The 64,896-nt window shown below is 37.8% G+C and overlaps 1 protein-coding gene across 6 annotated transcripts; it reads right to left on the bottom strand.

Annotated features, from left to right (window-relative positions):
- Nucleotides 1-8,838: 8,838 nt before the first annotated feature.
- PPP6R3 (protein phosphatase 6, regulatory subunit 3) lies at nt 8,839-50,523 on the bottom strand. 6 transcript variants are annotated; one of them, XM_009889372.1, is made up of 23 exons: nt 50,512-50,523; nt 48,081-48,313; nt 46,485-46,671; nt 45,453-45,590; nt 44,881-44,946; nt 44,471-44,583; nt 44,173-44,286; nt 43,331-43,460; nt 41,339-41,491; nt 39,213-39,362; nt 38,629-38,693; nt 36,015-36,130; nt 35,551-35,636; nt 30,871-30,957; nt 27,076-27,173; nt 24,900-24,954; nt 24,046-24,176; nt 22,732-22,850; nt 21,098-21,251; nt 19,298-19,404; nt 18,241-18,391; nt 14,056-14,178; nt 8,839-10,486 (listed from the first exon to the last, which is right to left on the bottom strand). In XM_009889372.1, the coding sequence occupies exons 1-23, from the start codon at nt 50,521-50,523 to the stop codon at nt 10,435-10,437; spliced, it is 2,640 nt and encodes an 879-aa protein (XP_009887674.1). In that variant the 3' UTR covers nt 8,839-10,434. The 6 variants fall into 6 exon arrangements, with proteins under 6 accessions (XP_009887674.1, XP_009887675.1, XP_009887676.1 ...); XM_009889373.1 differs by lacking the exon at nt 50,512-50,523 and adding an exon at nt 14,499-14,516 and having other exon boundaries at nt 48,081-48,311; XM_009889374.1 differs by lacking the exon at nt 50,512-50,523 and having other exon boundaries at nt 48,081-48,317.
- Between the last annotated feature and the right edge of the window lie 14,373 nt (nt 50,524-64,896).

Below are 64,896 nucleotides of genomic sequence, written 5' to 3'. Positions count from 1 at the left end.
AATAATTTTTGATAGAGGACTACCTGTATCCTTCAATTTTAGTTAACATAACTATAGGGCAACACGAGCCAGCTATTTCCATAGGCTTTACTGATAATCATTGGAGAGGCAGGTTCCTCTAGAGGAACACTCTGGATCTACCTATTGCAGCTCAGGAATACCACCTTCTCAAATATAGAAAAAACCAAACCCAAACAATTAAGTCACTTCTTTCAGACTAAATAAATGAGAAGCTATTAATAGATGGATACAGCCAATATAAGTTTTAGACATGAAAAATGCAAGCTAGTCTTACATCAACTGATAATGCTAATCTTATGTCAACAACACAATACCAGTAATTTACAAAAAAGTCTGTTATCCTGGTCATCATTCAAATGCATTTTCTACAACAAATGTTTCGTCAACACAAAGGTGCCCAATTCTAACTAAATCTCAGTTTAATAACTTAAGAGTTTTTATTTTAAGTGCACAGGGTGTATTAAAAATTCCCTGACAGAATTCCAGTATTACATTCAAGACTGCTGATTTTTTGTTTTTATTAGTTTTTTTTCTATGTTTTTTTTTTAATACAGAGTTAGTCCACACTAGTAAGATGATTCAGTATACTTAATCATTAAGAATTTAATAACTTTTCTTGTAGGATAAAACTGTCCAGCTTTTTCATCCTTATCCTTTCATGACCACAACAGTCAGATTTATATTCGTGCTTACAGTGTAATGGATGACACATGTAATTGAAGAGTTTTACTATACTATTTATTAGCTGTGCTGAAATCTAGGAAAAAGGAGCATTTTTACCCTGTACTGCTTTTGAAAAGGCAGCTATGTCTTTTAAAATCACATTAACGGCTGTTTGAGAACATGTCACCACTACCGATTCTCTGAAGTTGTAAACAGTTGTAAAACTTGACAAAAATAAAAGCTGTAATCTCAAACCCACTGAAGTTTCCTTTTTAACACCTGTAACCTATTACAAACAAGTTTGTATCTTTAAACTGAACAAAAGTCTTCCTTTAAACATAGTGACAGTAGTAAAGTGTTTTATAAGAAATGCTTTAGAACCCTTTAAATCTTTAGAAAGAGGATAGACATGCATAGTGGAAAAAAACAACATGGGATGAGTGGTCATGTTTTCCCTTCTGGTTACAATGCAAGTTGGCTGTGCAGGTCAGAAGGTTTTGAAGCGTTGGCCACTACCAAACGGAGATATTGAAGTTCACCTATCCTCAACTTCTGCAGGGTGTGAGAACACTGCAAACTAAGACTCATGCTGAGCATTGACAGCCATAAGGGCTAGAAATCTGGAGACTTTGCCACACCTTTAAGTGTTCTGCAACGTCTTGGGCATCAGATCTCAAGCAAGCCTTTTCTCACTGCCCAGGTGTCAGTTCTTATTCCTCTTGCAGCAGAACAGGCTCCTTTCTTCTCCTTAAGCAGGAAGGCTTCAGTGTCCCAGAGGAAAAATACATCCAGTTTGGACTTCTACCATTCTGCCAGTTCTCAAGAAATGGGCAAGGGGAGGAGGGAGAAATAGAACAAGAACTTAAGCATAGATGATTTGGAATTATGCTGTGTATCACTGTCGTGGTTTAGCCTCAGCCAGCAACAAAGAACCACGCAGCCGCTCGCACAACTCCCAGTCATGGAAAAAGAAATCGTCAGGGCAAAACTCGTGGGTTAGAATAATGCAATTTAACAGAACAGCGAAAGGAAAGATGAAAACGCGATTACAGTACCACCGCGAAGCGCACCGACCAGACCCGCGCCGCCGCAGCCCACCCCCAAGTGGCGACTGCTCTCCTCGCCCAGACTAGCTCCTCTTATAGCCCGGGCATGGGTCACGTGGTATGGAATACCTGCCCCCTGCCGGCTCCTGGGGAGATTAACCCCATCCCTGCCGGAACCAGGACAATAACTAAGTTAAACTGGATTACTGGACTCAAAGCAATAGCAATGAAGTGAAATTCCACTCTTCGTTACACCTCTTTCAGCTTTACACATACATGCTTTTACCTATCAGCCTTCGTCTCTAGCTTCTAACATCTATGAAAAAGGGAACATTTACTTCTTACATACCTATTTTTTGAGTATGTGATTTTTGCAGTTCTAGTAACAGTTCATTCTATCTTTGCACAGTCCCAAATCTTAGTTCTGTGAAGTCTTCCGTAAGACATCAGGTAAAAGAGAACACCGAATACACCACTGCCAGGATTCTGAATGCATAGAAAGCAAGACCTACTTGTACTGTAAAAATAATTCAAAGCTGGAATCCTGCATCTGTCACCCTATTTGTAAAAACCACATCTCTAGCACTGTTCTTTTTCCTTAAGTTCTGCAAGAAATTATCCTGATAAAGTTTTTACATAGAAGGGACACATCTTTTACAATGAAGAGTATTGGATATTAGGCAATATTGACATAAATTCTGCTCTCTCCTTCACTTCTCAGAGTAAGAGCAGTTTGTTTCAAAGTTCAAGTACTATACACGCAGTACAGTTATTGCAGTGTTTCATCAACTCCATCCACAACTGCTGTAGAAGCTACTATAGAAGCAGAAAAGCAGGGAGCAATCCTTACACATATATTCAGTAAGCTGAAGACTCAATAAACGCATGTCAGATTAGTAGTAAACACAATTCTCAACAGAAAAGCTATATAGCTATTAGCAAAGCTTATGCTTATTTTTGAGGTTCTAAAACATTCTTAGAGGTTTGTAGTGCACATCAAGGCCATGCATTGTTTATAAGAAAATCATTCTTGCCCCATTACCCTTTCCGCTCTGAGGTAAAAAAAAACAACTTTTTTTGTTTGAGAACATTCAGTGAAGACTGTCAAATGCAGCAGTATTCAAGTAGAGACATACTAGTTTGGATCAAAGCTGGAGCAAATCAAAAGTCCAGAGGCTATATTAAGTTCTACAATCAAATAAGGGCCTGTGGAATACCTTGACGACATACAGGATTGAGTGTTACCAGAGTCTCAAAAATAATCTTAAAAATTAACTAATTACCCTTTCAAACATGCCATATTATCAATATCTTTTGTTACATGCAAGTGAAGACTAAATCTGCAGTCCTCATAGCAAATCCAGACAGAAAAATGTCTCTTAAAACAATGATATCAATAGAGAAAACTAATAACCTTGTAATTTTTGTCTAGCAGCAGCAGTCATTTGAGTTTCTGAATCTTCACATTCCAAAGGGTCAAATATGAGTACATAACAGCCCACACCATCAGTATAAATTCCGAGTTCATATTAACAACTTAGAAGATTCAGTTACTGTGCATCCTGCTTCTTTCTTGTAGTGCAACTCACAATTTCATCTTCTCTCATGATTAACTTGACACAGGCATCATGGCCATGAGCTATTTGAAAAAAAAATTTCTACGAGGAGCACAAGGCCATTCAGACTTTTCGTTTACAGCAGTCCATTATTTTGCTGGCAGAAGAATTTAACCTTTTTCTAGCTCACTTAAGTGTTGCAATGACCAAAAAGACAAACAAGAGCTTGCTTGAGATTAAGACCTCCAAGCCTCCTTCCACTGCCCTTAGCTTAACTTGATCATTTATCTGCTTTATTTGTTTAAATCTAGTATCTTCACATGTGCAATAGAGATAATCTTCCCATTTGACTGTTACCTACCTGTAACTTTTTGGTGACAAAATTTGCACATTTATGACCATGAAGAATTTCTTCCTCCTAATTAAATAAGTTTCAGTGTAACTGGATGATCTAGTTTCTGTATGAATCTGTCACACCACCACTTACCCTTATTCCTCTCCAGACACTTGGCACAAGAATGCATCTGGAAGTAGCAGCTGCCCCTCTCATTGAAGGAACTGGCTATAACAATAGTCCATACTTTCTCATATGACAGAAAAGGATATTGACAATAGCTCAAATGAAAGATCACCAAGTACCCTCACATGCAAATTCAAGCTTGACATAACCATAAACCTGCACCTAGTTTTACATTGAAAGCCTGTTTTTAAGATGCTCAGTTCTACACCGTAATTGGAGACTCCTACTAGGTATGCCTTACCATATGAAGAAAGCTTCCTTCAGAGCCGAGTCATCTGCAAAGACCTTTCTGTGCAGCCTGCTCAGTTCAGACAGTGGGATGGCTGGGGGCAGGAGGTCCTGCATGCACCATCTGTAGCCACCATTCTCTGGACTTAATGTGAAGTCAAAGGCAATTTGTTCCACCAGCAGAGACCAGGGAGCTCCTAATGAAGAGCACTTAACCACCCAGGTGAGTTTACTTCCTTTCAACTGTTTTCAGGATGCATTAGACCAATCTTTAGAGCAGCTGGAGGCTTGTTCCACCACATTAGAGATCCTACCTTTTTCACAGAGGTTGTTACAATGGTTTACATCTGTGCAACACCAAATTCAATGCTACAGTCAACCTGTGAGTGTGTTCTTGAGGACTGTGCTGGTGACAGTTGCTAAAGCAGCTAGATCTCACCATTGTATCGAGAAGAATTTAATGCAGCACGCAGAAGCATAGCAGTTAATAGATTAACAGCATCAATACAAGCTTACAGCTGAACTACTTTTGGCTGAAGCTGACTGTTGATTCAACAATCACAAATACAAGTTCTTGCCTCAGTTTCTGGGAAGCTAAACACATGTCAGCAAAAAGGCTCAAACATATCAACTAGTTGGACTATGAGAGAAGCAAAGAATTCTTCTTTGTCAAAAGTTGATGTTGGCCTCAGAAGCCAGAGGCACCAGATCCTCCTCCATCAAATTACAGTCAGGCTGGCTGATAGTGTCTACACATGCACAGACAGAAGCTTAAAAACATTTTCCATTTACTTAAGTGCTTCAGAATGGGCTGTACTATATACGCAAGTTATCTCTTTCTTCTTCCTAGTATTCTATAGCTCAGTGCATTTAGGAAGTGTACCATACACAATGCAGCTGGCCATATTAAGAAGAGAATATATCCTACCCATTGATAGGTGTGCACACAAGTGTCTATATGTATATTTATTTATACAGCTTAGTTAAAAATTGTCTTAAGTGCATGGACACAGCAATCAATATGAATTATATTCAAGTAACACACTTGAAACAATTTAGTTATCAGGAAGTGTGGGGGGGTCACTTCCTGAGTTCAGAGACTTGTCTTTAAAGTACTTCAAACTAGACATGTACAGTACCGGCACTGAAAAAAAAAGAAAAAAAAAGCGCTGCACACTTCCTCAGTCCTTTTATCTTTTCAAGTGACTTAATTCTGAAGGGACTAGAGAGAAAGAATAGGACCCCACAGCCCCCGAACATCTTGCATTCCTAGTTACCACCTTTTCTCATTTGAATGCTGGATGACCAATATGCATAGTCCATTATGGCTCACTCCAAAGCAGAACGCTTCTCGTTTGAAATCACACTTCAGAATGATGGTGTAGTGGTTACTATAGAAGAACCACCCTTTTTAACAAATACAGCATTAACATCACGTTTCTATAAGGATACAGCAGGAAAGGTGCTCTCGAGAACTTCAAGAGCAACAGAAACAAGGTCACTTCTCAGCAATCTTGTGCCATTGTCCGATATAAGAACCAGTAGAAAATAATCAACACTTTGAATCTTTCATTAGAAAAAATAGCAGAGGGATTTTCCAAACACTTAATCCTGTTTGGTGTAAGGAAAAGCAGGTTTTATTTGCAATGTATGCAGTCAGGCAAGAGAACCAGGTTAATCTATTACCCAAGATAAAATTGTAACAGCCTTTGACAGATAATTGTAGACTAAGAGGGGAAGGGAAGAACCCCTCCCAGCTAAGAAACACAGAAAGAGTAGCACACAGTGGAGTTCAAAAGCAGTCCCAACAGATCTGTAATTAACAGGCTGAGGTTCCATCTGAAGAAGTGAAGTATCTCTATTTTGCCCTTGAGAACCAACCACCAATCTATCCAATTATCATCCACAGACTTTATATGAGGCAACCAGATAAATTCCACCCGAGCAAATGGGAAAGCTGAATCTCATGAGACATGAGTGACAAATCTACTCAACCACAGCTAGAAAAGGTTTAGTTCTTACTCTGGATGACTGTATGCTAACAATCATGATCTAAATTACAGTCTTCAGAATCTATGTTTTGAGATGCAGATAACACAGATCACAGGAAAGCATCCACACCACTCAGAAAAGATCCAGAATGAGAAGGGAGAACACTCCTTCTGAAGAAGGTCCTAGAATCAGACTTACAGTACTTAAGCTACGGCCAGAAAGATGAACTAAAGGGAATTCTACCTCATTTTGCAAGGTACTTACTGATTTAGAGAAGATGGAAATGCAGATGAAGCTCCCCTCCCCAACGGAAAAAGATGCATCAAACACTAAGCCTGGACTCATCTGAGAGAGAGAAACACTGGAAGATACTACTAGCAAAACACAATGTAAAGTTCAGTTCTCATTACTAATTCAGCTTGTGGTAGAAGAGCAGGAAGCATACACTGACTTCCCTGTGATGTCATTAAGTGAAGTGTAATTACACACAAGACATTAGCCAAGACTAAGCACAGGACAAATCACAGGCTTTGAATCACAATTTGAACCAGAAAGCCAAGCCAGGTCTGGGTGGGGAATTCCAAGAGATTTCATGAACTGTCCTGGCTAAAGCAGGCAGGAAGATGACTACTTTTTTCCTAAGAGTATTTTTTACTTTATTGCCTTAGTCTTCCTCTCCATGCTGTAACCTCACATATTCAAACAATAATGGAACAGAAGGATGCTGAATCCTGACCTGTTAAGGAAGTAAGATGCAGAAACTAAATGACAGAAGTTAAAAACTTAAAAAAAGGCTTCTTGCTGCTACATTGACTTCCATTTTCCATTCTGGTTTGGGAAACAATTACAGACTTTTGTAATGAAACCTGAAGCACTTATACTACACTGAAGAAAGCACTATTTATTCTGAGACAGTCAAAAGTGATTGTTTAAGTATATTAATAGAGCCATCAGTTACATACTGTATAAGACACCATGTCAGAAAACAAAACAATCTCCAAGGAAATTAAAGCTAATTTAAAAAGGAAGATAAGTTTATAATGAATGATAGTAACAACCTGATTCATCTTCCTCGTAAGTTTTTCGTAACTCCTCAGTGGATTTCACACAAAGAATGAATGTCATAGTATATGCAGATGACAATACAGAACTCGCTGTTTTCAAGAGGTAGATGCAAGACTTAACGGGAGCAAGTAGGTTTCACCCAAGAGCATGGTCAGACGGGGTTGCTCTTACACCACCATGAGATTGTTTCAACCATCTTCTTGTCTTCTCAGTGACAACATATCAACTCACTGAACAGGGGGAATGCTTGCTTAATTAATATGTTAGTTAAGATGACAACTTACACTTTTACTTAAATGGAATAATATTGCTATAAAATCTAGTACAAGGCTTACACTTAAAAGTAATGGTTTAATTGATCAAAGTGGCATCATTCATCCACTCTGCCAGATAACAGCCAAAAGTTTAAAGAGGCATTGAGTTATTGCATACATCGGCAGTCTAGCCACTTCTGCAACATGCTCTTGCTTGAGTAAAAATCCCTCACCAGAGAAGTCCTGAAGGTTAAAACCATTGCCCTTTCATATCAACTGATATTCCTCAATTTCAAGTGTCTAAGCCTCTAGCCATTTCAAAGAGCACTGTGAAATGTGGCAATGTGTACAAGCCATTCAAAGCAAGCTTATTTCATACTAACTGCTGCTTAATACGCTGTTGGAACTCAAACCTGGACAAAGCTATTAGACTTTAATCCATCTCACAAATGTGTTAAAGTATCTTTTAATAAAGAAAACTCAAATTTCATTGCATGCAAGTCAAATTCGTTTAAACAGGTTGGGTAACACAGCCATTCAGAAGAACTCAAGTATGTTCAGACCTTCATAAGTCTACGTAAGCAGCATAAAGCATTATTAAAAGATGGCAAAAGGGGTGTGTGTGTGTAAACACATCCATACACCCCCCTCAAAACACACCTCCAAAGCTTTCCCTTCAAGTGCAGGATTCCTTGTACAGGTAATACAGTTAGTGAGTAAAATACACCCTACACCTCAGAACAAGCTCACACTAGCTCAAATCTAGGTTAAATCCCAGGCTTAACACATCTCCCACACAAGCTGTTGAAACTAACAATAAATGCAATAATAAGGAAGAACCGGCAAGACGACTGGAATCAGCATTAGGTAAGCCAACCTAGTTCACCTCTATTGCACCCTTTAAATTAGAAGGCAAACTACACTGAAAGGCGAATTCCACTCACCACTTCTCACACCTCCACTCAACTGATAATACCTATCTGGAATGGAGAGAAGGGGGACAAAACAGTCCCCCTTTTCAATTTTGAGTTCTGTATTAACTGGATGGCAGATGAATATAGACAGTTCATTAACAGAAAATAGAACAACATACTAGAAAGACTTTGCTGAACTGCAGGCAACAGGGCTGAAATACAGTTTCAACTAATTTGCTACCAGTATCACCTTCACTTTTCATGGCTATGTAGCTAGTTATTTCAACTTATTAGCAAGTGACAAATAGCTCCACTGGAAAGGACAAAGGTCTTATTCCTTGTAAGTGTCAAACTTATGAAAGCCAACACACTGCTCTCCTGTATTTGGATTTTCTACTTGGATTGCAATTCATCTGTTGAAATATGTGGTTCTGTTTCCAAAATTGCTTGTTCAACAACAGATCAGGAAGTCACAGAAGGACAACTGCCAACCTTAAAGCTAATACACAAAACATTTTTGGTCAAGCTGATCTGGACGTAATTCTGAACTGAAGAAGAAACAACTCAGAAACTGACTGGATTTCACCATTTATAAAGTACAAATAAAACGGCAACCATAGTTACCAATCCCACCTATGGCACTTTGTTTTTTCCTACCATTTTCACACAACTGATTATTTTGTAACAATTTGAAATTATGAGTGTCACTGAAATTTGCTGCAGAAATGCAAGAGAGGAAGCAGTAAGGGCAATGCCATTATACATATGTGTTCGGTTTTTTATTTCTGTATGCAATGTAATGTTTAGGCACATTGCTTGGGATGCCTTCTAAAATAAAACATTGGCCATGTTTAGAGTATCCTTTTGGCTTTAAATACTGGTCAGGAAAACAAATGACAAAAAAATAAATGAATATAACTATTACAGAAACAAAAATGGACTTGCAAAAAGTGCAGGAGGTGAAGTACTTTAACCCTTTCACCAGACAATGTGGCAATATACAGTATATTGCTTCTGTTTGAGAAGGCTGTTGGATTTTTACACTGACATAGAAAATTATAAATTACACAGAATTAGTTTCCATAATCACTATATATATACACAAACCAGTTGTGGAAAAAACTGGTTTAGAACATACAAATGAAAGCCTCACACAGATCGGTACGGTGAAAGTAACAATCAACATGCTCTGCTGCCAAAATTTGTATTAAAAACACTATATACTTTTAAAATGCATGGACTGTAATTGCATTAGCAGCACGGGCATTTCATTTACTTGACTTGTCTAAAAGGATTATAGCGTCTTAAATACGCAGATTGTTCTGAAATATTTCATTGTATAATGCTTGGTATTAAACTAAATCTTGGTGAATGGGTTAAAAGGCAGGTGAATCACTTAAACACAACAAGCCATGTGCACTTCAAATATTCTAGTGTTTCACCTGTAAGGTATTGTTTCAAGCAAACAAGACTTAACAGAACATATGGCTTTACAGTAACATCAATTTGTCAACTAAGCTGTAGCAATAAATACTTAAAATCTCTACCAATAGACTTACATTTTTGATCTGTTTTAAACAATACAGAAAACAATTACCAATTAAAAAACTTGTAAAATGTTGAACACCAAAAAATTCTTATTTAAATCACTTTTGTAAGCTAAAACAACCAAAATAACATTTATAGGGCATTTCAGTTTCAGAAGAAACATGAATTCGTTTTTTTCTTTTCTTTTTACAAGGTGAAAAAATGTATGAAAACTGCTAAATACTTTGGTCACACTAATAGTCAAATAGTTATGTCTCAAATACATTAGATTTGTGTATTCACTTTTTTATAAAACTATTCTTACAGCCATTTTAACTATAGTAACACTACTGTCATCATTATATAGGTAGCAGGATCTTATTTCACAGGCCACCCATTATTTAGAACAATACAATATAAACATACGCAAAAATTATTGGTATTTCTCAATGTGCAATATTTTTACACTTATGAATTTCTGTACAACGTCTTAAAATCTAGAATATAAATGTTGCTGGTCCTGATCCCTTGTGAAATTAGTGCAGCAGTGACTGGCTTCAACAGGGTCTAGATGAAATCCTCAAGAAACACTCAAACACCTGGATATATCAGTTCATTTTCTTCAGCCAAGGTAGTAGACATCACACATCATACAGGGCCATTAACAGACGGCTCTCCTAAATGGGTGTGTTGATCAGTCCTAAGAGGCCAAAGAAAAAAGATATAAGTATACAAGAAACAAGAAGGGTCCAAAAGAAATTTATGTAGGTGCCAAAAAGAAACCAACCCCAAAACCAACAACCCCAGATCATGTGTCACATGACCCCAAGTTGAAGAGAAGAAACACAAGCTAATAACATGCTCATCCCATTTATTTTCTGGAGTCCAGCATTTCTGGAGTTCTTATTGCCTAACTAAGCATACCACTCTAACTGAGCACACCATTGAAGAGTGATCTTTATTAACCGAGCTACTAATTGATCCCTAGAGATGCAGTATCTCCCTAAGAGAATCACTAATCAAAAGCACATTTCTGATACTTGTCCAAATCTTACTGTGAGGCAAAGTGTGATACCAGGAGTATTTAAGGTTGCATTTGAAATTAAGCAGCTAAGACACAACAGGGAAAACAGTGTCTTAAAAAAAAAAAACTGCTTTAGTTACTAATCTAATCTACAAACTGCCATTTCACAAATACTTTGAATGTCAGTCCGTTAGCATGAAAAGTTCAGGAAGTATGGAAGAAAATAAGGAGCAAACCTGCAAAAGTGAAAAAAATGACAGTATATACATTTCTGGTTAAGAAGTTTAGTGTAAACGTGGGCTCAATTGCTCTGGACTAACACAAATAAAAAGATCAGATCAGTAGTGCATGAGAACATTAAGAATTGCAAGCAAAAAGGGGAAAAAAAAATCTCAACTTCCATTCAGTAGAAATCTACTGAATGCATTTGAAGTTTCCCTTAAAGAATATAAATACCATTTGGAACTACACATGAGAAAAGTTACCTGTAACTCCTGTTCTCTGATGGTGTACATCACAGAGAAGCCACTCTTGGGTCCGTGCTCTACATGCACATGACCAGCAGGAGTCCCCTAGCTAAGTCTTTGGCTGCTAAGCTATAAAAACACTTTTTTAAAAAAAATATGTACACATTAGACAAAAGAGACAGCACTAGACAAAAGTAAATACTTTTTGGAGAAACCTGGAAGGTAAGAAACAAGTGCTGCATGGACAGGAAGCCTGACAGTCCACACAGCAGTAAGTCACTTATTATCTGGAAAAAAGAGTCCATGACAGAACGGGGCTCCTAGCAGAGACTACTACTGCTGGCCACCAGCCAAAGACCTACCTAGGGGACTCCTCCCACTAGTCATACATGCATGGAGCCCCAAAAGCACAATTATGTTTATCTCGATATTTATACTGCACTTATGAGGATCTGCTGTGACAGCCACCTTTAGAGAAAGTACTGAGCTTCGATGAAGCCAGCTGGATTCAATGAAAGGAGTTCCTCAAGATTTCCTGCAATTCAAAAGCAACCCGATGAACTGCTAGCCCTGAGAGCCCTCTGTTGGTTTAGACAAGCATCTTTACTCAAAAGGCAATCGCCTAGTATCCAAAGACTTCTTCCCCACAATGTAATGCTTACCAGCATTAAAAATGTTGTCTTGATAAAAACAGTACCTCCAGATAAAGAAGAGGCTGTGAAAGACAGTTTCTGCATTTCCCACTTTAACTTAGTATACAGGGTTGTTTTTTTCTGATTAGAATCCACTTCTTGATTAAATTTATGGAATTTATGCAGAGTAGAAAGTTCTGGCTTACAGGAAAGGCAGCAGTGTTTTAGTGTAACACTCAGTACCATGTAGGTAAGACATACTAACTCATACCTCATATATGAGTCTAAAAAACAGAATCTAAATTTGTCAAACATGCTTGCATCTTTCTTAGCTTGCATACAGTATAATCAGAACATGCAGTAGAGTTCTGTGTTGTATGTAGAGCTATACTCTAAATCTTTGCTTACAAAAGCATTTGATTTTCTTCACTGGAAAGCTAGATATATAATATAGTGTCCACATCTTAAAGTGATTAGCTCCTTCACAGGATTTGTCTGAGAAATACATTTCTCTAATAATAGTTTAAATCTATTAAAGTCAAGAAACACAACAGCTTTTAAACTATTAAAGCAACTAGTTAAGTACAGATTCAGAAAATATCTATGTGTGTATATATATTCTGAATTCTGATTTTCAGAATCATACCTCTGTTTATACAACAAGGCACAAGTAACTCCTGGAATTGCTTTTAAGTAAAATCCTCTATCTTCAGAATGTGCTCCCATTCAGAATATCATCAGCAAGAAGGCAGCATGCACAGCTCTGACCCACCCACCCCCAAGCCCTGCCCTGCATGAAGAGGAGCAGACCCTACAGATTACTCAGGGTTTAGTAAATACACATTGAGATTCTCCTGTTACAACGGTTTTCTTTGAGACAGCACAGTTCCTCTGGGCATCCTTGAATTACATCTAAAACAAGAAATGGCAGCATACCACCCTTTGCCTTAACACCAAGAAACAAGCCTGTGGGACTGTACCTGATGTTCAACAAGCCATTAGTTCTGCCAGGAAACCAGTAAACTCTTGTCTAGATATTAAATTACTTATGAATACCTAAGTTCCCGATACTGCCTTTTAAGGATGGAAATCTTCTCACCTACTTTAAGCTCTTCATTGTTTTAAGCTTTTAAGCTAAAGATGAATCCTACTCTGACTGAAGTCTAGAAACCAGCTCAGGTATGAAACATCTGCATTAAGCATTTCTAACATTTGGTGATTAATGTCACTCTATGTGCATTTGATTTTGGTGAAGCCACACTAGACTTAAGAGTTGATTATGTATGTTTCCATACCCCTGTAACTTGGGGGGCACCCCCCCAACAAGTACTTCAACAGGAAATGAAGCAGAAAAAAATACTGTCAAATGCCTTTTTTTTTTTTGAGAAAGCAGTACTACCTGACAATTTAAGAGAAACAAATTTATGCAAGAGCAGCTTTCTCTGTTTGGTGGTGGTCCCCTCAGAATTGTATCTTGAATTACTATTCTCCAAGACTGCAGAGAAATGTCTTCTTTTCTTTCCTCCATTAAGTATGCTGAGCAATCCAGGCTGCTCCATATCTCAGGCAAGTTTTATTTGAAACAAATTATTTATGTACTTTGAAAAATCTTCTCCAAACCTGCAAGTATTCAGATTAATACCTGGGTGCAAATAATAACTGATTCACAATCAAACAAGCATGACTTAAGGCACCATTTCCTTTCCATATAGCTGCACTAGTGGACTCCCCCCAAACTGTTCTCCAGTATAGAATAAAAAACCCCATACCTAACTTACAAACATTTTAAGGACAAATGCAAACTTACTCCCCTAATAATTTTTTTTTAAAAAAATCACTATTTATAAGTACATCAATTCATTATTCTACCTTGCTAAAATATCATAAAACAGAGTGGGCATATTTACAACACCCTACAAGACAAATAGTACAAGGCAAATACATTTTTGAGAACTTAAGAGTCTTAGAATCAAGAGAAAATGTAACTGCATAGAATTTCATAAAATAGATGCAAGCACATGTTTAGATTAAGATAAACTCAGAGCTGATAACTATAAGGAATTCATTTATATCTTTAGGTCAATCCTATTAGAAAAACATGCAAACTGCTACTTAGAGAATTAAAAGCATCCTTGATTGCAGTTACCTCTGTTCTGGACTGCTGTTAGTAGGGTGCATAGCTGAAGCAGCCTCTTCTGCAACCTCTGCATTCTCTTCTACTACATATTTACAAGAAGCATCCTGCGAGGTAGACAATTTTCCTTCCTCACTTAAAAAAAAAAAGTAACAAGTTACTTAATTTTTAAGTTTACTTATAGGGAAATTTCAGGCAACAGGAGAAAACTGGGAAATGGTTTCATATTTCACATGCAAATGGATTTTAAGTTATGACTGCAACATGAAGATCAAGCACATGGCTCCAGGCTTTACAAACACCTAATAATACACCAGTGTTCACATCCATTAAAAACTGGCTGGATAAAAGGGCACGAAATACAGTGATTACAAATAAGATCAGAAAGGAAACACAGAATGTGTGTGATGCCTGAAGTGGTAACAATCACAGTCGTGATCCTTCACTATACATACCGATAGGATTTCAACACTCTGAAGCCAGAGGTATGCAAAAATGGAAGAAAAAGTATAAAACAAATTCAAGATTCCCTCAGAAACTGGCATTAATAAAGCCTATCCATGAAACATATCAGCAGAATCATTACCTCATCACCATCTTTACTGAACTCCCTAATAACTCCAGTGAAATACAATATATGGCTTATACACTACTAAGACTGCAGCTCAATCTGTTTAATGAACTTCCTCTCAGAGACAAAACCAAACACAGTTCAGTGAAAAAGCAGTACGCTGACACTATAAGACATTACCATGTAACTAGGCAGCCTCAAAAGTCATTAACTATCAAATACTTGTTTTGCCTCTAAATGAAAGCTTTTCTGCCTCTCTATTCCACCCTCTCACACCTCAGTCACACCATGAGTTCACCAAAACAAAAATTTGAGCATACGCATGCAAGGTATATAAGGTAGCTCTGAAGTAGACACAAACATCAATTTTTACCTCTGGGGCAACAAACCTATTTATGCAAGAAGTCAAAAACATTTTAAAGCCACTCTCCTCCACTGATTTTACTTCCCAGAGTTCTCCTTTCTATGGACCCTTTAAATTTCAATGAATCCTTCTCTCTCCTCCCATGCCCTCTTATACCTGCAGAGCCTGTAAAAAAATCGTCTTGTGCATTGTAGTCTCTCAGGATCCAGTTTTCCCCATATGATCTCACCATCTCATTTGCCTTGATACTCTTTTCATTTGTTCAAAATACAAAAAAATTGTTACATCACCATCAGAACTGGTCTCCTATTTATTTTTTTTTAAAAAAGGGTAGTGTCTGCTGTCATTCTTCCCTTCTTATCCTCCATTTTGAACTAAGTTCAGAAACCACATTTTTGTTCTTTGTTGCTTTCCACAAACTAACTACTGTGAGTGCCAAGTGCTAGGTCCCTGCACATGGTTCAGGGCAATCCCAAGCACAAATACAGGCTGGGCAGAGAATGGATTGAGAGCAGCCCTGAAGAGAAGGACTTGGGGGTGTTGGTTGATGAGAAGCTCAACATGAGTCAATGTACGCTGGCAGCCCAGAATGCCAACTGCATCCTGGGCTGTATCAAAAGAGCGCAGCCAGCAGGTCAAGCAAGGGAGGCGATTCTCCCCCTCTACTCCACTCTCATGAGACCCCACCTGGAATACTGCATCCAGCTCTGGGGCTCCCAACATAAGAAGGACATGGACCTCTTGAAGAGAGTCCAGAGGAGGGCCACAAAGGACTGAAGCACCTCTCCTATGAAGACAGCCTGAGAGAGTAGGGGTTGTTCAGCCTGGAGAAGAGAAGGCTCTGGGGAGACCTTATAGCAGCCTTCCAGTACCAGGGCCTACAGGAAAGATGGGGAGGCACTCTCTATTAGGGAGTGTAGCAATAGCACGAGGGGTAACAGTTTTAAACTGAAAGAGGGTAGCTTTAGATTAGACATTAGGAAGAACTTCTTTACTGTGAGGGTGGCGAGACACTGGAACTGGTTGCCCAGAGAACTTGCGGATGCCCTATCCCTAGAAGTATTCAAGGCCAGGTTGGATGGGGCTTTGAGCAACCGGATCTAGTGGAAGGGGTCCATGCCCACAGCAGGAGGGGTTGGAACTGGATGATCTTTAAGGTCCCTTCCAACTCTAACCATTCTATGATCATCCTCCTCCCCTCAACAGTGACTTCAAACACCATCAATTTTCTATTGGTTGAAATCCTATATAAAACTTACGTCTGGAAGCATCCACTTTGCCAGGCACACAAGCCAGAGTAGGACCTCCTCTCACTAGTTGTCCCTTAATCAGACCTTTTTTTTTTTCCCCCCACAGCACTGTTTTAGATAATTATTCCAAAGGAAATACTACTTTTCTCTCCCATTTTTGTTTTGGCATATTTAAAAGTCAGTTTAAAGACAGACACATGAGCATCGACTCAGTATGAGGCCACATACCTGTATCAGAGCAGAACAGTCTCCATATTTAAGACCCAACCTTTCAGCCTCTTACATTTCCTTAATCTCCCCTTTCCAAATCAAGATCCCACAGTCCCAGTGCTAGAAGTTTTCAAGACAGGACAGACTACTACATAATCTCATCTGGGCTCCCTTTCCTTACAAAAGGTTGGACCAGATCTTTTGAGGTCCCTTCTGACCTGGGAGATTCTATGCTATTGCCTCCCTTCGCACCTCTGCATCCTTTTAACTACAAGAATTGAAGGGCTTACTTCCACAGCTCAAAGCACACAATTCCATGAAGACAGGCAGGAACTACCACCACATGCTGCCTCCACACATCAGTTTTTGCACCAGTAACAGAAGTCACAGAACTTTAAAGCACATGTGAACTAAAGTGGTTTAAGGAGAAGCACAAAAACACCATGGATAACTAAATCCAACGCAACAGGAATGCAAACCATATAAAAGCATTCCCCAAAATACAGAATAAACTGGAGAGCAGATGCATCATTTTTAAGTCAGCCAGGCACTATGGTTCTATGCTGCATCAGTCTGCATGGTGTCACAATCCTCTAAACTGCCTTCCTTCAATTCCTCTAGCAATGCCGTTTGATTTATAAGCATTTATGGCTGCACAGCATTCTCTCCTCCATATTGAAAAAAAATCAGAAGCTTAAAGCTGTTAACAGAGATTAGAGTTATTTATTGCTTCAATAATCTAAAGGATAGAAACAAGAGTAACTGAAAGCATTTCAATTCCTGAACTGTCCAAAATGGTTCCATGGTTCAGGCACTTATCTCCTACCACTAAAAGGACAAAGTAAGAAGAATTTTTGAAAAGTGCAATGTAAGGACTAACACTGGGAAGTTTCTCCTACTGAAATGGACTGGGATTTTTTTAAGCAACTTTCAAGACACATGGACAATGTCTTTTCAATATTAAAGCTAGAATAGGGACAGATACTAGGAAGCTATTCTGAAGACGGTTGCATGCCAAAATACTAATAGTATGTTCTGATTTGTCAAGATCAGACAGGGGTGCAACACATGAACTTCAATTAAAAAAGGCTTTTTTCCTACATACATATTTGATACTAAATAAAAACCACCTGATCATTAAATCTAAGATCACAAGGTCTTAGTAAACAAGATCTCAAGTAGACGAAAGATCACATTGTTGATATATATAATACAGAGTATAACCATACTGTAAGACAGTTATTCCTGAATCAAACACTTTGTATCAGAAGATATCAAAATTAAGGGGGTTGTTCTACTGGTTATTCTAGAATTCTATGTGCACCTGTAGTCCAGAACAGATTTGACACCATCATCCATACTACCAGAAGTGACCACCCCAAACATCTCATAAGTTAATCTCAAGAGCAGTGACCAGCTGGCCTTCATCTTCTGTCCTCCATCCTCCTGGATGAGAGGGATGGAATTCCAATCAAAATCTAATAGTTCTGTGGAAAATTTAAAAAGCTTAGCTTTGACATGCAATTAACTGCATAAAAAAATGCACCATAACGTGCATCAGGATTAAAACTTACTGAGTCAGTCTTCCACCAATAATCTTCCACTGATATTAAGGCTGGATAGGGAAAGTCCTATGTTATAGCAACTAACTGAAAGTAAAATTTCAAAACAACTACTGTGGAAGAAGGTTTCTAGTTAAAGTCTCATGAATTATCACTTGCAAAGAACTCTTTCTGATGACCCGTAATGTTCCATTAACAGTGCTTATTTTACAACGGTGGGAAAACAGTAGATATTCTTACCTCTTGAAAACAGCTGTTTCAGTTTTAGCATCTACAGTAAGGCTCAGTGTCTCCCTCATGCTGCCGTTCATTACTGTTTCAGTTACCTTGTCTGCATTTTCTACATCATCCTCTCCATCTGAACTGGCCTCCATAGCAATGCTTCCTGGGGCTAGATATATAAAAGTAATTTAGTACACAGCTGGTTATGTTTCTATTTCATGAGCTAGCATACAAGCCAACATGACCAGGATGATATTTTTGCAGTTTTGTACACTTCTTGAATTCTTTCGTACAGAGGAGGTCACCTTTCTGCAACCCTCACTATACACATATATAGAACATAAGTACTTCTTACAGATATTTTATTTTTTCAAGCCTCTTAGTGATTTAGATTGACAATGCAACAGGTTTGCCTGAACAAGGCTTTAGTAGGATTATAGTGATGTATTACTTTTCTGTACAGTCAAATTCTTTACACAAACCCACAGAGTACAAATTTGACAGTAATTTTCCAAGTACAGACAAGCTTTTGGGAAGTCCAGTCTCCCTGGAGTTCTCATCTGCACTTCTTGCTCTGTCTGGTAACAACATATAGAAAAAGCTAATTGGCACATGTTTGGCCTTTAACCAGTTCATACATGTACAAGAAAGAATTATTGCATGCATAATGAAGGTGACTTGGAAATGAATGAGTAGGAAGCTCATTCATGAATGAGTATCTGAACATGTTGAGGGTATTGGACTACTGCCAGATAGGAAGAGACTACCACTCTTCACGGGCATCAAGTCAACTAAGTACTGACAGGGGTGAGGATTCTCTAACAGAACACATTTAGTTTCTCTGTAATGCTTTTCTGTTCCTGATGTGCAGGCAACAGTAACACTGAATCCTGTTTTAATTATGAAATTAAGTAGTTCAGAAATTCTTTGACAAGTCATTTTTATTATCAGGCAGAAAAGCAGCAGAGACAGATGAGAAGTCTCTGGAAACCTAAATTTTCAAGTTCAGGAAGATCTTTCTTGGGTACAACTCTTAAAATCAATCTGTTTGCATTTCTGAATGCAGCGTACTTACTCTCTAGCTGTGTTGCAAGAGCAGTTACGTTCGCACTCAGGGGATCAACCGGGTCTGTGTTTGTTTCCATTTCCACAGGAGAATTACTTCTTACGGAATCTTTTGAGCTTCAAATACAAAGGAAAAAAACTTTAGAAACATTTCTCAATAGCAAGATGAAGTGTTCTTAAAATAGTATTTTTAATTCTACATTAAAGCCATGAGGCCTAGAACTCTACTGAAACTGAATGACAGCAAGCTTGTTTGTAGGAGTCTTGAGAACACTGATTACAAGTAGTAGTGGACATGTCCCTGGTAAGCAAGGCATACAAGTATTACTGGCTCCTTGTAGTGTTTCTAATATTTTTAATTGACTTTCTAAAGGCACTATTTGCAACTTGAAAGATGGCTCTCTGCTAAGACCGCCAATGCAGTCATCATCCATTACAGACTACTGAATCTTATATACAGTATAGCTACAAGTTTTGCATTCTGAAGGAACTCAAAAGACAAGGTTTGACCGCTTGAAATACTTCTCACCACTTACAGAATAATGTCCTTTCTATCCACTGATGTAGCAACTCCAAGTCTTCATTTTCTAAATCCATAATTCTGTTATCGACTTACCTGCCTCAAGCATGAAAAACTACACTGTTTTATGTTGGAAAAAATTCTACTTTTATATCATAGCTGTTTAATGCCCAGACAGACAATTGAGAACCAGATGTATAAAAGGAAGAGTCTTCAGACTGGAAAAGGAATCAGTTCTTGATTGTTAGTATTTGGCAACTTGAAATTTACATCTCTATAATTAGGTACCTACAGAGCACTGTCCTGGTTCCAGCAGGGATGGGGTTAATTTTCCCAAGGAGCCAGCACGGGACACAGGTATTCCATGCCATGTGACTCATGCCCAGGTTTGGAGGAGGGAGAAAGCCGGGGGAGGGGCAGGAAGTCGAGGCTTGGAGGGGGCTGCAGCTGTCCGGGGCCAGTCGGGGGGGAGCAGCGGCACTGTAATCGTGCTGCACTGTAATCGTGTCCGTATATTCCTTTGCCAGTGGTATTGTTATTGTTTTCTCTTGCTTTTGCTGTTTTGTTAAACTACTTTTACCTCAACCCACGAGTTTCTGCCTTATTCCTTCTGATTCTGCCCACGGCTGTGGGAGTTGCATGAGCAGCCGCGTGGTTCTTTGTTCCTGGCTGGGGCCAAACCACAACAAGGACTTCAGTTTGTTTTTTTTTTTTTTTTTTTTTTTTCTTCCTTTTTTTAAGTAGAGTTCAAGCCAAGAAAGGGAAGTGTATCTCGGGCATTCCCAAAATAGTGCAGAACTGCTTAACCTACATATCACAACTGCATAACCATGCAAGTTAAAAAAAAAAAACAACCAACAAACCCACACCACCACAACCCACAAAAACCCTATTTACTTTACAACATCCATAAAACAGAATCATCATAGACATTTTATGACCTTTACGTTCAACACTTCCATGTTCAGCCCTTCACCGGCTTCAGTCTACACAAAAAAAGAAAATATCACAGCCCAAATTCTGGTCCAAGACCAATATTAAAGGACCCAAATATTCTTTAAAAACCCTCTAAAGCAATGATACAACAGGATCCATGCATCCTACAAAAGCCTGCTATGAGTTAGATCATACATAGACATGCTGTTAGAACACATTCACTACACACCTTCTATTCCACCAGAACACTACCAACACAGGCTTGGGTAGAGATGGACATCCCAAGGAAACCAAGTGGCAGCTGCCATTACATTTATTAGTGAAGAACTTATCCTGAATCACTAACGTTCTTACCTCAAAGAGGACGTGAACTCTGAAAAGGAAGCCCAGCCAGTTTCTTTTGCTGACATAGGTTCTTCTGTACTCCACACAGCAGACCCAACAGAATCCAGATTGGCACCATGTGCAGTCTCCATGGGTACATCAAAGTTAGCTGACCAGTTTGGTGCTGAAAAATCATCAACAAGATCTTTAGGAACAAATTTAAGCAAAGAATGAGTGCACATATGCCTGAACGCACTGCTTCTCTATATATACATGCCAAAAGGAGCATCAAAATCCATAACCAGACTTTAAAGTGCATGCAGAAGGATCCTCCATATACTGTTAAAAAAAAAAATGCGTTGCCTAAAAGGGAAATTCTGCTAGTAAGGCAGAGTTTTAAAAACAGTAACTCAGAGTATTTTGCTAGAAATTGATATTGCTTATCTGAAGAACAAACACAGTAAGCCATACTATCACAACTATAATCCCACTTTATTCTTTAAACTAGCACCAACACTTGTTATCATTTTTCAGATCTTATTTCTATAATAGAAATAAAAAAAAAAAATCTTAACAGCTTCCATCCCCTTTTCAGTTTCCTATGCACGTTTTCCTGAACATAGAAAACGAGCACGTCAACTTAGGTATAGGCCATCTCTAAACTTCTCATGCACTAACACAACCGCTAAGTTTCAGAAAAGTTAAAGGCTTTTTACAACTTAAAATATTTATTGCTATTTTAAATTTTGGAGCAACTGTGACTTAACAGCATCTAATTTAGGGTAGGTGAATTCAAAATACTTCATCTACCCAAGGGAAACATGTTTTCCATTAACACTTACATACAAAAAAAACCAGGCTAAAATGGAAGCTCTGACAAGCAATTAGAAACTCCATCCCAGGCAGATATGGGAGGAGCCCACATGGATCAAAACTTGACACACAGATGCCAATGACATCAATCTAAGAAAAGAAAACCCTTAACTTTCCCTTCTATTTTAATTTAATTCCTTACAGTCTAGATAAACACTGGGCTTTTACCTACAGATATTGCCCTGGGCTTTTACCTACAGATATTGCCCTGGGCTTTTACCTACAGATATTGCCATTTTAACTAAAGCCAGTTTAGTCTACCGTGACTTGAATGTGAAAATTTTTAAACCTATTACATCAGTTAAGTTTCCACATAAGAGTCTACTGATGTGCATCTTCCATTTACACATGAAACCAGACCAACGCAAATTCACTTTGCTTCTGTAGGAAGTCTTTTAGAAGAGCATTGTTAGATGAAAAGTTTGTCTGAAAGGCTTCCAGTAAGAATAACTATATTTTAGGTTTGGAGATTAACAACCTATTAGTTTTACAGGCATTCAAGACATAAGTGATTACACTTCATCCTTCCCTTTCTGATGACTCCTCCTTTTTTGCCTCTTGAAGACTAGAAACATGAATTTTAAACAAACTAAGTAACTCGACTCAAAACACGTAAGGAACTCAAATTTCCCAACATTTGCATGCACTGTTGCAAGCAGTCTTTACAGTGGGAAAGACTACTTTATTAAGATAGTTGGAATAAAAATGGTAAATGAGGAAAACACCTACAAAAGACTGCTAAATCTACCACTTCCCTGTAATTCAAAGTAGCTGGGAGAAAAGCTACGTACGTTCACTTAAGTCTACTTCCATTTTGTCCTCTGCATTGGTGTGTGATTCAAACAAGTCTTGTTTTGTTCCATCCTCTTCTTCAGAATCTGTACTTTCTTCACTGTCTGTGCTGCCCGAACTTAAAATACAAAGCGATAGTTTACATTCTGTGTTTAGTATCAGACCCTTGGCACAATGAAATACTGGAGTTTGAGGCTAAGGAGAATTGCAACAGCTATCATTTCTGATAGATTAACAGAGGTATTTGTTAGCTGTTAATATTCCCCTCATTTCTGTCTCTCAAAAAAACCCCAGGTTTAAGGTTTTTCTCTTTCACCTCTTGTAAAAAGGCTATCTTTTTTCCCCACCATTTGCAAGTAGAAGATAAAAAATTGGGTTTACACCTGCCATGCTACAGGGAGCAGAAAAGGAAAGTAAGGAATCCGATCTGTGTACAGAGACAGTCAGTCTATTTGGTCACTGAAATACAAAAAACTCTTCAACAACAATCTAACAAGATATAACTTGATTTTAAAATCTAACAACAGATCGAACAAATCTAGCTTAAAATCTTCCCATCTGTATTCCAGTCCATCTTCTTTACATACATACATATTTTAAACGCTATAGACATCTCTGCCTTCCTGGTGATTGCAACTAACATAAAAAGCAAGGTAAGGTGAGAAGGTAAAAGATGTCCCTGAAACACATCACATTAAGTAACCAAAACACCATCAGAGAAAATAATTGATTTTGTACAGAAGGTATTAGCAACATGCGTTTTGAAGATTGCAAGGGAAGAAGAGTTTACATTTGTGATTCAAGCCACAAGAAGGTCAGAAAAAAAAAAAAAGAAAAAGGACTACCCTAGGACAAAATTCAGTAGATATCAAGGGAGGCTGCACAGCCCTGAGTTTTGGGGACCAGATGCTCTTTCCCCTCAATGCAACTTCCTATGCAGTTTTGTCCATAACCACACTGGTACCGTAGAGAGGACAGCAAGGTCTACAGAAGTGTGGAACTGGAATGCCTTGTCCAAGGCAAGAATGGCTGAGTAGGTTTAAAAGTAGTGGGAAAGAATAAACAGCAGGAAAAAACCAAGCTACAAAAGCTAAAGTGCAGAAAGAACTGAGTAGGTAGGGCAGCTGTTGCAATCTTCTGCAAATTATGACTGGAAGACAGACACTAGAGCCATCCTTCTACTGATTTCTCCACAGAATGGAAATAGCTAGTTACACTGCACAGCCTGCGCTAACAGTCAGCCTGAACCAAAAGACATGCTCAGTATCAAGGGCTCACTATACTGCTATTTGGATGAAAACCGCATTTCTTACCTAGAACGCCTCTGGGACTCTGGTGTAAACGCAATATGTTTTTCTTCCCAAATGTCTTCCTCATCAGAGCCACCATCATCAAACTGCTGTATCCGCTCCTTACAGCATGCCTCAAACAAGGCTATATTGCCCTAAACACAGCAAAAGTGTAAAAACTGTATTTACGATTAATCATTCTACTTACATTAGTAAACATTTTGGAAATATATGACTATTCTGAAGAGAATCTTAAACTAGTGGGGGGGAAAAAAAAAAAACACATTTCTCTAAAAGCAGCAGCAAACCCTAATGCCTATACAACTTACAGCTTGTCAAGAAAATATTGAGTGGTACTTGTTTTACGCCGCTACTAACAAGTTGAGTGGACCATCAAGAACAGCTAGGAGTTTCCATCAAGTTTAAGAACGGTATGCAGGAATGACATTGAAGAGCTTTTCAGACAACCAAGACCACCAAGTACTCCAGCTTATTTTCTATAATGGGGTTTGTTTCAGACCAACTGACAAATAATATCTAGGGTTAAAGTGTGTCCTTACTTTTCTGTCACCACAATCTCACTGGACAACTGAAATAGCTTCTACCCATAAAACACAAGTGTGCAATACGCACAAATCAGATCCAAGCCTGTTCTTGAACCTGGCCATACAAATTAGAAACAATTCTGTTTAATACTGATCACAAAGAATAATAGCGTCTTCCAATTAGAAAATCTCATGATACAGAAACAAGGTAGGGTAATTATTTTCCAAAGATTACACATCAAAGGAATAAATATAACTACCACCAAAACTTTGAGCTTGCACCGAAGTTTAAGAGACAGTAATTTTTCTGACAGTACAGGAACATATACTTACACTTTCATTCGTATTGAGGGTAAAGTTGATGTCTGAGACCCGATCAAAAGAAACACTACAAAAAAGCAGATGTATGCAATAAAACAAGATGTTGTATTATGACATTAAGACACTTCATTTCTCTTGGGTTTCTCATTTTCCAATAATCTAACAATATAAAATTAAAGACAAAGTAGTTTCCAACATAAAACAGTCAAATTCCACATTAAGGAGGCTTGGCATTCATGTGATTTTTCTAACTATGAAACATTTTAGACAAAAATACAAAACAATGTTGTCTCTACTCTTTAGTTAGCTGTGAAGATGCAACAAGCCTAAGCAAGTGTAACTGAAATGATATATAGAAAACTCAAATGCTGTAGTGTTACGCACTGGAAAAAAAAGTAAGCCTAAAGAACGCCTAATCTGACTATGGTATAACATAATACATCTTGAAATACTGCAAAGATATGAGTTAGCAGTTCTTATACCTTCTAACTGATTGCCCCACTTTATGAAAGGACCTTCTCAACAGGAGTAGAGAAAGGGAAAAATGCAATATCACCTTCTGTTTCCTAAAATAAAAATGAATGTCTTTAACCAATTATTAAAGTTTTTTCCCAAACGAAACACTAAATATTTATTAGGCCTTGCATATCTTCAGATAATAAGCTATTGAGCAGTGTCACTAAAGTAATTATAAACCTATCTTAAGACTAAAAATAGTATTAGGCAAACTAAATCTGTAGGGGAAGCAAAAAGAAACAGTAGGAAGAGATGGGGAATACCACCAGACTCTCAGAAGAGTCAATCTATTCTTTCTCTAGCCACATATAGCAGTGCATTCAGCAGAGCAAATACTACTCTTCCTCTAATCCTCACTGCATTACAAAGTAGGGAACAAGGTAAGTGGTCTAAAGAAACATAAGTTTTAAGTGTGACTGAATTACTGTGCATCTTATCATCTGCATTCCTGCACAACAATGAGCCAGTAATTTAAGCTGTAATTGATTCTGGCATAAAAGACATAACTTTAAAGTAACTTCATATACAGCTTAATTCAACTCATGAGTACATCATCACTACACCTATCACAAATCTCAAGAGATCTGCTTGCACAAGCAGTCATCTTCCTTCCACCAAGACCATATACTGCTAAAGGCATATAAAGGAATTCCAACTCCTATTCTTGCCAAAATCCACTTGCTTCTAACAAAGTTAGAGTATCCTAAATTGCTTCCTCTCCCATCATATTTTAAACTATAATCCCAGCAGATTACGTGGTGTAAAAAGACAGCAATGCTTCTTAGATGCAAGCTTCAGTCAACCATCACTTATAAAACACGTCTTACAGAAGAGCACCGAGACATTTTGTTGTATTTTACCCTTGTAGAAACCATCTTCAGGTTAATGCTTTTTACTCATCTGCATGTTCTTGCATCCCAAGCCATAAATTCTTTAAAAAAAATCAAGCACAAGTCCATTTTCAGCAAGAATCCCGATTCTTTCCTTTCCCCATTATGGCACCAGTTTACTTAGAACTGACAAAAGAGATCAGTTTTTGTGGGGGGTCTTTTTGTTTTTTGGGTTTTTTTGTTGGTTTTTTTTTGTTTGGTTGGGCTTTTTTTACCTGACCAAGATTGTTTTTATTTTCTCATCACTTACCCTATTTGTAGAAACAAGTCTTAACTACCTTGACACTGAAAACAAAGGTAGATTTACAATGGCCTTCCTTACTGTACCCTACAGAAAAGTACACTAACAGACATGTTGTTCCTATCACCTCTTCCATAAAAACTTCATCTGGTCTGGTACACAGATTCAGCAGGGAACAAAAAAACAAAAATCACCTTGAGGCACAGAGAAAGCGAGAGTGCCCACAACAATGCCATGTCATTGGACAGACATAGCTTTCAAAAGTAGGGTTATAATTTAGTTATTTATTCACAAGCACTGTATTCTCATGTTGGCACAACCAGGACAATAGAATTGGAAGATAAGCTGTTGCTCTCCTCTGTAAACTGTTCAAGGAGGCTTCTATCAATGCACACAGACAGCACAAAAAGACAGGACTGATTGGCAACTGCCTCGCATCAGTAAAGGCTTGTATTTATCATCAGCAAAAACACAGCCAAATACACAATAAGAAAGGAAACTCTCGAGATTATAGTCAAAACCAGTATAATGTTATACTCACTTGCCGATGTCATCTTGATCAGCAAACTTCTCATCGTTGAAGCCAAACTGGTCAATAAAATTGGACGTCATTTGTTGCATCTGATAATCAGAAAAGGCCTGGCAACCCCAGGACCAACGACAGTGATATAATGATTCTAATAATACTCTACATCCTACTTGCCCATTTTGCTCCAAAGAAATAAAAGTCTCTCTAATCTAAACACAAAGGACAGGAAAAGGATTTGTCTTAACCTTTGAATTTTAAATGGCAACAATGACTACACACCTACTTACATTTACTGACTCGAAAGCCAGTCTAATAGCAGCTTTTAATAAGAATGTTAAATCTCTAGTTTAACCACATGCTAATCGGCACCTTTGCAAATGCACCCCAAAGAAACAGTGAAACAACACAGTATATTGGATATAAGAAAAAGCTCTGTTGAAAATAGCATGAAATTATAAATGGTAAGAACCAGAAAAGTACATTATATATAGATACTAAAGCACAGTTGCGTATTTATCATGTAGTTATCACTAGAAATAGTAGTCTCAGGCACACACACCAGCAGCATCTATTCAACATCTAGAAGGAAATTATTGAACATTTTATATTGCAACACAGTGTCACTGACTCAACTGTACTTTTTTTTTTTAATAAAGATGCCAGTGTTAACCACCAGCAGATGGGTACATACACATCAGGGTATTTTCTCCTATCCACAACAATAGTTTTTGTCCCTTATTTCCCAGGACTATAATTAAATTATCACACATTCTCTAGGGACTTTTAATAGTGTTATTTCCATAAGTAAAGTCAGCCAATGCTAAAATATTCTAGGAAATACAGCTGTTCCATCAACTCTCTTGGTTTCCTGCCCAGGTAGCTAAATGGCCACAGTATAGAGACAAAAACCTTTGAAGAAGGTGGTAAAGCTGAACAAAGGGAATGTGGAAAGACAACAACAGAATGGTCAAAAAAAGCAAGTTGAATTAAGGCATTATGAAAACTGGAGGAAAAAGAAAGGAGATATAGAAGGATGAGCTACAGAGCAAGACAGTGTCAGGACTGGGATTGGATCTGAAAAACCCTCGTTACTGGTAGGGTCACTATGCTAAGACAGGCCAAAGCAAGAACTCTTACATTTTGATCCTAAGTTTTAAAATGTGACAGATAATTCTGAAAAACTTCAGGATTAGATACTAACACAATTATATATCAACATTACATAGGTAGACAGAAAATCAATTACTGACTGTCCTCCCTATAAAATAATTACTCTGCTTTACACTGGTTACTGGTTTCCTGTAAAGTATTTTCACTACTATGTATATTAAAAAGTGCATGTGACTGAAAGACATTAATTTCTTTGGTTTTTTTCTTCCTATGAAGGTAATTCACTAAACAGACTTGTTCTGTTTTACAAAAGGTGCAACCATTAAGAACACCACCCACCAGGACAAACAGAAAATTAAGACATGATGTTTATGGCATCAGCTAGTTAGGAAACTAGTGTGAAGTCTTATCACTACATCAAAATTGTCTCCAAGTATATAAAATGCAGTTAGAAACTACTAGTGTATCTCAGACCCTAGACAGTTCTATCCCTTTGTCTAATATATTTTTCAGTATACTTAAGAGACAAAAAGTGGTACCAAGTTGGTAGAGAACAGAACAACAATGCTGCCCTGGAGTAAAAGTTTCCAGAGCCACAGCAAGACAGCACATTAAATACTGCTGGTACAAGAAATCTTACAACCCAGAACTAGGTAACAGAACAACTTTTCAAAGCTGTCAGTTTTGAAGTGTTATTCAGAAACTTACATGAAAAGTGTTTCTGAGAAAATGGAGGGAAAAAAAAAAAGAAACCTTCCCTTCTGGAACAAAGGATCTTCATTAGAAGACAGTATTGAACTAGAATTGGATGTGAGAAGAAAGAAGTCATAGCAAATGTAATTCTGCACAGGCAGAAGTTTAATTTCACAAAAATAAACCAAAGATGAATAGGTTCCTTAGCATTTTGCTCCCTTATCCAATTTCTAATGTGTTCACTTTAGTTTTGGAAGTTTAGCTCCTGTTTCCTCCTTTAACTATTGGTCCAGAATAGCGTATTCTATTGGTCTTGAATAGCACATGTCTAAAGAAACGCCTTTATCAATGAATTTGTGCAGACAGAGAATGCTTTAAGTAATTTCAATGCATTTCCCATCAATTATCTTCTCTAGTATCATGCTTTCCTCACAAGACCACTTTAGAAAGTATATTTTACTAGCTTAGCTTAGGAAAAAATAAATATTAAGAAAATGGTGAAACTTGAAACAAACTTGAAAGAAACAGCACTGGACCATCTGCATTTCTCCAAATTAACTATCTGGAACTGCCAGGATTGCCTAGGCACAGCTGGTCACTAAGGGGATGCATGAAAAGCGCAGAGATATTTGAAGATCATACTTTCTCACTGGACCTGCTACAGATAGCACCCAACTTATCAAGTGTTTATTCAGGTGCACCCTACATGCACAAAAAAAAAAAATCAATAAAGATAAAAAATAAAACAAAATAAATCAGATTCTTAAAACTTGAGCCACCACCCACAATTCAAACTTAATAAGCAGTTACTTATTGTAAGAACTATAGAAGATGCATAAAGTGTCAAAGCCAGTCTTAGACTAGGCAGTTACTAAGCAGCTCTTAGTATGAGCCAGAAGATTTTCATCAATAACCCAGATAAGTAATGTTTTCCATATAATGGATCTATCAGCAGTCTTCTGCTGTGTGGCAGCTGCTCTTTCACCACCAGTGAAAGAATTAAGAGATGAGTATAGCAGGTAGGACAGTATGATTACAGAAATGCCATAATTCTTCATCAAAATGGCACCAACATTCCCCACAATCACTCATCACGAGTTCTCTAATACCATAACCATATTAAATACTATGACTACTGACTAGACAGCTATGAAAGCATTAAACCTTCAAGGTGGACACAGCTTTGACTTAAAGCTTTCGGTCTGGTTGATGTGAAAATTCCCTACATATTCTAATTTTTTTTTTTTCATTAAACCAAATGAAACCAGTAAGTTGTCAAAAGCATATTCTGAGTTTAAAAATAACTTACCAAGTTCATTGGATATTTAGTTGAGGAAGATTTGGCTATGTACATTTGCCAGGTATTGAGGGTGTATAAAGTTAAAAGCATTGGAGCTGCTAGATACACCTGTCACAGGAGCATACTTAGCTCTTCATTTATATTGTTGTGACAGCTGCAGAGTTTGACATTTTACCAAAAACTAAAAACAGGTAACAACAAATAGCCAGTCCTCCTTATTTGCTCATCAAAATAGGGCTCAACATTTAAAAGAAAAAAAAAAATATCTATAAGCAGAACCACACAGAAACCTGTATTTGCTTTCATAGCAATTCACTCTTCCCAGAAAATACCATTAGAAGCCACCATTTCAAACTTCTACATCTAGTAAGAACTATAGTTAACATAGGAACTGTGTTCAACCTTGTCAGACAGCTAGCATATAAAATGTGTTGTTAGGCATAATGAGTACAGATCTGCATACACAGCATGATCAAAGAGTAAAAGCTGGAAGGCACACCAACATATTGCAATTTGTGTTAAAAACCATACCTCCGGGTTTGAGAAAACACAGTTGTGTGCATGCACACATGTCTAAGTTTTATTTTAAACTTTCTAGATTTGTATTTGCTTGTGATAGAAATACAATTTCCACTGCTTTTTTAAAATTTCTTATTTGTTTTTACAGAAAGAGCCACTTGTGCTGTTAAAAGAATTCAACTTACCTGCTGCAAAGAAGAATCCTGTGAGAAGCCAGTTTCTTTAAAGTCAATTTCATCATCACTGGAAGAATGAATGTGGCAGGTAGTAACCTATACAAAGAAATTTAGTCATCTGCATAGTATATAACAGACACTCAAGTATACTCACACTATCTGGCAGAATCTTCAGTTTCAAATTAAAACAAGAAACTGAATTATTTTTATTTTTTTTTAGTTTTCCCAACTGCTATACCCCATAAACCAGTCCCTGAAACATTTCAATAGCATTAACACATATATGAGTATTCGATACCCCAAAAAAGCCAAAGCTTTTGACTACTTCAGAATGACTGTTTAACAAAAAAGCCAGTCCTACAGCTGACAGTTATCTAAAACAAAATGAGACAAAAACTTGCATCATGTCTTTGTACTGCACAAAATAAGCCAAACAGTCACCAAAACACTAGATTATATAACAGAGATCTTCCTCCTTTCCTCTCTATAAAATATAAGAATTAAAGGAAAACTGTCTTGGGTATCTACAGTATTTACAAAAAGGTGAAAGAATTAAGCTTCAGAAATTTGTAACCAATGTGTACTTGCAGAAAGAAACATGGAGCTGTTGTCACAGCAACCGCTGTTCTAAACATTACCCTTGAAAGAAGAGATTTTTTTTTTGATGATCTGACAGAACTAGTGGGAATGGTTTGTTCAGTGGCACTGCTATATAAACAACATATTCTTGAAAGTACTCATGTTCAATCAGAAAGCACTCCAGCAGTACTTTTAGCTAGGACAGCAATTAACTAAACTAACAGTAGCAACAGTTGACCCTGAAGATGTACTCTATGAAGGATCATTAGTATTAATCAAATCTACAGACGACAAAGCTTATACTGCACTATAATACATTGCATTATTCTACAGACTCCTAGAACTCCACATTACAGATTCTCAAGTGAAGTCAGGTGGTTCACAGATTCTTTTTTTTTTTTTGAAGAAAATAAAAGTCTATACAAAAGGAGTACTGAAACACATACAAGTCTTCATACAAGACCAACACCTTTCTATGCGCCCACAAATATCACAGGACAATACTACAGTCTGGGCACACGTGCAAGAGAAATGAAGAAAGTTGCTACCTGAAGTATATTGTGCTTTTATGCTTTTTGCTCTGTTAGTAGAACATTTATTTAAAAAAAAATAAATTGGGAGTGCTCTATTCTTGCACATCTACCATCTAGCTCTGCACTGCAATTACTAGAAGTACCCTGACTTTAAGTAAGTGAACTTCTGAAGGAAACCTGACCTATCAACACTAAAACTGTCAATAAGAGGGAAGAATAGTAATGCACCAAATAATCTCTGTGCTTCTTGTGTCTGGAGGAGAACTGTTATATCAAATAACAGAGCAAGTCCATAATATTAGTGCTTAGTGTATATTTATGAAAATATTCTTGCAAAGTATGCACACTTCAAGGTAATTATATGGCATTCCATAGCACAACCTGAGCGGCCCTAGATGCCATCCCCCCCGACATGGATAACTCTTGTCCTCTCAAAATGTAATATACCTACTCCTTTTACGACTGCAACTTGTTGAGGGGAAAAAACACCCAACACCAAGTAAGAAGTTATTTATTTCGTTTTAGTTACTACTAATGAGTTAATCCCCAGTAGAAATCCTACCCTTACTGCTGTAACAGAAACAAGCTCAGGAATCCTAGCTAGACATAGCATCTTTTCCCCCAAGCTCTCCCTTTGGGAACCAGCAGGACATAAGGCCTAAGATACATGAGTTACTGTTGTTTTCTGACAGCTGCTCTAGTTGAAGCATAAACCTGAAAGAAGAAACTAGCATTACTCTCCCCTAATAAATAAACAGAAGAATTATACCAGGGAAGGAAGTGGGAAAGACCACTGCAAATTCCAGCAATTAATTCTTTACTTAAGATCCTCACTGTTCAGACCAGTCGCTTTCTAACACTAACACACAGCACAGGTACTTTTTACAAATAACTCGTTCTAATGTGTTGCATTTTTTTGCCTCGTTTCCAGGTAATACTGCAAAGGATTCTAACAGAAAGTAACTACATGGTGATTTTTAAGGTAATCATGAACAATTTGTCGTGTAGACTTGTTTTTAGGCTTACAGGAGGTATATTCGCCTCAGCTAGTCCTTAAGTATACCTCACAAACATTCAATATCATGACTAATACTGGAAGGATGCCATATACACATCTGAAGTCATACCATGTCTCCTGTACAAACACAGTATTACAAATTGTATAGCATTCTTCACTATACCAGCATTATTAATGCACCTTGTCAGAAAAGAAAATGAACAATTACTCCACATTTGTTTTACCTTCAGCTAGGTAAGTTTAAGCAGGTAAACTTAGTGAAGTACTGTCTACCTTCTACCAGAAGGACAATTAACAGTGGAAAAATAAAAATAAATTCACTGTAAAATCTGTAAAATGTTTTGGGGAAACTCAGAGTTCTGCTACATGTTCACTTCTACATCTGCACTTACTGTTTTTAGAAAATGTAACAAGATCTTATTTAAACGACAAAAAGCCTAAAGTGGGAGAAAGAGAATGAAAGGGATAAAGTGTTGACAGATTTACAATCAACATCCCTGATGTAAAACAACTGAAAAAGAAGTTTCATAGCTGCAGAAGTAGCTCATTATGCATGGGACCCCAGGAGCACATACTTTGTTCCAATATAGTAAAAGAGTTCTTTGTTGAGCACCAAATGACAGAGGCATTTTAAGTACTCACAAGATCAGTTATTTCCATAGCCTTCACACAGCTAACTTATTTACATAATTTTTAATGAACTTCATATCATAAGAGCATGCATACACATAAAGATCAGATCATCTGAGCTTAGTAAATCCAGTAAATTGACTGAAGAAAATCAAGTGTAACAGTAAACCACAGTTATGCCATTCAGGTCAGGAACCGTGTGCTTAACTATTTTATCACCCCGACTAGATTCTGCTCAACAGTTTGCTTAGGACAGGTAAACCTTAAACCAAGTAAGTAAGTCTACTCATCTACCCAGTAAATATATGGCTAATCCACAGAAATTTAATGCATAGAAAATTAAGAAAGGTGTACTTAAGATCTTGCTCTGGGGACACTGAAAATGTGCACTTTAAATCACATATAAACGTCCTTTCTGATAAGCTGTTGTTTTAACCCAGGACGCTTCCATCAACTTACAGAAGAAGTCAAACACACCAAATTGTCCAGGTTTATAGATGGAGAGGACAGATCTATGGAGACCAAAGCACAGACCAAAAGCATGGATATGAGGGGACAGTAAGAACAGGAAGAAATACTGTGGGGCTGTGCTTTCAGGATACACCCATACATAAGCGTAACAAACTTGAAACAAGCTGAGGTTTTTTTTTTTTTATGAGATCTGTCTTTTAATATCTCCTACACCACATTGTACTGCCCATTACTGCTTATCTTTGAACTAAATGCTAATCCAAGGTTCACGAGAATTGATTAGGACACAAGCAGAAACAAAGCCTGTAACTTCAGAAATTCAAAGATATGGTATTTTCCCCGATGGCATTTTAGATACAAGAACTTGTTTTAATCATTTGCATTTCTATTCAACTGAATATTGTGGAGTTTGGAGATACATTTTAAGTGAGGTTTTAAGTGAGGTTTTACTGTTTTTGCATCAAGTCTATTATTACACATCTAAAGAGCTAATTACAATGTTATTAATCATAAGTCAGCTTACAATCCTGCCTCTTTAGATAACTCCTCTCTTGGCCTTGATCAAGAAGTGGTTTCTAACAAGAGGAAAATACCATTATTCTACAAGCACTATGAACTTTGCATGCACAGACTCAAGGAAAAAATACCATCTGTACATCATTTGGTCCTGTCCACAAGCTCCAGTTTCAGATTAATTTCCTATCGCCACACACATCACACTAGCATTATGTTCCAGTTGCTATTTTATGTTGAAATAGCAAATTTAACAGGCTATCAGTCTTATAGCCCAATTAATATAGCACCAGCACAAGTTAATTAAGCCACATGCAAAGCACTGCATTCCTGGAGACATCAAATATATTAACATTCATTAATTAGTCCACTGACATTGCAGACAGCCTCTGCTTATTAAAGTCTCCAGGTGATTCCTCTTAAACTGTGTGTTTAAGATGATTACACAAAACTTCTTCATACTTCTACTTAAGTTCAGCTTTTTTCTAAAACTGTAATCACTACTGCTGTGTGCAGAAGAAATATGACAGGTGGACAAAAGCATGCAAAGTTACTGGACTTAAGCAAGGTCAGTAACACATGCGACGGGATGTAGGTAGTATTCTTCCATTACTTACATAGGCTCACTTACATACTGTAGATAAAGCAATTAACGCTAGCTCCTGCAGTTTTAGTTTGTACTCTTCAAACAGACAGGAGTTTCAAGGACACTAACTGGAAGCTGTAAAGAAATCTTCCTTCTTGGCAATTGTCTGGGATGAACAATACAAACTGAGATACTGCAAGATCCCCATACAAATTATTAATGATATGGCCTTAGTTGAAAAGTAAACTAAAGAATTATCAGTTCCATAGCTCAGCAGTTAAATGTACTTGTTAACATTTGTTGAAACTGGGGCCCAAGTAAACAGCAGCAATTTTGATACCTCACCCGTCACTACTTACCAGGTCCACTGTATTCCTCTTGTTAGTTTCTCCTAAAGAGCTTGTGCAGAATGTCTCCCATCGCTCCCTGACCTCCTCTGGAAGCTCTAGCATAGGAAACAAAAAAAGTTTGATACTATCAACAATAGAGATTCACTTAACTTTTAATTTTTCTCTTCTGCTCTACCAGAAATACCACAAAGAACATACACATCCTCCTAAATCCATGAGGATTACTCCATCTAACAAACAAGTCAAAAATAAGCAGGTCAGCATCTCTTTGCATTTACTTCAGGGAGCTTTGATACTGTTTAAAAAAAAAAAAGATACTTAAGCGTATGTTTAAGGATGGCTGGTTTTAAATGGAATGTGTCAGAAATAATCAATATTTTCTTTTTTTACTCAATAGTTGCCTTTTAATTTGATTCATTTCCTCAAAATTTGGTAATAAAAGCCACAAAGACAAACTTAACCATTAACGTTACCTTTAATGAGCTGTTGGACTTGTGTACTGTTTGGCCCCTTATCTGTACTATGCACAATACAATTTGCTATCCTTGTCAGATGACCCATATAGCCATGTCGTCTTCCTCCTTCAGCCCTGCAAGAGACAAAAAGGAATTCAACTGCCCACAATCAGAGCAACTGTGCTACTATATTTTGTTATAAAACACTCTACTAAAGTCACGAAGTTACACAAGACAAATAGCATAGGGGTTCTTAAGCAGAAGAGTTGCATTCTTAAATCAGAAGGTTCACAAAAATACTCAAGAATTTAAGACACCACCTACTTTGACTACACTGAGTTTAGAAGATTTAAGCAGCATACAAACTCTCAAGAAGGAAGTGTAGAGTATCTGAACAGATTATTTCTGCTTTCATGTTTGTGTGTGTAGAAAGAAAAGGCAAGATAAAGACAAAGTCTATAACAGACCAACAGTTTTTAGGAAGTTTCTGTTGCTGAGAGTGCTTTTCAAAAGCCCAATACACTGAACGTTGTCTCAGACCTTTGAGTCAATGATCAAAAGAAAAACATTCTTAAATCTTAAGTGTACCCTAGTGTTTCTTAACATTACATTCAAGCAGAGCTGGAATGGTATGATCAACTGAAATTTCAGTTAGGATCACTGCTTTCCTAGAGTTTAGGAACAACATTGAAGTGCATACCAGACTTAGAATTACAAGGCAATTTATGTGACAGAACTGCTTTGTAGAAACAGGAATTACCAGTTTTTAGAGTAGCGCTTTGGGTAGCTATGATCAGCTGGATCTGTTCTAGATCTGACCAAAGAGCTAAAGTGAGTTCTGACTTGGACTGAATTTCTACCATTTAGCTGCAAGTTAACCAGACACTGGTTGTGTCAGCTTTTTAAGGTTTTGTGCTTTTTAAATGAGAAATTGAGAAAGACCCACTCAAATGGCTAGATGAACATCCCATGAGCTTGACTGAAATCTTTGTAAAGTGACAGAAGTTCAGGAAGTAGCTTGTGTTATGCAAACATAAATGACATTGCTTGATTTTCCACCATCATTATCTAACACAGGTAACAAATTATGTTATATTAATGCAAGATGTCATAAATTAAATGGTGTGACATTGTTTACAGGAATGACTTGCAAGATTCCTGTCTTATTTCCTCAACTGCTTATGTAACAAGTACATTCAAAACAAGCAACACATGACAATGGCAAAGGTTATCACTTGTAATACAGGATATGCCATAAAGAGTGCTTGTATTTGACAAAGTGGACTGACCTGTCACTGCCTAGCCAAAAAGTCTAGAATATGATTACCTTCTGCTAGTAAGTGCTTATCAGCCCCAGTGAATCAAACAGCTATGAACTAAGCCAGATTTTTACCAGCAGAAAGCAGTCACCATCAAGATTCTAGAGCTGCTTGCAGTAGCATTAAGTGACAGAATACAAAAGCACACAAAAAATCCATTTCCTGAAGCAGCTAAGCTAAAAATACCTTTAGATTATCTTAAAGACTTATCTTTTGTATTTGGAATCACACCTGTACAAAACTGGATAAAGGGGTGAATTACTTACAAGAGTCTTCTCATTTCTCACAAAAATCCATTCTTTTCATATAAAAGCACAATCATCTGAGGCTTACCACCATATTTGCTGCTTTAGTATTTGCAAACATAAGACTAAATATTTAATTCATCTATATGGTAAGCACTAGATCAAGAACATTCTTATCCAACCAAAGAATAATTTTAGGTTCAACATATGGAACAAACTTTCCGTAATTCTCTCCTATGAGAGTAATTGCTGATAAAGTTGGCAGTTCTTTATAACCTCAGAAGAACACAATACACATGGGAGAGCATCTTTTCCACAGTCAAATTAAACCATATTTCCTTTCTTTGTATCACCCTCTTCACCTACTTCAACATCCTTATTTTCAGGTCAGTTACTATCTGAATCACATCAAAAAGGAACAGGAGTATTTTGGGGAGTAGAACTGTCTCAAACAATACACGAGGAAACCAGCAACATTATCTCCCAGTCAGCTAATTCACAATTTTGACAAGTTAAAGCTAACATTTACTGTCCAGTATCTCCTGAGGCAAACTTATGAGCCATTCTGTTTCACCACCTCAGGTGAAGACTGAGGGTTTTTTCTTCTAACTATGAACAGCTTCAGACAACGCTGGCTACTTGAAACTTCTATCCTTTCATAAACACATACTTTTAGAAGGTATTCCGTTGCTAAGGACTTTACTTTTACCACTTAGGAATCTGTTGCTCCCCAGTATGTAACATGCTTCATGTTTATAAATAATTTTTAGTTGCTTACTGGAGAAAAGTATTTCCTGTCCTCAAAACTTATGGTATGTTTCTGTACCTGAAGATGGGTAGACCTTGAAAATCATAGTAATATCTATACATGGCAAAAATTACAAACTATTGTATTGTCAAATGATCACGGGGAAAAAGCATTAGAATGCTACCAAAAAGTAGTATGAGAGAAAGCTTTAATCCAAATATACAAGTGTTTTTAGAACTAGCCAGATCAGTTATGAATTGGTCATGCATTCATTTCACAAATGTAGACAACTGCAGGGAATGAGAAAACTAGTTACTCACTGTTTCTTCTCATTCATGTCCCATGCTTCAAGTATTCGTTCTATTAATTGGCACTTAAGGAAGAGCTATCAAAAAAGCAAAATACACTTAGTAGCAGTAGAGTGGAACTATGCATTTTACAGTTGATTTTAACAAATACTGAAGTCTTACAAGACAACTAATTTCAGGTTCAGGCTAAACACTTCCATTAAAGGGTTTAAAGTTCAGAAGCAGCAGTCAGATCCCAAACAGAAAACATAAAAGCTAAACCTACATTAATTCTACTTCTTTCTATAGCTGCTGAGTTGTACTAGCATACAGCTATTCAAATAGCAATTTTAATTCTTAAAAGTAAGAGGAACTTCTCCTTCAAGGAAGATAAATACTTGCAGCTCTGCAAACATGATCACTTTGGGGCATCAAAAGTCTACTCTATGCTACTTTCAGGTTTAACTCCCTGAACTAACATTTTAAGAAAAAACAGAAAAATATTCCTGTTCATTCTATACATAAAGTAAAATTGGGGTATGTTTTATGTAAGAGTAGCTGCTACAATATCCCGGAGACAGGAAAATTCAAGAGAGTCCCAAAAACCCACAACTTACATGTTTCAGTAAGAGATTGTCCCCAGTGGAATCCTGATCTGTAATTGTGCCATTTTCTGTGCTTTCAAGAGGACTTGCAAGAATTAATGCAATACAGATTTCTACTTGAGTATGCAAAAAGTTATTCCATGTATACTTAAAGAACATGTCCTGAAAAATAAATTCAACAAGGTTTACACAAACCAAGGTCTTTTAATTGAACATAACCAATAGTCTCAGCCCAGCAAGACTACAGAATGACTACATTGAAACAAAATCTTTAAGTTTTATAATAAGTATTATTGTGCAAGAGAAAATTTGTGACCTACAAAAAAGTTAGTTCTTGTGCTTGCTATTATCTGAACACAAGGCCTATCATACTGGCTCAGAACAAACACTCAGCTGTAACTGGATTTATCCCAGGGCTAACCAATAATGCACTTTCAGAGAACAAAGAGAGGGAGGAATGACGCTCCCCACTTACATTCCTTCTGCTAGCCACAGCCCAGAGAGTCCCAGAGTCAGAAGTGTTATTTATGACCTTAGTGTTATTTATGACCTTCAAGGGAAGCCTTGACAGATTTCTCTTCTTTGAGTTCATTTAACCTTCTAGCACCTACAATACTGTTTATGACGTGCTCTGCACTTCAGTGAGATTCCTTACAAAGTCATATCTAGTTGTTTTGAACCCTTCATCTACTAATTTTGTTCTATTACAGAAAGCTACCTCAGATAATAATCTTAAACTGCATCTAGATTAAACACCTCACACAAGACAAATACTGAGGCTGAGATACAATAAACAGTGATCGTTTAGTCATGTTCCTGTTCCTCCTTATTTTTCCTCTTAAACATAGGAAAAACTTTTTTCAAGCTTTATGTCCAGTTATTTTAGACTACTTCTTACTGCAAAACTCAAATGATTGCTGTCACTGGTAAAATGAAATTAGTTATGGAAATACATGCAGCAATTGGAACAATATTAAACAAATTACATTTTTTTGTTTAGGCTTACTAAAAAAACTTATCCTGCTATAGCTGAAGTATAAAGTAGGAAGTACTCAAAGTACACATTCCACATTAGCAAAAACCAATGAGTTAACTGACTGAAAGTCAGTTGTGCAACTCTTGCTTTCAGAGATTTGAAGGTGTATGAGTTACCAAGAATAACTGTCCCTTTTTAGGACAGTTCTGAGATTTGGCATGCCATGTATTAAGAGAGGAAAAGGGGTTTTGAAGGAACAACTTTGGAAAAGAATGAAAACCAGCAGGGAAGCCAAAAACTTGAGAACATACAAATGAAAAAATAAGCTTGTTCAGAAAACCACTTGTCATGGTTTCGGCTGGGATAGAGTTAACTTTACTAGCAGCTGATAACATAGCAATGTTTAGTTGTTGATAAGCAGTCAAGGCATTTTTCTGCTCCTCATATTGCCCCAGCAGCAAGTAGGCTGGGAGTGCACAAAAACTTGGCAGGAGACACAGCCAGGACAGCAGACCCCAACTGACCAAAGGAGTATTCCATACCATATGACATCATGCTCAGTATATAAAGCTGGGGGAAAAAGGAAGGGAAGGACATTCGGAGTGACAGCATTTTGTCTTCCCAAGTAACCGTTATGCACAATGGAGCCCTGCTTTCCTGGAGATGGCTGAACACCTGACTGCCAATGGAAAGTAGTGAATGAATTCCTTGTTTTTCTTTGCATGCATGGCTTTTGCTTTACTTATTAAATTGTCTTTATCTCAATCTACAAGTTTTCCTTATTTTTCAAATTCTCCCCATCCCACTGGGGAGGGGCAGAGGTGAGCAAGCAGCTGCGTGGTCCTAGTTGCCAGCTAGGGTAAAACTACAACACTGCTTCATATACTTAAACATGTAGAGAACAAGTCATTTTCTTATAATCACATAAATAAATGATCACATTCCTCAAGTGAACAGAGGAAAACACTGACTTCAGACAAATGAATTTAACAGTAAAATCCAATATTAAAAGTTCTTAAACAGTGCAATAGAAGCCACAACACAAACAGGCTGAAAAGTTAGGCTGGAATATATACTACAAGTTACCCGCAGTGACAGAAAAACCAGACAAAAATCTTAGTAGTAATCCATAAAAATAAAGAATGTAGCATGAAGTTCTCACCAGTATTACTCCTATGCTGTTAAGCTCTATAAGCTCCTGATTCACGCTGCTTGTATTTGTCTGTAAAAGGCTAGATATTAATCTAATCACATTTAAACGTGTGTTTCCCACAGGTGGATCCAATACACCCCAGGTTGTCTTCATAACGCTTTTCTGAAAAAGAAAAAGGTATGTACATAAACCCCATTAAAATATCTTTTAAAAAACAGCTCATCATTACTATGCACAATGACAGAGTAGCACTTTAAAATTTATATAATCAGTCCTTGAGTAACAGTCTTACCTTCACACTGCAAAACAGCAATTTTTAGTTCCGAACACTATAGCTTATTTTAACTCCGTAGACAGGAAGCACTAAGAACAGCTACATGAAACCAACGACACTAAAAATTGTTAACTACAGACAAGATTCCAAAGTAGATGCATTCTACCCAACCTTGAAAAGAATTAGGGGACAATTCCTAGGAAATACTTCTCACTGGTTAATCCAGGTACAGCTATAGTCTACACTGCTACAACATACACAAAACAGCTAGGTGGACAGTCTCTAAACACATTATAAGGCCTCAAACAACACTAGCTTCATATACGTGATAACAATTTCATTAAGCAACAAGCTACTCTGGTGTCTTATTCTAATGCTATACACAAAACAAGCTCCTCTGTGGTCTTTGAAGGAGTTACTTCTAACACAGCAAGAATCTCTTTCCATTCATTACTGGGTCCTTGTATTACAAACCATAAGCTTCATGGTCCTTACATTGAAGTTTTAGCTGGTTAACAAACCAGAACTGTTGTCACATACCTAAGTGCCATTCCATGAGAAAAATCTGGTATTAGCTACCATAAGAACTAGAAGTCTGGTAGCAAATACGCAATGAGAAGGGGAATTCATAATAAAAATGTCTTCCTGTCTTAAGGCACAAACACATTTTGAAAAGGAGACTGCATTCTTTAACACTGGATGTCATTTTGCTTGACCAGCACCACCCTCGCATCAGAAAAAAAAGATGACTGATATCACGCCAGTTCATTTACTCCATTCCTTACATAAGGCAAAAATCTAAGGATGCTCATTTAACTAGTGCTCAAAATGAGCAACAGATTGAGTAACTTCACTAGATCTTATGTGACTCTGCTTTTACTGTAATATAGACCTGTATCTTGTCATGTTGCAATAAAGATAAGACAGTTTATTTGCATTTTATTACCTCTTCTGCATTTGGAAATCTTGAGGTCTGACCTTTTCCAGGCTAAAATAAACTTTAACACTACCTTAACTTCCCCATCTGGTATTTTATACACCTCAGGTCTTTACTTTGACTTTGGCCCACAGGTCCTCTTACGGAGTGTGGCACCCAGTTCAGGGTGTCGTACTCCTGAAATTCTGCCAGTGAAAATTTAAGTGGAAAAATATAAATGGATCATACGCAAACCCCTCTATTTATAAATCTGGTATTTATCTTTTGCAACAGCACAATATAGATAAGCTGCTTAAATAAGTTAAAAAGCCCAAAGAATTTAACATGCCTAGAGTGAAGAGTGCATGCTGTGGAGCTGGTCTACTAGGGTTCTAGGCAAGTCTAGAAGAATTGTGCAGACCTCATGGGGGCCATGCCAAAGTTCCAAACAACTGAAGCATCCATAGTCCATGTTCCCTGTCCTGATAGGACTACCAAGCAGAAAACAGGACCTACCCTGAGAATATATAGCAAATCTCTTCACTGCTGTCAGAAATATGTAATTGCTTCAAGGCTATTCTGCCAATTAAAGTTTAGCACAACAATTAGCACACCACATCGCTGTTCAATATTGTTGTCCCTGAGCCAAAGCTCACAACAGGCAGGGAAGGAGCCTGGCCACTTGCCTGAAATTGTCAAACTGGGGTTGTTTTTTTTGTTTGTTTGTTTTTTTTATTATAACCTGCCTAAAATACAGTCACACAGCGACAGTCTTGTTTCAATTAATTTGGTAACTCAAGATTTCACTTACTTTTGGAGGCTCAAGTAGGAGTTCATGGAAGGATGAAAGTCGTGTTTTTATGGCTTCTAAAACACTTTTGTTGACCGAATATGTTGAATTGCTCATTCCTGGAGGACAAATCTCTATATGGCCTTCAAATCTAGAACACACACAAGCGAAATCTGATAATTAATATCAAAACTAGTTCTAAAACATCTTTAAGGTGTGATTGACAGTGTCACAGTTCTGAAGGCATGTGAAAAGAATGATGAGGCAAGTAAAAACATAAGGTTACAAATATAAATCAAGTGTGAAGTAATGGTTGAAGAAGATTTTTCCAAACAATAGCCCTAGTATTTAGGTTTATTGTGCCCGAAGTCTCCAATATGGTTTTGAGATTAAACGTTACAGCTGTTCTATTTTCTCTTTTGAGGCAGATAAAGAGCTCCACTCACTCTCCTATCCTGAACAACATAAACAAGTTGAATGTACCACAGAGATCCATTCCGCAGTTTCTCAAAGTGAAGTCATAATAAAATTCCAAGTAACTTTTTTAAAAGTCAATACCCACTCACTGCACTGTACGTATTTACTCTATTCCATGTATCCAGAAAAATTGATGAAGTGTAATTAGTCTGATCTGTCAAGTGGCACTTAAACTAGTTTCTAGAAAAAAAAGCACAGAGAGACCAGTCAATTGGTGAAAGTGCAGTAATGCCAACTGGAATCACTTGGCTTGCTCTTTTACAGCTTCAGCAACAACAGGCCACAAAAGTGGTTCAGTTATAAGTACATGGAAGTCACTTGCTATTGCTGAACAGTAGTTTAGTTAAATTATGCAGACATAGTTTAAGCAAAATAAGAACACTCACGTCTGTCGTCTTGTCTCAAGTAAGGTCAATAGTATTTGGATTGCACTGACTATTGCAGATTCATTTTTTTCTTTATGAAAAATATTGGACAGCAGCTGCTCTATGATTTCTTGTCTAAAAAGAAAAGCATTGGCATCAGATATGACACTAATTCAGGATACAACTTTTAACAGTAGCTACCATTTTCCCATGTGAAATTAGTAAGGGGATAATAATAAGATTTTCAACATCGAAAGTTTAAAACTATTGGGTTTTTATGAACTGAAAATGAAGTCAGAAATTCAGCAAACCAACTTACTTCTCTAGACTTGCAAGCAGTGGATCAGGTTCTGAACTGTTCTGTACTTGTAACATCTGGTCTCTGCTTAGACGAATAATTTCACAGAGTGACTGTGATGCATTTGAATGCCTCTGCAACAGAAAAACATAGCTTTTCACTATCAGAGCATGTTACTAACATGCTGAACTGTAATTCTTCAATTAAAAAAGGGGAAATTTTCAATTTGGACAAGAGTCTCTCCTACCCAAAAGACATTCAGTCAATAGTATAAAGGGAGGAAGAACGGGAGGGAACAACCACCCTTAAATACTCACATCAGCTTACTGAAAGAAGCAAGCAGAAAACAATAAAAGGAAAAGTTCTAACACTAGGTTGTACAGCAACTTGCTGAACAGATAGACCCGGAAGATTGGCAAACTGATACTTACATCTTCATCTTGAGACGGATGTACAATTTCCACAAGTCGCTGGATAATTCTCTCCTCATTTAGCCACTGTAAAGTGTTTGTGGGTATTAGCAAGAATGTTATTCAAGTGAATGAATTAAATGAATTCCAATTAACAAAATTTTTAAAAAAAGTCGTTTGACAATTGCCACAAGTCATACTGTTGATATTTCTAAACAAGGACTAACAATACTTCAGAAAAAGGGAACAAAGTAAAATTCACGTTTCTGAGCAACTGTAAGAGAGAAAGCCTTAGGTGTAATTTTTAAATAAACTTTCTGGTGCCAAAAAAAAAAAGGGTTCAAAACATTTGTAAATTGCATCTGGCAGTTTTAAGTTAGATATTAAAGACTAGAAGAGATCAGCTACTCAGGTTCTAAGTTGTCCCCACCAGCACTGTGGCTCCACTGGAAAAGTATTGTCAGCTCCAAGGAAAAAACCCACACTTCTAGTTTCAGCATATTTAAGAAATAAACTTATTAAAACCAACAAAACATATGCCATCTTATAGGTCACACATATCAGACAAAAATTCTTTAAGACATTTTACTTACATTCAACACTTCTTGCCGGGGCTGTGGAGGTTCTATGCAAGTCAGTAGCCTGAGCAACAAGTCCATGATAGCAGAGGTCCCTATGTGCTTAATAATGAGGTCTACAAAATCATGTTTTCTCTTTAAAAAATCCACAATCTAGAAATCAAGGAGAAGTTTACACTTGTTTATCTGTATTTTACATGGTAAATTATACCAACCGGTTTTAGTTTCTTTCTCCTACCAAATGGAGAAAATAAATGAGAACTTCTTAAACACTTTTGCCACCGAAAGTTCATGATACAAGGCAAGATAAAATACACATGTACAGAAATAGCAAAAGTGGCACAGGACAGATCCATACTATGTTCAGTGTGTCTTGGGCCTCCTCTCAAGCCAAACTTGCTGACCATACACTACTTATCCAATGCACAGTCAACTTTCCTTTTCGGTATGAAGAACTCTCATCCCTGCTTAGTGAGTAAAGCTCAACACAGCAAAACCTTAACATAATACAAACAAATACAGAACTTGCTAAATTAAAGATACAGAACAGAGTCACAAACTTAATGTGTGCAGGTACGAGAGCAGACATTGTAGTAGTTTGCAGTATCGGGCCACATGAACAGACTACAACATTTCTGAACAAGGACTCCAGATGTCTCTCACCTTCTTCTATAACAATTCTTCACACCAAATCAGACCCACTCCCACTGATCCAATTCACTTACCTTCACCTCTACTAGCAATTAATGCTAATATCACCATGTAAAATACTGAACTAAACTAAGCCAAAAGGTAAGCGTTCACATATTGATTGTATAAATAGCTCAGGCAAATTTGAATCAAATATATCTTACTCATCCAGAAATATTTTTTTAATCCTGTGCATACCATAAAAAAAACCAGTTAGTGTCTTCAGCTAGTATGGAAGTTGAATGCTCTTTTTTGACTCAGCCACTATCCCTCAAATGTGTAGTCTTAAAGCAGCATTGCAGAGTACTACAACTTTATTAGACCACTTTTTAAATTGGAGATCTTATAGGTATTCACCTGTTCTGGTTTTCTGCTTATAAGAATACTTAGCACCTTGCTGAAGAAACTAGCCAGTAAAGGGTTTAGAGGAGATTCATTTAAGAGGAAGCTGTAGAGTTTCATAAGTAAGGATTCTTCTTCTCCCAGCCTATCATTGATCTGTGAGACATCCGATGTAAGCAGCTCACAGGATATGTTTGGATATCTGTGGAAAAGGAAAAAAAAATTATCCATCACTCATACTTCCAAGCTGTCATACTTCCAGCTCTGAATTCAGAACCTGGTAAGACTTCTGACCAAGTTTTTAAGCAGGGTTGAGCTGTGCTAATTAAAGCAGCAGACTACTGCAAGGTAACACAACTGCAGATTCAGCCTACAAACTCTGTTCTTTTATTCAAGAAAGACTACTGTTCTCAAGTAGCAGTGGAACAACACTAGGGAAGTGGGGAAAGGAAAGGGCAAGCTTTTAAGGTCTATTCTTAAATCCACCTGTTCAAGTACTTATGTCTCATTTAAAAAGTCGCATTTTTGAAGGGAAAAAAGTTAGTTACCAAGTTCGTTAGGCAGACTGATAGTACTGGACCAATACTGGGGAGGGAACAGTGTGTTTGCCCCTTTCTAATATAACATGGTTTATATTAAAATGGTCAAAAGGAATAGCTTCGGGACTTTTTATACATATACACATACCACAACTCAGTAAAATAGTCAAATTCTGACAAAGCCAGTACAGTTCAGAACACCAAGTAATTAAACTAAAAAAAAAAAACCTAAGCCATCAAGACAAGTAATTTCCTGCATTTGACAGTACTATCACCCACTAACACTAAAAATAATTTTGACAGCATCAGCAGCTTAAGGCTTTTAAGTGAATGATGTTTCAATTTCAAACTCTAGTAGAAACATTTACCAGAGGCTTGATTTATCAGAAATAGTGAAATGCTGCAACTAAGAGTGTAGCTTATTTAACTTTTTTTTAGATATTCCTTTAAGAAAAAAGCAGCTTTCTGCATAGACAACCCTAAAATAGGACAAAAATGGTAAAAGAGCTTTTACACAAATTGCTAGGTTGACTTTCAAGTTTGAACCTTCTCAGCAAACTAGCTGAAGTCATGGCCATACCCAATTCTCACAGTTCTAGCTCTGCAAAGTAAAACACCAGCATTTAAGATGTTAAGTACATTCTTCCATGGAGTGCTATAGACCCTCTAATAAGCATCTTCAAAACATCTTACCAATCATCAATAAAACAAAGCCAAGCACTTAACTGTATTACCCAAGTAGGGGTTTCATTCAACTATTTTCTTAATAATCACAACTACAAAATTCTTCATATGAGTTCTGATTTTTTTTTTTTTTTGTAAATCTCCTCTGGACAGCAACTGATTTTGGAAGCATTTGTGGATAAGAGGCTTCCATTTGGAAAAATATACAAGTATTAGAATGATTTACTTAAAAGTTCTACAAAACCACTTGAAAACAAATTTACTCTAAAGATATTAGTATTGTACTATACTTCACTGTGCAGGGATTCAAAACATACTATCAAATTAGGAGAAGTTACCCCTCTTTTCTACCTTCCCAAGTCTTCCCCACCCCCAAAAGTTTTCCTACTTATATCGAATTTTTTCATCCATGTCTTGAGGTGGTTCTTCGATAATAAATGAAACTAAGTCTTCCAAACATTCCGACTTCAGCAGAAACTCTATAAGTTTGCGATTCTGAGCCTTGCACTCCTGTAGAACATCCTCTTCATCCATCAATTCCTTCAGTGTTACATCTTCTCTCTCTAGAAGAGTATCTATGTGGGATGATGAATGGAGATCAAATTTCCAAAACATGCTGGTCTGGGTAAGAAGAATATACACAAAGCATTAAGGTTACAAACCTATTTAAGCAGTGCTTGTACTTAACACTTCATAGTAGTAGTTCATAGCTTCTAACCCCAAAGGAACCTGCACACATAGAAACTTTCTAGAATTTGAATGAGACACAACAGTAGATGCTGATAATCAAGAGCTACAAAATCAGGCTTGATTAAAATATGACTAAATACTGTAGTAATTTTTGTACCTTTAGCAATAGCCAATATTCTAACATCCAACGATAAAGTTAAGCAGCTCCAGGGTTTTACTTACATGAAAGAAACATGCTAATCTGTACTAAAGAAAAGAGGAAAATTTCAGTTTTCAATTTATTGAATTTGCTCTTCCCAACCTTTGTTTTGAATCTATGCACCAAGTCTAGATTCAGAATAACTTGCTCTGCAATTACTAGAGCTGGGAGAAGATAAAATAGGCACTGCATAAATGCACTAGAATACCACCCCTACCTTTGAAGAGAACACCTATTAAGGTGGAGGAATTATAGTAATTTTAACTTGCAGGCAGCACACAAAGTGCTGGAGCTAATTTCAACACAGGACCTATTCTCTCACTGTACCTCCCTCCACAAACTTGACCCAAGAGGAAGAATAAGGAACAATAAAATATCTTATGCAAACTACGTGAAAGGGCAGCAGCCCCAACCACTGAGACATTGTAAAAGGCCATAACAGAAATATGTAAGGAAAGGTTAAGTTGTTCATCTTTATAAAATGCTTTGGCACCTCCATGTTAATTCTGTTGCTCTACAACACCTTGCAAGCAGTTGCTACTGAGACAACTGCTATCAGAAAAGAGTATTTCGGCCTATGATAGACTCAAACTCCTGCTTTCATCTCTCATTACGCCCAATGCAAGCAATCGCTCCATTTCCCCCTCTTCAAAACAGGGCTTTTACACAACATTTAACCTGACACAGTATCAGCTGGTCTTACATGAATGTGAAATTTAAGTGTATTAGAGAACAGTAAGAGAAACCTTTCTTTCCTCACAATTGGAAGCAGCATGGTTTTGAGCAGTGCTCATTTAAATAAGGAAAGAAACTCCTTTAATAACTGCCTTCCAGGTGTGAAGGATTGATTTGATACATTAATTACTGCTGGGCACTAACGACATCAGCTGCAAGGACATGTAGTTACCTCAGAGAATGTAAATGAATAGTACTATTTTAGCAAGAACACTTCTGTAAGCTGTAGGTTGTATGCATGAGCAAGCTTAAAGACAAACTATGCTTTTGTCATACACTTCCTATAAAAGCCTACAAACACTAAACCAGAAATATCTAATTCTCACACATATTAAGAGGCAGACAACTGTAAGCATTTATTTTCAAGTTAAAACAGATTCAGCATGCACACTACAGCTACTTAGAACAGTGAAGTATCAAATTTAGTACTTGAGCAGTTTAGAAAACAGATACAAGTCTAAGGATCCAGCAAAACCCTTACAATTCTCTTCATTAGCACGACTTCCAATATATGGCCTAAATATTGAAAAGCCTCTCACTATGGAGAATTTTTAACTGCTTTTAGCGTTTTCTTTGTTAACCATTACATGCCAATCACTTAATTCAACCTTACTTTGCTTAGCCTTTTGTCAAAAGTTGTAAGCATGCATAACACTTTCTGTTTAAAGATAGGGGAGTCAAAATCAACCAGGAAAATGTACAGATAATTTCAACTGCAGTATCAGTACTTATAATCATCTGAGATCCCATGCAAGGATTAAGTGGTTAAAAAACAGAAAAAAAAAAGTCTTTTCTACTAGAAGTATCAGTAAACTTACATACAGGGTTCAAAATACTTGATCTCACAAGTTAGCTTAAATCAAATTATAAAAGTTGTTATAAAAACACTAGTCTGTGGGTATCCAGGCTACACACAGACTTACTGTAAGCAAATGAAAGTAGTGCATTATTAAAGCCACAGGATATTTTTTGTTTGGGTTTTCTTAAGCCTTTAGGAAGTAGATCAAATCCCTCCCTTTGCCCCAATTAGTGAAAGTAGCATCTTTGCAAGTAACCACTATCAATGCTAATTGCAGATGTAGATCCCTCTGCAGTGATTAAAGCTCACTTCACTAGCTTCAATGTATTTTTCAATTACTTATTTCAAGATAAATTCAACAATGGAAAATAGCAACAACAAGAAAAAGAGTCATACTACTGCAAACATGTTACTGCGTTATTTCACAAACTGTCTCCCAGGCAAGCTCTTTTAGGGGCTGCTCCCTCAACATGTCAGGTGCCGGCCAGAGATTATTCCATCACTTTTCAACAGGAGCCCAGGTCCTTTGAAATAAGGAAAAATAAACAACATAAAATGTGCCAAAGAGGAAGTCCAGGAGCCCTGAAGAGAAGACAATTTTCTTAGGTATTATCACTGGTAATAATCTAGAACCAGCCTACCCTAGTTCTGAACAGAAGTATTAAAAACAAAAAGTTGCTGTTATTCTTCCCACAGCCTACTGTTTCACTCTCCCCCCAAAACCTACCAATTCTGAAATTTTGAATTCTCTTCATGCTTTTTAATATTTATGTCCCATTAACAGAGTCAGAATTACGCCTTATGTCCACAAATCAGGAGTGCTCCACCCAAAATTTCACTATCTGCAAGTTTATCATAAATTCCACCGGTCAATTGGGTTGTGTTACTCCCAATGTTCAACTCCATTTCCAATATGAGCAGAAAAATCACATTTGGATTCAATGCAAGATGCAAAAAGACTGCCAAATGAGACATGCTCAAGATTAGATACTACAAGAAAGAAAATAATCCAGGATAATACTAAAAAGTGAGAAAAAAAGTGAGAAAAAACTGTGAAAGAAAAATTGTGTCAGATGCTAAAGCTACTGCAGACATTGAATTGTCTTTTGTAACTTGAGTTAGCTTTCCATAATCTCTGAAAGTTCCCAGCAAGCAAGAGTAACAGACTTCCAATTCATGTAAACAGTATTTCTGAAAGTTTACATCAACTTGCTGATAAACAAGTTAAGACAATTCAAGAGCCTAAGGAACACCTAGCATTCAGAAAAATATTGCTTTGTTTTCTTAGTTAATATTGTTAAAGATTTTTCTCTGAATGAATGCTGAAATAACATTCCATGAAGTAAACACCTGACTTAAATCTGAAAGGAAATAAAGCAGTTCACCAAAATGAAGAAAGCCTGTCAATTGTTCTGAGATACAGGCAGCTGAAAGTTTCACTTTAATTGTTTGCTGAAGTGATGAAATAAAGTTTAGAAGCGATCCTTTCAGACAAAAAAAAAAAAAAAAAAAAAATCGAAGACGCCTGCCTACTACAGCTGAAGAGGACTACTAGTCTGTGGCTCTTTCTAGAAGCCAAATGCTTAATTGGAATCACCATCAAAAAGAGTTGGTAACAACTGTATCAGTAAGTTTCTCTCTAACTTCCAGTTGACACAGCTGTCAAACACCTTTCCTGAATACATAGAATCATAAAACGGGTTAGGTTGGAAAGGACCTTAAAGATCATCTAGTTCCAACCCCCCTGCCATAGACAGGGACACCTCCCACTAGACCAGGTTGCCCAAGGTCACGTCCAGCCTGGCCTTGAACATCTCCAGGGATGGGGCCTCAACAACCTCTTTGGGCCGCTTGGTCCAGTGCCTTACCACCCTTAAAGTAAAATACTTCTTCCTAATGTTTAATCTAGACCTGCCCTCTTCCAGTTTATATCCATTCCCCCTCATCCTGTCACTACATGCCCTAGTAAAAAGTCCTTCCCCAGCTCTCCTGTAGGCCCCCTTTAGGTACTGGAAGGCTGCAATAAGATCTCCCTGGAGCCTTCTCTTCTCCAGGCTGAACAGCCCCAACTCTCACAGCCTTTCCTCATAGGAGATCTGGACATGCTCCAGCAGGTCCATGTCCTTCCTATGTTGAGGACTCCAAAGCCCGATACAGTACTCCAGGTGGGGTCTCATGAGAGTGGAGTAGAAGGGCAGAATCACCTCCCTTGACCTGCTGGCCACATACATTCTTGTTTTCAAGCTACAGGACGAAGATATGGATTCCAATCAGACAAGTACATAATTTAATTTTGGACAGTCTTGTTAAAACATCCAGAAGTCCATTCAGTAAATAAGAAAATTACTAGAGCAAGCTGCTCATTTAAGTTAAACTTGTAAGCATCATACTTAGCTAAACAAAACATGAGAAACATAATTTGCAAGGAGTTACTGCCAACTTGGTACCTCATACTTCTACCTAACACTTGAGTATTAGTAGCTACAAGCAGACATGGGGATCTAGACCAGTGCAGAAAGAAAACTAAAAGGACCTCATCTAGCCAGCTGAAGGCTGTTTTACTGACAACTGGAAGTTAAGAGCATGTACACAGACCTTCTGGTAGGAACTCTGCAGATTTTGCAGCAATACCTAGTTTCATTTTTCAAGCAAAAGAAACTTTTTTTAAACAAAAGGTATATCAGTATGAAACTGAAGATTCTGTAATATATGAAAGCCTGAGAAATGCTACATAGAAAGTTATAACAAGGATTGCATTATAAAAAACTAAACTCAGAACTTAACTGTCAATTTTCTTTATGTATCATCATATTTTCTTACTATAGGTTTCAAGTGCACAGATGAAAAAACAGTGAGTTACTTTTGAACCAACAAACTTTTCCATGACTGAAACACATCCCAAATTATGTAGCCTACCTCAGCAAAGCAGGTTTTTACAACTCCTGTGTAGCAACTAGCAAAAGACAACTTTGTTGTTGGATGAAGGGAGAGCAACCACAAACGGAGTCCTTGGCACCACCACAGGCTTTCAAGAAAGTCCTATATTTCTTAGTGATAACAGCATTCCAATGCAAACAATCCATTGCCTTCTAAAAACCAAACAGGCAGGCTTGGGGAAGGAAAAAGCAATGATGAAGATAAACTCTTATGCTTTTATCATTAAAAAGAGAGTTTACCAGCATTTTTGAGACCTTTAAATACATTAAGTGATTTCTTTAAAACACTAAGCATGTCCTTCTTCCAGCTTCATGTAACCTCAACCAGTTAGTCCCTAGGTATATTTAATCAGTTTCCATTTTTGGATCGTTTTGTTTTTTTTTCTCCTTCTTCAAACAATGGACAGTAATTAGATACCACACTAGCATTTACAAAATGTTGATTTTGACACTGGAAATGGACCATCTGTTCAAAACAAAGCTAATCACGAGTACCTATCTGAAAAAATATAGAGCTAAACAAAATTAGACATCATGCAAATTGACAGAGAAGACATTGCAGCAGTTACTTTTTAAACTGCCTATTTCACTCACTAATTGTAAACCTGCTGACTACAACTGCTTGTCCTTTGCAGGCTGGGGCACAATTCCTCGAAGCATTAAATATCCAAAGACCTATTAATTAGGAAAATTAAGCACATGCATTTAGTCTGGAATTGAGGGCAATTTGAACGAAATAGTATGAAAAAATAAGGCACCTGCATTCTAACTTGAAGTTCTGGACCAAAACAGTCCAGATCTCTTCCATAAAGTAATGGTAATTTACAGCAATACACAATTATGCCATAACTGAATTCCCTACTTTTTCCACTTGATAAATGCAAGAAAGAATCCCTCATATATAGTAATATACATTGCTTCTGCATTAAGAGTTCAGGGGAAAAATAAGGAATTCTTTCTCTTGTATCCCATTAAATACATGTTTTTTAAATAGCATAAGAACTATGCGCTTAACTATTCCTTAGTTTTATTTCTAAATAGCTCAAATACAATACAGACCATACTTGCCCAATAACCTATTTGAAAGCAAATTTATTTTCAATTAAAGCAGCAAGATTTGTTGTGAGTATTGTTAGCTAGAAAGACGTAAGTTACTGTTCCAAGTCCCTAGATTTAACTATATTACATCCAGCAATCACAAATAAAGAATAAAAGCAGTAATACAGGAAAATTTTCATGGTACAGTTTCTACATTTCTTCAAAATTAAGATCAATTTGACATAGAATAAAAATCTCATGTGAACACAGAGTAAGATGTAGCAGTCTCTTTAGTGCCAGAACAGCCTGTTCAGGCCATGAATGCTAACCCTAGTGGAAATGCATTTAATACTCCATTACTTACACTAACGATTAGACTTCTATGATTATAAGCTACTGAAGTTTCTTTAAAACTTTGTGGAGGAGGGAGCCAATGGATAGTTTGAAATTAAAAGGAATGAAGTAGAACACAAAATACAAACATCTTTACCTCAACAATTCAATACATATTGCACCCATATTTCAAATACTCTGCACAGTACCAGTCCTCCCATTTCCAAAAGGACATAGCAAACTAGAAAAGATACTGAAAGGGAAACAAAACCAATCAACAATTTTTTTAGGGAGACCTTGCACAGACTGGCTGCACCTCCCTTTCCTGTCTGCGGGATGTCTGAATGCTTTGCCCCCTTCTCAACCACTCTCAGGTGTCCTGGTTTGAGGTAAAACAGAACCAATTTTCTCTTCAGTAATTTTACTTTTTAGCTAAGCCTCTTTTAACTACTGAAATTAACAGCATATTGTGCAAAAACTGTTCACTCTCAGAGTGATAAGACCTATGTTTATAGTTGATACCAAGCAACGGTATACATAGGGTCTCATCGCTATAACAACAGAGGTCAGCTAACTTTTGTTGTTATTTGCCCCCTTGGCGGGCTGGAAGCAGAAAAGGGTAGAGGGCTCCCATGTGCGGAGAGAAGCAGACAGGACAGGTGACTCAAAACTCACCAACAGCGTACTCCATCCCGTCTGCCTCACACACAGTATGAAAGCTGAGTGATCAATGGGTCAGCCCTCTTTCTTCAATGGCCAGCATCCAAGGAGGACTCTGTCCCTTTGTCTGCCTTTGACACCAATCCTGAATCCAGAACTGGAACTCTAGTTCCTGTCCATCACTGAGTCCAGTCTGGGACTTCCCCTGTGACATGACTGTCATCCTGGAAACTTGATATGGTTTTGTATATATTTCATTATTATTTTATTAATATTTTCACTAAAGTAGTTTAGTTCCTTCTAAACTCGTAAGTCTCTCTCTCCCTCCTCTCCTTGAAGAGAAAGGTAGGGGAGAGCATCTGTCATTCACCTCAGTGGCCGGTCTCGCCCAAACCATGACAGGCACAGGGGGCTGCGCTACTTGCAGGGAGCCAGGTTGGCAGGGTGGGATGTCACTGAGGACCCCTGACCCTCCTGCAACACTGTTGGCACCATCTTGTCCAGGGGACCCCAGGCACAGGATGAGGAGAGGGCTGGAGCCCAGGGACTGGAAGGGCAGTCCCTGTGCCCAAGGGGCAGCAGAATGGCACAGGGGAACAATCTCCCTGGAAAAGGCACCCTCCAACCCTCCCCCTTTTCCCTCATGAGAGTATCTTTCAGGCCACAGCTGTACCAACTCCCAGACAGCCGTATTTGGCCACATGCATCACCATGACACTGGTCCTCCTGATGTCACAAGCCACCTCACTGCCTTTTGGTTTTGGCCCTAGAAATACAGGGAACCCAGAAGCTTGCACACAACTCGCTGAGCTTTGAGGCCCTTGAATTCCAAGGATAATTGGAAGTAAGAGGTCCCATAACAGCAAGGTAAGTGGTTGCCCACGTTTGCATGGAAAGGCAGATGGATGGTTGCAGGAGACAGAGGAAAACGAGGCGGCATCAGAGGAGGGGCACTGTCAGCCACATGGTGGTGATGGCCATTGCTCATGTGGCTGATGGCATGGAGCCCATGGAGATGGGTCCACCCAAAGATCAAGATGAACCAGTGGAAGTGGATCCACCTCTAGCATGGCTCCCTTGGCACCACTACACCACAACAAGGCTCCCCTCCATGACACCATCACCAGCATCACAGGAGCTCCTGGCCAGCACCCTACCATCAGCCCAGCCTTCACACCTGGTATTAGCTGGGAGGCCTAGCCTCTGCACCTGGCTGTTCTGCAGGATTACCCCTTCCATCTCCCATCATTAATAAGTATTTTGTTGATTGCCATGTGTGGCGAGAGCCCTTCTCTCTCCCATCTCCTCTGCCCTGAGCCCCAAGAAAAGGGGATGAAACAACCTGACTTCCACCAGGCTGCTGCACCAGGGCAACAGGAGGCCCCAGAGTGCCACTGAGGTCCCTGGGGCCTGGAGGTGAGGTTTCTTCAGTCTGAGGACTAGAAAGCTGCCCAATTGGTGCAAAGTGGGGAATGAAGAACAGCAACAGATCAAGCAAACAAGTTGTTCTGTTAGAAAAGCAGAAGACTGCAGTTCTGCCAAGAAGAAGTACTGGCCTGCAACATTAAGGTCCCTTCTAGCTGCTTCATTAAGAGTTCTTTTCAAGGTTGGGCAATAAACAATTTAAAGAAACCCAAAACAATAAAACAAGAAAACAACAGTAAAAATGCTTTCCTCCTCTCTTATTCAGTACTTTGGCAACTGCATCTGGACTCCTCTGTCCTCTCCTGCTTTCCCTAGTCCAGGAAAGACACATGCATTGGGTATGGGCCCAGCCCAGGGACTTCGAGATGGTGGGAGGCCAGGGTACACGGTACACAATGGCAGGCTGAGGGAACTGCCTCTAGGGTGGTGAGACACTGGAGCATGTTGCCCAGGGAAGCTGTCGATGCCCCATTCCTGGAAGTGTTCAAGGTCAGGTTGGCTGGGGCTTTGAGCAATCTGGTCTAGTGAAAGATACCTGTCAGCCTCACCTCTGTGCATGGGAAGATCGTGGAACAGATCCTTCTTGAAGGTATGCTAAGGCACATGAAGGACAGAGAGGTGATTAGAGACATCCAGCACGGCTCCACCAAGGACAAGTCTTGCCTGACCCACCTAGTGGACTTCTATGATTGAGTGTCTACATCAGTGGACAAGGGAAGAGCTACAGATGTAATCTACCTGGACTTCTGTAAGGCCTTTGACATGGTCCCTCACACAACCTTCTCTCTAAAATTAGAAAGACATGAACTTGATGGATAGATTGCTCAGTGGATAAGGAACTGGCTGGATGGTTGCACCCAGAGTAGTGGTCAACAGCTCAATGTCCCCCATGGAGATCAGTGATGAGTGATGTTCCTCATGGATCCGTTTTGTACAGTACTAGGACCAGTACTGTTTAGTATCTTCATTGACAACAGATATTTAGATTTAGTGCATCCTGAGCAAAGTTGCAGATGACACTAAGCTGACTGGTGCAGTTGACATACCTGAGGGATAAGATGGCACTTAGAGGGACCTGGACAAGCTCAAGAAGTGGGCCCATGTGAACCTCATGAGATTCAACAAGGCCAAGTGCAAGGTCCTGCACCTGGGTCAGGGCAACCCCCAGTATCAATACAGGCTGGGGAATGAAGGGATTGAGAGCAGCCCTGCCAAGAAGGACTTGGTGGTACTGGTGGATGAAAGGCTGGACATGAGCCAACGAAGTGCACTCGCAGCCCAGAAAGAGAACCAAGTCCTGGGCTGCATCAAAAGAAGCATGGCCAGTAGGTCGAGGGAGGCGATTCTGCCCCTCTACTCCACTCTGGTGAGATCCCATTCGGAGTACTGTGTCCAGCTTTGGAGTCCCCAACATAAGAAGGACATGGACCTGTTGAAGTGGGTTGAGAGGAGGGCCACAAAAATGATCAGAGAGATGGAACACCTCTCCTGTGAGGACAGGCTGAGAGATTTGGGGTTGACCAGCCTGGAGAAGAAAAGGCTCTGGGGAGACCTTATTGAGGCCTTTCATTACTTGAAGGGTGCTCATAAGAGAGATGGCAACAGACATTTTAGTAGGGCCTGTAGCGATAGGACAAGGGGTAATGATTTTAAACTGAAAAAGTGTAGATTCAGACTAAATATAAGGAAGAAACTTTTTGCAGTGAAGGTGGTGAAACACTGGAAGAGGTTGCCCAGAGAGGTGGTAGACGCCCCATCCCTGGAAACATTCAAGGTCGAGTTGGACAGGGCTCTGAGCAACCTGATCTAGTTGAAGATGTCCCTGCTCATTGCAGGGGGGGTTGAACTAGATGACCTTTACAGTCCCTTCCAATCCAAATCATTCTATGATACTATAATCATCGTAGTAAGACCTTACCATCATTAAGTTGTAAGATTCAGGAACTGTGGGGGAGCATTCCTTGTACATAAGCTAGCAACATTTCAGCGTTTTCAACTAATTGCAGGTAAAATTTCACTTGCATACCAAAAACCAAAACAGTGCACCTTCTTCCAAATACCATCAAAAATGCCTGTTTTGGAATACAAGGGAAACACTTCAGCATGTTCATTGACCATTGTACAATTTAAGCTTGTACTACGGATACAATTCCTTCTAGCCATTATACTCGTTTACAGCACACACGCTCCTCAGCTAACTAATATACCTTCAGAGGGTAACTACATACTCTTGAGTGAAATGCAAGCAAAAGACACCATGTGTTAGTCCTTTGCTGACGGGGAGAGGAACACATCAGTAGACTGTATGAAGACACAGTAATTTTCGTAACATCCTCTTGATGAGCTGCTGCCTCTTCCTTGTAATGAGGCAGCAAATTATCTAGTTAGCAGGGGCTTTAACTCCCCTATCAGACAAGGGAAGAGGAAGCCCAATATGGCTCCAGAACAGTTAAGAATTGAGATAGAAGTGAAATCACTTTCACCCTTATTTATGACACTAGGGTCCCTTATTTATGCAAACTAGCTGCACTTCTATCGAGATCAGAACTATAAGTGTATGGGTTTTTACATAATACATAGATTTTATATATACACATGTGTATATACACACACACTTATTATGACTGAATGCCCCAATAATTAATTGTGTAATTCAGCATGCCCAAACAAGTCCAAACTACTTAATGTTTACTCAAAGACACAAATCCCTCAAAATCCAAGGTCATAACCATCCAGCAAAAGTACAAAAACTAGCTGAAATCTGCAGTTTGCAATGGAGTTACAAGAACAATTTTATACCAAGCAACAAGTGTATTCTTGCCAACTCTTACACTCTCTCAAAGCACAGGTTAATAAGTGGTAATAAATATAGATTTTAATTACCTGCAATAGCTACAAATTTGACACTGATCTTCCCTGCCCAAGTAGAAACGATGAATCACTTTCTAGTAACTACACTTCAACAGCCAAACACTTGCACAATTTAAATATTCATTGGTCACAGAATTCAGTTAGATTCTTCATATTTTGAACCCTCCCAATTATCTTCAAAATGGAAATGAAATCTATGTACTGAGAAAAGCAGATGGTTCCACAATATTATAAAAAAGCTAAACAATGCATAGCTACACAGAAGACAATTTTACACTGAAGCATGCATTTTATTACCAAAAATTCAATTGCAGAAGAAAGTATTACCACACCACATTAGCAAAACCTATAGTGCTGAACATCATTCACACCTAATACATGTCAGTTCATGAACACATTTGCTTTGTAACTCTTCCAAAGAATTGGAGGCTGAGCAGATACACCTCCTGGCACGAAATCAAAACACTTTAAAACATGTTCCCTGTAAAACAAACAGAATAACCACAACAGTTTGTCTAGATGACCCTTGATTCTCATTGTAAGACCAAAGCATGGCAGAGAAAGAAGATAGTGCAACAGCAGGTGGGTTAAAAGACCAAGTTAGAAACAGCCACCTAGAAAGTAATCAAAAAAAGCTGCAAGGAAAGGGAAGGAACAGCCACAAAGTCTGAACTGCAGAAGGAAGAGCAGCTTAGAAGGCATTAAGTGTGAACCTACAGAAATCCCATAAGTAAGCCTTTAGTGGAAATCAGGGACATGAAAGACTTAGAGCACTCAGGAACCACTTAAATTTTAAGATACAACTTTACAGATGCAGAAGCTAAATCTACTGCTGTAGGAGAAGTTTAATAGTTTCTTACCTGTTAAACACACAAAAAAAATTAAAAATTAAAAAAACAGAACGATCTGTATTCTCTCAGGCTCCTTGCCCATTACCGGGTATCCTGGCAACAGCAAAAAAAAAAAATCTTTCAATCTACAGTATTAGCAGATTAGCAGGACTGAATTAGGATTGAATTAGATGAAGCAGATTTCTTCCTACAACGACAAAAAAAATATTTCATAATTTAATACTGTTAACAGGTTATACTCAATAGCTCAACAACTTCATGAATACTAAGCATTGCTTTGCAGGGAATAAGACACATGAACTGAAGAAGGAAACAACTCGCTAGGAAGAAGAGTGCAGCATACTCTGAGAATAAACTCAAGAGCAGCTTGTCACCTGAAAGACATTTTTAAGACAACTTTAATTAAACATCCCCCGTTACTTTTGGGAGACAAAGGAAGAAACTTCATTGCCTCAGTGAAACAAAAGTGCTTTTATAATCTGCACTTGACTGTGGAATCTAACACAAATCCAGACTTCTTTTTTTATAAACTATTAGCAATTTCATATGAAGTAACATCTTCAGATATGGACGATGTGAAATACCCATTACTAGAGTCTTTTGCAGCAGTCTTTTCTATCCTCATAACTATTCTCTTGTTATATTAACATCTGATTTATCCACAAATCCCCACAGAAATAAATTATATAAATAAATTCATTAAGAACAAACTCTGCTTTTAATAGTTTAATTCTTTCAGTGTAGAGCAAAATAACATTAAAGAGCTTAATTAGGTATCCACAACTGACTTCAGAGTGACACTTACCTGTCTGTACTTTGGTCAACACCAAATGGTAAGAAAAAGCATCCTATCAATTCACCTTCCCTTTCCACCGGTTACAGAGGACTTTTTGATTTTGCTTTTTAACACAGGTTTCAAACCGGACAAGACTTGTTTCTTTTGGGAACATGGATAATAATGAAAAAAAAAAAGTAGAAGTACTAGCAACTAAGAAGGATAGCAAGGATAGTAGCATGCTTATTAATTCATGTCAGTGACTACCTAGTAATTGGCTGAAAAGCTCTGCTATCAGCATTTGTCACAAATATATCTTCAACTAAAAAACAAAAAAAAACCCAAATCATGCACCTCAAAAGCATTTCAAGTATTCTGCCAAAGAGAAGAATGATTTAGCTTTACACCTTCCATGTTAAAGAAGCTGTGTCTTCAAAGCTGTTTCTTGATCTTTGCAGATGATTTGATAGCCTTTGTCAACCTAAAGATATACACTATAAATAAATTCCTCTTGCACTAAAAGAAAACTCTTGCATTTCAGTTAAACAATCACCCAATAAAAGTGTTTTTTTCTTAGCTTTGTTATGGCTAGTCAGTTCTGTGGCTTGAAATACCACGTTCTTTGTTATCTCCAATAGTCTGGAACCAAACCCCACCACATTTGCATTTTATTCACAACAGCACAAAGACTCCAAGCCTTAAGGTACACAAACACTAAACACAACTTTCTCTAAGGCTATTTTAGTAACCAACATAGACATGAACTGAAGGTCCATGTATTTATTACATTGACCATAATACTTTCAAAGGTCACATGCGTTTTTCATCCTTAGACCTTCAGGTCTAAGTGTCAAGTATATTTGCCAATGCCTTGTGAGTCAAGTGACTAACTAGAGCAGAAAAGCAAGCTAGTTTACTGGACTTAGGTTGCTTTACTGAAGTTTCCTTGGTTATAATTTCTGCATTTCAAATGCACACCTATGTTCAGAAGTAGAGCTTCAAGAAAGGAGAAAGCATCACTTCCTCAATTATGTCATGCGGGAATAAAAGAAGCAGCCTGCTTAGCTTAATGCACTTTCAGAAGAGTTCACAAATTCTTAAGATAACTGTCCACAGAGATTTCAATTGCCTGTAAAACTATCCAAATGAAAACCACTATTATTACTCTCCTTAGAAGGATGTCTTTCTAATATTTCTCTATTCCTCCTTCTGTTTGAAACAAACTTCAGTGTCTAAATACCACTGTTTAGCACCAGAACAGTCAGCTTCTGAATTCAATACAGTAAGATTATATAGGAAAATAAAAACACTAGTGTAATCAAAACTAACAAGATACTAGCAGTGCAAGTATTATAGCACACCCTGGGAAGGGTGTTCCACCAGAAGCCTGCTCTGGTCAATCAGGACTTTTTCAGTCCACCTCAAATCTACAAGAGTAGAAAGTTTGGTTTAAAGAATGACTTCCACTCAGCGGTATAGATCGTTTATTGGCTCTGACTGTTCCTCTCCACAGCACAGATTAAGCCTGCATGGACTACGACATGTCTACTTCCAAAGCTGTTTCCATGCATCTCTGCTGGCCCAAACACTGAAACTAAACAGGTGTCTCTGCTTATAGAAACCAATGCAGCATGTGTGCATCCTGGTAAAAAAGTACAAGAATTGCAAGCTACTGAATAGTGCCGTTCTTACAGTAATTCATTCCATGCATTCGAAATAGTAACTTATATAACCTACTATATCTGAAATAAAGTTGCTATATAAGACTAGGTTTTTGCGATGTAGAAAAACCTCAGTGAAAAATTCCAGTTTCTTTTTGTAGCCCACACACCCCCATCATGGGAGTAATCAGTTTGATAAAACCACTAGCAGAACACCAGCATCTTTTGAGGAATAATAAAGGTGTCTGGATCGCAATTAATAATGGGAACCACAAGCCACTGCATGGTTTACTTCTGTTCCCTCTTTGGGCCATATTGTACTCGGAACAAGTGCAAGTGTTTGTATACAACACTGTGCTTAAGTAAAAAATAGGTATTTCCCACCCTGCCTTTTCCACTGGCTTATTGGCCCAGAGAGATTCCCCAGTGAAGTTACAGTCTAGCAATACAAAACTGTTTAATGTTGATGTTCAAGGCAGAGCACTGTGAAATCATCATTTAAGAATCATTATTGTTCCTTACCACAACTCTCCAGATGTCTGGTGGGAAAAACAAAAATAATGCGTCCTCCTTAGAACACTCAGAACACAAAACTGTTTTCAAAAGGCGAGTACTTTCATATTCTAAATCTTTACACTGAAGTGATGATCAGCTGTGCAATATCATAAGTGCACTAATATATACATGCAAACAGAGTTTAACAAAAGCCATTCAAGCAGCATGTTTAGGAATGACCCTTATTTCAACTGGCAACATTTCCTGTCTTGTTTTCCTCATGATCTTTCAAGACAGGGCTACACCACAGTAATTTACTAAAGTACTTCTAGCATCCATTCCTTCTCTAGCTATCAATATATCCGTCAACAGTTTTCTTGCACTGCAAGAGGAGGTCTCAACTCTCACAAGAAGTGTTACTTTACTAACTAGGAATTACTGAAACAACAATGTTATAATTAATCCAAATAGCTACCGAAAACCACATTAATACTTCTGTGCTATATGCCTGCTCAAGGGATTTGAAGAATAAAGTTTTAAAGAAAGCAAGCCATTTAAAATGCTCACTCAGAACTTAAAGTGGTATTTATAACAGCATTACATGCTATGGCCCTAAAAAGCAATACCCTACTGAGCAGAAACTTACTTACAATTTACTTAAGACCAGAACTTCGGTCTACCATTTTAAGTAATATTTAGGGTTTCATGCAGATTTTCACAAGTCAGTCTTACTTCCCTTCCATGAAGTGAAGCCATTAATGTGGTAAATGGCACAGAAATTAACTTAGTTTGAAGTGCTTGAAAGTCTAGAAACAAAACTCTATCAGTGGTTTAGCTGCAATGAAAAAAAAAAAAAAAAAAAAAGACAACTTTATCTTTTTCCCTCCCCAATTTTCCTTTCTTTATTTTCAATTTCCAGATTGCTTTTAGTTTTGGGGGGGGATGGATTCAACGGCTGTTGCTTGCAGTTTTTCCTGTAATAAAAAAATTGAGATCACTTATCTATAAAACCCCACTTAACAGTAAAACACATGCACCATTTTTACTTGCATTCTGCAGCTTAGTAGTTCCACTATATAATATCAGTTACCAACTCACATTTCCAGAGAAGACTTTAATCTTCACACTAACAATCTCCAATAAATTAAAAAAATATAGACCCTGAGATAATCCATAATCCATCCCTCTCATAAGTACGAGATCAGTACCATAGTTAACAAATTTTGTATTGTATCTATTAATAATTTCATTCTTGGCTGCATGGGACTACAACTTCAACATGGGAGGGGTAAAAAGCAACCTCATTGCATTCTATTCTCGAGCTTTATGGCTAGCCTATTTCTCTGCTGAGTGCAAGTCAAATTTCAGAATTCCCAAGTCTAGAGAAGGGGAAGACTGGACCAGTGTATTCTGAAGAAAATGCTATTGTACAAACATTAACATCATTGCTTTCTGTTATGCCCTAAAAGGAAGCCTGTCTCCTATAATGAAAAAGGTATCAGACACCCACAGGTGTTTCCTATATAACAAAGGATATCAAACAACCTATGGGTTTTTCAGACTTTAAATCTTTTTTCACAAACACCCACGTACATAAGAGATTCAGAATTTTTTCTTTTTGTCTGCCTTCGATATCCCACCTCTACAATTCCAATCTGGGCAACTAAATCCCCTACTCAGTAACTGAAGGGTTAGGGATTAATTTGTATTTATAAATTGCATTTTTAAAGCAGAGC

This window comes from Charadrius vociferus, unplaced genomic scaffold, assembly GCF_000708025.1.
Source record: "Charadrius vociferus isolate BGI_N301 unplaced genomic scaffold, ASM70802v2 scaffold467, whole genome shotgun sequence".
In the NCBI taxonomy this organism is placed as follows: domain Eukaryota; kingdom Metazoa; phylum Chordata; class Aves; order Charadriiformes; family Charadriidae; genus Charadrius; species Charadrius vociferus.
This window is presented reverse-complemented; position numbering and strand designations above follow the sequence as displayed.

Coding starts and splice junctions, on each gene's coding strand:
- PPP6R3 (XM_009889372.1), bottom strand. Junction 44,287..44,470: donor CTGCTTGCAAGTCTAGAGAA/GTAAGTTGGTTT, acceptor TTTTCTTTTTAG/ACAAGAAATCATAGAGCAGC. Junction 43,461..44,172: donor CTTGAGACAAGACGACAGAC/GTGAGTGTTCTT, acceptor TGTGTGTTCTAG/ATTTGAAGGCCATATAGAGA.